This window comes from Vigna unguiculata, chromosome 1, assembly GCF_004118075.2.
Source record: "Vigna unguiculata cultivar IT97K-499-35 chromosome 1, ASM411807v1, whole genome shotgun sequence".
Lineage (NCBI taxonomy): Eukaryota > Viridiplantae > Streptophyta > Magnoliopsida > Fabales > Fabaceae > Vigna > Vigna unguiculata.
The window spans coordinates 12,754,309-12,826,397 of record NC_040279.1 but is presented as its reverse complement, the minus strand read 5'-3'; the positions used below and the strand labels follow the sequence as shown (position 1 = coordinate 12,826,397).

At 36.2% G+C, this 72,089-nt stretch overlaps 3 protein-coding genes across 3 annotated transcripts; 2 read left to right on the top strand and 1 right to left on the bottom strand.

Annotated features, from left to right (window-relative positions):
• Positions 1 to 47,354: 47,354 nt before the first annotated feature.
• LOC114162092 (renalase) lies at positions 47,355 to 52,670 on the top strand. Its single transcript, XM_028059365.1, has 9 exons — positions 47,355 to 47,585; positions 47,714 to 47,813; positions 48,263 to 48,443; positions 49,101 to 49,173; positions 49,265 to 49,444; positions 49,614 to 49,711; positions 50,083 to 50,171; positions 50,251 to 50,424; positions 52,272 to 52,670. The coding sequence occupies exons 1-9, from the start codon at positions 47,543 to 47,545 to the stop codon at positions 52,441 to 52,443; spliced, it is 1,110 nt and encodes a 369-aa protein (XP_027915166.1). The 5' UTR covers positions 47,355 to 47,542; the 3' UTR covers positions 52,444 to 52,670.
• A 1,086-nt stretch (positions 52,671 to 53,756) lies between these two features.
• LOC114163594 (photosystem II 10 kDa polypeptide, chloroplastic) lies at positions 53,757 to 55,702 on the top strand. Its single transcript, XM_028047902.1, has 5 exons — positions 53,757 to 54,063; positions 54,149 to 54,207; positions 54,988 to 55,043; positions 55,154 to 55,206; positions 55,381 to 55,702. The coding sequence occupies exons 1-5, from the start codon at positions 53,907 to 53,909 to the stop codon at positions 55,473 to 55,475; spliced, it is 420 nt and encodes a 139-aa protein (XP_027903703.1). The 5' UTR covers positions 53,757 to 53,906; the 3' UTR covers positions 55,476 to 55,702.
• Positions 55,703 to 56,247: 545 nt separating this feature from the next.
• On the bottom strand, positions 56,248 to 65,240 carry LOC114163584 (DExH-box ATP-dependent RNA helicase DExH12). Its single transcript, XM_028047893.1, has 5 exons — positions 65,091 to 65,240; positions 62,007 to 65,002; positions 60,976 to 61,365; positions 57,690 to 60,882; positions 56,248 to 56,652 (listed from the first exon to the last, which is right to left on the bottom strand). The coding sequence occupies exons 2-4, from the start codon at positions 64,980 to 64,982 to the stop codon at positions 57,694 to 57,696; spliced, it is 6,555 nt and encodes a 2,184-aa protein (XP_027903694.1). The 5' UTR covers positions 64,983 to 65,002; positions 65,091 to 65,240; the 3' UTR covers positions 56,248 to 56,652; positions 57,690 to 57,693.
• Positions 65,241 to 72,089: the final 6,849 nt, after the last annotated feature.

Here is a 72,089-nt window from a genome sequence, read left to right as displayed (position 1 = left end):
CAGGGCCTAGGCTTAGCCCAGACCCATCTAGGATCCAAACAATGGCCCAGCCCATAAGAGGGGTAAACATAATTAATGACTCTATAAATACATGTGGACCCCCAGCAATTAAGGGGTACACTTTCATTAATTTCTTAATCCAAGATTTGACTTTTTGACAACCCTTTTGCTGACTTGATCGTCGGAGTCCTCTCCGCAGGTAACTCCTTAAGGGTCCAAACTACATACACTAGCAGATGGCACTTGCAAACTAAGAAGGATCCAACTCGAGAGGTCGAGAATTGAGGTAAGGTGTTTGTATCCCTAACATCTTTTATTTGTTTTCGCAGGAACAGTTGTTAACATTGTAATTCATGCAATAGTAAGGATAAATGAAATTTTGAAGGATAATTATGGTCTATACAGAAACATTTAACATCTATTATAGAGTTAAGGTGTATTGAAAAAATATGGTATTCACGAAGAACATGACAGGGATCAAAATGTAACATTATTGTTGGACATGCAAAGGCAATTAGACAAAATGAGAAGAAAAAAGGAAGAGGAAATAAGTGCTTTAAGGGAGGAGAATAAAAGAATGCGAAGACAGCTGGAAGAAACAATCTCAAAATATCAACACATCACGTCAGCTGAGAAAGTGGAGGGAGAAGACACCATGTGGAGGGGTCACGAGTGAACACTCACTAATCAAACTTCTGCAGGGACGAGAACATTATGACGTCTTCCTTTGTTGAATGGCATTATGGAGGCAAAGCTCCCTCCAGGATGAAAGGGTCTTATGGACTATTATGAAAGCAACTCAAATCTAGATGAACATGTTGACGTATTTTTTATGAAATTCGAGTTATACACATCGGATGACGTCATTTTTTGTCGAGTTTTCACGATGTCTTTGAAGGGTCTAGCTCTAAGTTGGTTTACTCGTCTCCCCCCAATTCCATAGATTGCTTTGAGATGCTTGTCACTCGCTTTGGAATACAATTTGCAACTAGTAGACCTCAGCATCTTACCTCTTTGGCGTTGGTCAACATCAGACAAGAGAAGGGTGAATCGTTACGGGTGTTTATGGAACCTTTGATAAAGTTGCATTGAGTATACACAACCTTAACCTAAATGTGGTGCTACATCATCTCGTCACTACTTTGGGACCATGACCCTTTATAGATAGTTTGTGCGAGAAGCCTAAGACCGATATGGACAAACTCCAAACTAAGATTGCTAAATTTTTTCAGATGGAGGAAATGAGGGAATTTCCAGTGTGCTACTAGAACAAATATTGCTACAAAAAGGCCTTCAGATAGGGAAAGATCATCTCGACCACAATTTTGGTTCAAGGAGCTAAACACAATCGTGGTACAACCACTATATTCCCTTGACTTTTAACAGGGCCCAAATTCTTAAAGAGGCATTAAGTACCGACCTTATGTCGATCCTTAGAAAACAACCATCACCTCACAATGTTACGATGAAAGTAACATGAGCATAAGTTTCGGTATACTCAATACCTTTTTGTTGAGTGTAACCTTTAGCTACTAGTCTAGCCTTGTTTTGATAGAGGACTATCCCTAGATTCCATACAAAAAGAACTTGAAGATGAACCTTTACAATTCAAAGAATCTATGACAAGGGCAAGGAGCAAGAGATTGGAAAATCACATTTATTCAAGGTTCTTGATACTACAAGCAACTGCAAGTGGAAATTCAAAGGATATGAAAATCATGGCTTGGAGCACTTTTGAAGGATTGTTATTAGGAAATTAGTTTATATTTTTGAACTTTGGGTTTTCTTTTAGAAAATAGTTATGTTCTATGTTTTTGGGCTTTGGGCTTTCTTTTATAAATTATTTTATGTTTTGGCTTGGGCCTTCTTGTAGGATTCTTAGGTTTTCTTAAACTCATGTGCCTATATATAGAGGTACCAAAAACTATTGTAGACACTTTTAGTCATATATTTGAATTCGATTTCATTAAAGAGAGGATTCTCTTTGTTCTTGGCTTAGGCCTCCAGTTCTTATCAAAGATTAACATCTTTGTGGCGAATATTCACTTGACTTATCAATCTGCTAGATTGTGGCGTCCTCCATCTCTGTCTTATTTTGCGTTCTTCTCTGGTTTATTTGTGTCGTGCCTCTTGAGGATTCAAATTCAGAAACGATCATACTCTTTCCTAGATAGGATCGTATCATCTGGTATCTAGAGCAAGGTTCTGGTTTGGATTTCCTCTTCTATGTTATTTTTCTCTCATATGAGAAAAAAAAAACAAAACTACAATTTTTCAATGTTTGTTTGTCATGTGTCTTATATTTAATTTTGTTTGATTTATAAGGAGTAAAACCCCTAAGGTTGTTTCCAATTTGGTTGAATTTTTTTTATTAGGCGTATTTTTTTCCTTCTGTTCTCTGTTTAAATTGTGTATTTCTACATTTGATTTGTGGAAATTATTTGTTTTTATGTTTGGGATTTGCAGGTGCACGATTTACATGAGTATGAGGGTTTGAAGGATAAATTGTTTAGTTTGTTTTTGTGTTGAACTGCAAAATATATATATATATATATATATATATATATATATATATATATATATATATATATATATATATATATATATATATATATATACAAAAAAAATTGTGGATCAAAGTAAAAAAGAAACAAATATATATTGAAAAAAAAAGGATAAAAAAAACAAGGAGTTCAATACAACTTTTTGTTGCCATTTTATTTGTGATTTATTGATATCTACTTGCAATCATACTTTCTCTTAGAGTCTCCGTGTTGTCTCCTTTAAATCTCTTTGGTAGTCCTATTATTTTTTAATTTTAATTTTCTTGTTTTATGTTTTTAAAATTCCTTGAAGTTTTGTCCAGAGTTTTGTATTTTCCTTCACCTCTTGAGTCAAGACTTAGATCTCGCAACGCTTTTCACTTTGTTTGTTCACTCTTTGTTTAAGCTACTGGAGTTCTTTGCCAAGACCTAAAGGGAATTTGAGTGGTAAAAGGCAAGAGAGTACATTCAAGAAAAAGCCTATAAGTGTGATACACAAGTAGAAAATTGAGTGAAACACTTAGTAGAGTGGTGAGGTCCACCCTAGTCCTTATGCTTTGCAATGGTTGAGTGAGGATGGAGAATTGGTGGTAGATAAGCAGGTGAACATTGCTTTCTCTATAGGTAAATATGTTAATGAGGTAGTATGTGATGTGGTACCTATGGAGGCAAGTCACTTACTATTGGGGAGGCCTTGGCAATATGATAGAAAGGTAACCCTTGATGGTTTAGCCAATAAGTATTCTTTCTTGTTTAAGGGGCAAAAGGTTTCCCTAACACCTTTATCTCCCAAAGAGGTTTGTGAGGATCAACTTAAGATGCGAGTGAAAAGAGAGTAAGAGCGAAAAGAAGGAAGAGAGCAAATTCCAGAAAAAGACAAAAAAAAGGAAAGTAAAAAATAAAGAGTGATAAAGGTATTTTCTTGAGAGAAAAAAAAGGTCAACAGAGCGTTGATTTCAAAACAACCTTTATATTTGCTTATGCCTAACAATATTTGTTTGTCTTCTGTACAAGCTTCCTTGTCTTTAGGTATGGAGAAACTTCTCAAAGAATATGATGATGTCTTTCCTCAAGACATCCCTCATGGTTTACCTCCTCAAAGGGGTATTGAGCATAATATAGATCTCATTCTGAGTGCATCGCTTCCTAATAGGCCAGCCTATAGGAGTAATCCAGAAGAAACCAAAGAGATACAGAAACAAGTGGAGAAACTTTTGGGAAAAGGATGGATTCGGGAAAGTTTGAGTCCTTGTGCTATGCTAGTAATTCTGGTACCTAAGAAAGATGGATCGTGGAGGATGTGCAATGACTGTAGAGCCATCAACAATATCACTATAAGGTACCGCCATATTATCCCTAAACTTAATGACTTGCTTGATGAAATGCACGGTGCTTGTTATTTTTCCAAAATAGATTTAAAAAGCGGTTATCATCAAATAAGGATGAGAGCTGGAGATGAATGGAAAATTGCTTTTAAAACTAAATTTGGCTTGTATGAATGGATGGTTATGCCTTTTGGGTTAACCAATGCACCTAGCATCTTTATGAGGTTAATGAACCATGTGTTGAGGAATTTCATTGGTAAATTTGTGGTTGTATATTTTGATGATATTTTGATATATAGCAAAACACTTGATTCACACATGGGACACGTAAAGGGAGATCTAGAAGTACTGAGGTGGGAAAAACTATATGCCAATAAGGACAAATGCATTTTTTGTACACATGAAGTTGTTTTCCTGGGGTTTGTAGTTAGCTCAAAAGGGGTACAAGTTGATGAGGAAAAAGTCAAAGCCATTAGGGATTGGCCCATCCCTAAGAATGCAAGTGAGGTATGAAGTTTTCATGGCTTGGCTAATTTCTATAGGAGGTTTGTCAAGGATTTTAGCACCATAGCATCTCCACTAAATGAACTTGTTAAGAAAGATGTGGGGTTTAAGTGGGAACAGGAACAACAAGATGCTTTTGATAGTCTCAAATACAAACTCACACATGCACCTATCTTAGCTTTACCAAATTTTGACAAATCCTTTGAGATAGAGTGTGATGCTTCAAATGTGGGCATATGTGGTGTTCTCTTGTAAGAAGGGCATCCTATAGCCTACTTTAGTGAAAAGTTGAAAGAGGCGGTGGGACACAATTCCACTTATGATAAAGAGTTATATGCCCTAGTTAGAGCTTTGCATACTTGGCAACATTATTTGCTTCCTAAGGAATTTGTAATTCATAGTGATCATGAATCCCTTAAATATATTAAGAGCCAAGGTAAACTTAATAAAAAACATGCTAAATGGGTAGAATTTATTGAACAATTTCCTTATGTTGTTAAGCATAAATCAGGTAAGGCAAATGTTGTGGCTAATGCATTATCTAGGAGGATGCATTATTATCTATGGTTGAAACTAAAATACTTAGTGATGAGTGCGTATTTTTGCCCTCATTTAATGTTTAATTCTGGGTATTTAATTGAATTTGTGTGCTTAAAGAGTGATTTAATTGATAATTCTGATAATTAGGTTGTTTGAGCTTGTGTGATAAAAATGTCTTAAAAAGTGATTTTTAGCTGCATAAATTATTTTTGGATATTTTAACGTTTGTTGATGCAGCTAAAGTTAAGTTTTAAGCTCATTTAGAGGTGTGGAAATAAATTGATTAAAGCTTCATGACACCTTAAAGATAAATCAAAGAATAAGAAATTATCAAAAGCACAAAAAAATTCAGGCCAAGCATTGCATGAAGACGACAAGAAAAACTTGAAAAAGTGAAGAAGTTTGGCTAAACCAAGAAGAGAGGAACAACAAAATTGGACCTTGCGGTTTTCTTTATCTTTATGATAGAAGATAATTTGGGAAAATATATCTTTAGATATTTTATTTGATATTTTTAAATAATTATCTTATTTAATTATATCATAAAATATTAAAAGATAATAACTACCAAATCTTTTTAAATATGACAAGATCTTCTTGAATCTTTTTAGTTCCACAGCAAACAAATATATCTTGAAGATATTGGATTATTTAGAAGATAATTTAAGGAGATTGCAAAGGGTTAATTTGGAAAATTAATACAAATACTAATTGGTGATAATTTATCACATATCTTTAAGTAATTAATTAATTTAATTATATTAGATATTGATATTATCAACCAACTATATTTGTCAAATAGTATATATCTCTCTAAATATTTTTAAATATTTATATTTATCTTTATTTTAAAAGATATTTGAGAGATTTTAGCAATAGAAAAGCCCATTCCAATTCCTATATAAAGAGACCAAGGGAGAAGCAGAAACAACAAGTTCGGGATTTCAGAGTTTTGGAACCCTTAGGGGTGCCTAATTTCGTTTCCTTTCTCTCTCTTTTCTTCTCTCTATTCTTCTTTTTATTTTGTATTCCATGAATTGCTAAACTTCTTGGGTTGATTCCATTGTAATTTCATTATGGATTCTGAGGTTAGAATGAATTAATTTCTTTGTTCTTTTATTATTGTTGAGGTTTTAATTTATCTATGTCTTTTATCTTTGAATCACATAAAAAATAATGATTTTAAATCTATATGCATATTGATCATATGAGTCAAGGGTTTTTAAATTTAATTGAGACTTTACTTTGATTTTATTTAGAAACTTTCATGTGATTAAATGAGTTTTTACCAATAATTGAGACTTTACTTTGGTTAAAGGTATTTACTCTAATGAAAATTAATCGAGACTTTACTTTGATTAATTAAGCTTTTTATTTGGTGAGGAGATAAAAGAATAGACATGATTAGGCATAGTAAAATTTGATTGAGACTGTACTTTGATTGAATTTACTATGGATAATCTAAAAGTTCTCACTTTTAATTGAGACTGTACTTTGGTTAAAAGTGAGAACGCCAACAAATTAATTGAGACTTTACATTGATTAATTTGCAAATCTACAACAATAATTAATTGAGCAATAATCTTTAGATAACCGATGATGAATCTATTTTGAAAAGGCAATGGAATCAATCTATTTTCTTTTCTATTGTTTTTATTTCTTTTTATCTTTTAAATTTTATTTCTATCTTTATTTATCTAAATCCCCTATATTTTTTATTTTGTTTGACTAACCGCTTTGTATAGTTTTATAAGAACTAATTTGTTAAAAATCAATTCCGTGTTCGTTGGGAGACGACTTTGGGTTACTTTACCCTTACTATTTTGTTTACTACTTTCTTAACAATACTGAAGTTGTTATAAGATAAGTAGTATTAATTTGATCGCGTCAACTACAACGTTATCACTTAGTTTTGAACTGTTTAAGAAATTGTATGTGGATGACCATGATTTTGGTGAAATCTATAAAAGTTGTGAAAAAGGAGCTTTTAAAGATTTTTTCAAGCATGATGCATTTCTTTTCAAAGGAACTAAGTTGTGTGTGCCTAAAGGGTCAATGTCGCAACCGGAATTGTGATGGGAAGGCGAACCGAAAAAGAAAACGTGTTTTTAAAAGAGATTTGAAGTCGCCACCATAGTTATTTTTGGAAAACTATGGAAAACCATGAAAATAAGACAAGTCTGCGGAAAAATCAAATTTTTGGCTTCAAGAGTCAGTTACGCGTAGGGAAGGTATTAGCACCCTACGCGCCCGCCCGAGGGCGGTACTTTTAATTAAAAATGCAAAGTCGATGTGGTTTTCAAAATGTTAATTTTCCCAAAAAAAAATATGAGACAAAAATGCTAAAAAGAAACAAATTTTTTTTTTTTAATTTTTTGGGCCCGACAAGGATTGACCTTGGTCCTACATATTCTCATTTTAAAGTGAGAAATCAAGGTTACATAGTTCTTGAAAAGATATTTAAAAAAAGTATTTGGAAAATGATTTGATTTTTTGGGGGCGAAACTGACAAGGACTGACCTTGCTCCTACGTATCTCACACTAGAGAATCAAGGATCACGTAGTTCTTAAAAAGTTGGTTTGTTCAAAAATGTTGATGTTTTTATATTTTGAAATTTCATATTTATTTTGGTATTTTTGAATTACTTGGAAATATATGTCACACAACGCGAACGGTCAGACAAACACTAAAATGGAAAGAAAAAATATTTTAGTATTTTTTAAAATTATTTGGAAAAAAGTGTCACACGACACAAGCGGCCGGACAGACACAATGAAAGAGAACCTTTTTTAGATTTTTTTCTATATTTTAATTTTTATAATTTTCAAATATATTTGTTTTTTTAAATAATAAAAAAATTATAAACAGATGAAATTATTTAAAAAGGATAAAAATGGAAAACAAAAATATGGGGGTACATGAGTAGTTAGTGGGGGTGCACAAAATAAATACAATAACAGGCCTAAAAACAATAGACAATGATATGGGGGTGCAAAAGTATCACATGTGGGAGATGTACGAAGTAAATGAAGTGTGTATTAAAAGATGGGGTGCAGCGAGTAAAATATAAAACAAGCCCAAAATAGGAGTAAAAAGTGTGTGCAAGGGTGCGGGATTAGTAATTGTGGAGGTGCACGAGGAAGTGAATAATGCAGCAAAAGCCCAACAAACAAAAAAACAAGGCAGGGATGCAGGATTGTCATAAATGGAGGTGCACGAAGAAAAGAAATGATAAACATGGTGGTGCATGAGATAAAAAACAAGGGTGCATGCGGTAATGGAGGGTCCAAGGCCCGAAGCCCTTTTCTTTCTTTTTTTCAGAAAACCCTAATTAGAGCTTATTCCCTCCGCAACTCCTTCTCAACGCCACTATCACAACTCCAGGCCCTGGGACGCACGTCTGCTCTTCCTTCAACGCTGACAACGACACCGGCCACCGTCGCTAGCGTTGCCGGCGACGACACCGTCATTCAATTTACCTCACGTGAGGCACTCCTACACCAACGTCCACAACGTCTTCTATTCCTGCGAAATCTGGATCGAGACACGGCAGCCACATCGCCGTCGCCGCTTGCCCCCGCCGGCAACGCCTGGAGCCGACTACATTGCTCTTTTTTCTTCTTTTGCGCGAGACCCTTTCTTCTTCCTCTGTTGCGAAAAAACATTCAAACATGTGGCCAACATGTTTCTTTACTCTAGTTCCAACCCGCCTTCTGCCTTATGCTAGGTTGTTATGGGGAATTTGGGTGTTTCACCATTAGTGGCTCGAGGATGATGAATGATGGTATAGGTAGAAGGGTGGGTTTTGAGTGTTGTATTGCTTTGTTTATTGTGTATGTTGGTTCAGGTGTAGAGAAAATGAAGGTTGCTGATGTGGGGGTTGAAGCTGTGGTTGGTTTGGTTCGAGGAGGTCGTGGATCTGATGTTATGGCGGTTCTCTATTTTTAATTATTTTGTGCAGGTTGCATGAATGGGGAATAGGGAGATGGTCGAAGATGATAATTAATACTGATGGGAGGGAGGAGTACAATGATATTAGATTGAAATTATGAGTGGTTTTGCTTTTATGCAACAGATGGAAAGGAGAAGAAAACGAGTGAGGGTTGGAAGAGAGGGATAAAATTCGCGTGGAATGTGGTAGGAAAGGAGATGATGATTATGGCAATGAGAGGAAAGGGAAGAAATACACAAGTGAATGGTTTGAGAATGAGGTTGATGAGTAAATTGTTTTCCAGCACTCATTTGTGCAGCAGTAACACCCAAACAATAGCAAAAACAAGAATTGTGCTCTGTTCTTTATTATTTTTTTTCGCAAGTGTGATGGGAATAAACAAAATAAATAATAGATGTAACTATGCTCACCTCAAATCATCTCCAATTCATACATTCATGAACATCAATATCAAGTCATGGTAACAAAAGCTTCAATTCATACATTCATGAACATCAACAACAATATCAAGTCACGGTAACATAAGCTAAGAAGGAGTTAAGAACACTTATTGTGAAAATAAAACTTATTGCATTAATAACTTTGCTTCTGTTTTCAATTTTGACTCATTCTCTAACTCTCTGATTTCTAGTGCCTTCTCCCCTCTGTAGTAACAAAAAAATCCCTCCCCTTTCATGAATCTTCCTGTTTTTATTATGTAACTCTCTCCTTTGTTCTGTTCACTTTTCTCTGCACCTTCCAATCTCGAAATGTGGGATAAGGCTGAGTGCAGATGTTGCTTCCTACTCTTTCAGCCATCATGACCATGGCCAGCTAGCTATTACACGTCATTCCCAATACAAAAACCATGATAGCATAGTAGGCATGGGTATGATAATAGAGACCTTACGTTTCCTCTAGCTTTCTTTCTCTTTTTCCTTTTTTTTTCTTTTTGTTGTTTTCTTCTTTTTTTTTTACTTTTCTTTTGTTGTTTTTTTTATTTAACTAGAATGAGAGACATAAAACAAAATGGAACTATAATAACAGAAAGAAAAATAATGTAATAATAGTAATAATAAAAATAAAAAGCACCAATAAATAAATGAAACAAAAAAAAAACAAAATTAAATTAAATTAAAAATAAAATAAATAATAATAATAATAAATAAATAAAATAAACGTAGATATTTATTTTTTCTCAAACTAAAACATATTTTTTGCCCTTTTCTATTTTATTAATTATTTATTTATTCTTCTCAATTGAAGTTTAATTAAATTTATTTATTTATTATTTTTATCATTGTTATCTGGACGAAATTGGGTGTTGACAGCTGTCCCTCTTTACTTAGATTTTACTTTATAATATGAAATTTTAACTTTCGTAGGTTATCAAAGTAAAAGATGAGTAAAGATAAAAACACTAATTTCATTTGGGTTTCAAAGGAAAAGAGAAAAAAATAAATCAAGCATATACAATGACCAATTCAAAGAAGAGGGTCGTGATCTAAAGAAGAAAACAGACTCGACCATTCCGAAGGAGAGGGTCCTAGTGTAACAAAGAAATCAATGACCATTCCATTAGAGAGGGCCTTGATATGAAGAAAGAAATAAATGACCATTCCATTGGAGAGGGTCTTGCTGTAACAAAGAAATCAATGGCCATTCCATTGGAGAGGGCCTTGATGTGAAGAAAGAAATAAATGACCATTCCATTGGAAAGGGTCTTACTGTAACAAAGAAATCAATGACCACTCCATTTGAGAGGGCCTTGATGTTAAAAAAGAAATAAATGACAATTCTATTGGAGAGGGCCTTATTGTGGCAAAGAAATCAATGACCATTCCATTGGAGAGGGTCTTGATGTGAAAAAAGAAATAAATGACCATTCCATTGGAGAGGGCTTTGATGTGGCAAAGAAATCAATGACCATTCCATTGGAAAGGGTCTTGATGTAAAAAAAAGAATTAATGATCATCCCATTGGAGAGGGTCTATATATGAAAGGAGAACCCGAAGTTCGATTTTGATGTGTTAGTAAACACTGCTTGAATGCTTAGCATTGGCGAGATTCAATCTTTAGGCAAATGATGTAATGCGGTGAGGATGCATAAATGCATGAATGCATGTATAAAATTTATAGGAAGCTTTTGTTTTTTTCCTTTTTATTTATTAATTTTTTCCACGACACCCTCCAAAAATGAGTCTGCTCTTAGTGAATGTACTCGTGATGCCTCGTTGGTGTGCATATACTTTTATTCCCTTCTTTTTTGTTTATTATTCTATTTACGAACTCAGTGTGACATCCATTGCTTTAAATTTATGGAGAAAACCAAAAGGTGTTTATTGAATGAAAAACAAAGTAGAATACAACAAAATTTGGAGACAATGTCAATATCCCCTAGTAGCACCTCCTATCAAGGAAACATCATGTATAAAAAAATTTAACCGCATCAGAATTGACCGGTAACGATAAATCCTCTCCATCCATCCTTGCGAGAATTAACGCCCCATCAAAAAATACTTTCTTCACCATAAACGGGCCTTCATAATTTGGAGCCCACTTGCCCCTATGATCCTTTTGTGATGGAGGCGTGGTCCGGGATCGTCACATGGTTTTCAGAGCAGTTGATGGGATCATGCCCAAGACCTTTAAAGAGATCTCAGATTAGCTTTAGATCATAGAATAGGAACTCTTATAATTCTTGCAATGTTTTTGTTTGGGCTTTACCAGACCTTTAGTTATATTGGGCCTTTTTGGTGTTTCGGCCCATAGTATATAAGCCATTGTGAGACACATTTGTATTTAGATTTGAGTTTTATGAAACAGTGAGTTTTCTCTCAAGTCTCGAGGTTCTCCCCAGAACCACCGATCCTTATCTTTGAATCTCCGATTCAAAGTGGCGGATCTTCCTCACTTATCTTGGAATCTCCTCCAAGTGGCGTGAATTCCTCCCATTCCGAAAACCCCCAAATCGACATCCTCCATTTTCTCCATTCGTTCTAGGGTTCATACCCATTTTTTCGTATTAGACGAATTTCCACCCCCAAATCCGAGACGATCCTTCATCATCTGGTAATCAGAGCTCGGTTCGTAGTCTTTTGTGTTCTGTTTCGTATTTTCACGTTTTTCCTTCCGAAGTGGGTCGTCGTGCGTTTCTTGTTGTGTTATTTTGCATTCTGGATTCTCGTGTTTGTTCTCGGGCATTGATTCAGTGATTTCTAGAACATATCAAGTAGAAGGCAGTTGTTGTTTCTCCTTCCGCATGACCAATAATCAGTGGCCCAACTGAACTTTTGGTTGGCACACACCAGTACCGATTTGAGTGCGTTGCAACATCTTGGTTCAGTTAAGTGCAGATCTTTGGAGGAGAAATTGAGATTGCAGGTGCTAGTTGGATCTGTGGCGATTGGAGAATATTTGGATCAATTGAACTGGTGAAATTTGGTTGCAGCCCATGTGTTTGTGAAATTGATTCAGCGGAGATAAATTGTGAAATTGAAGTTACTTGTGACAAGCGCGACAAAGGTTGGCCAAGTGGAGAGAGCCATTCTGGTTTCCAAAGAAAATTTTGATGTGGTGTAGTGAATTTGGATTACCACGTTGTGTTTGGCTTCTCGGTGCAAATCTAATACTCTCTTTTTGCTTAGTAGTGCCCAAGATTAAGCGCAAGTTTGAAGTCTTCTATTTGCTGCAGAGAGAAATTAGTTCATTTGGCTAGGTGGAGTGTAGATCGTTGATGGAAATTGAAATTGGAGGTAATTGTCTTTTGGTGTGGAAGCGGCAGCGTGATATTGATATTACTAGAGCCTCATTCGGTTCAGACCTTTGCAATTACCTAAATTATATCCTTCCAAGTTGGATGCACTAATTACTTTAGCCACACGTGTAGAAACAATTTAATCATCCTTTGGTCTGCAATGCTTGACGCCAATCAATTTCCTGATGTCCATTGTGGTGAAGAGCTACACATAATCCAAGTGATGGTAGCATGGAGTTCCGATTCCTTTTGGCAGCAAAGGGTCCAATAATATCACATTGGAGAGGTGTGACACAATTGTGATTGTAGGTGGAGGACTTGTGCTTGAAGCGGTGGATTTTAGTTGGTCCAGAGACAAGTGTTGGTTTTAGTGGAGTATGTTCAAAAGCATCAACACGTTTAATTGGCTGCAGCTATATTTATGCCTCCCTCGCTTAAACCCTGCAAACAACAACATCCACTTTGAAGAGTATTTCCAGCCTTTTTCCAAAGCTGAATGGTCCACTTAATTGGTTCACTTCCAAGTTTGTTTCTACATAAATTGCATCAGTAATGCGTATTGGAATTGGGTGCAGCAACCTCACGTTACAACAACACCTCTTTTGTTTATTTGGCAGCCTTATTAGGTGAAGTATTGGCCAAATTAACCCCTTGGCCTAAGCGGTGTAACTGTAACCTTTGATTGGCATCAGTGAAATGGTGCTTGGAAGCAAAACATCTATAATTTTCTTGGTGCAGTTTTCTGAATTGATTCAGTGGCAGTCTTAAATTTTTTAAGCAGAACAACTTGATTTTTGAACACGTGTGGCAGCAGCTGGTTCTCTCTTTGTGATGTCATAATCTTCTTGGTCCATTCGGCGCAAATTACAGTAGCTAAATTTGTTTTATGTAGGGAAATTGGACAACGGTTCATTGGAGCAAACTTTTGTTTCAAGATTTGGTAGCAACTCCATTTATTTTCTCTCGGTGCAGGAGTTTAGTGCTAAGGATTACAACTTAAAATCCAGTCGGTGCCGCTAAATGGGTGTGATGTTTCACGTGGCATTCAGTGGCAGCCTTTCTAGGATTACACTTCTAGTTGTCATTCGGTGCAGCGTAGAGTTTTAGTGCAGCAGAACCTGAATTGTCTAGAATTGGTAGCAGCCTCCTTTGCCTCTTGCAATTCACAACAGCTAGTCTACTCACTTTGGTGCAGGACCTCAACCCCGTCGCTTAAGCGAAACAATTTGCAGCAACATGTTTTTTGGAAATTCTGGAAAATGACAACAACCAATTTTAGTCCAAGCGGTGCCAATACTTTCTAGATTCCTTGGTGTAATGGATAGAATTTGGTTGGAGTATTTGTTTGCGGGTTCAACATATTTCTTTAAAAGGTGGTGGGATATTTTGGTCATTGTGGTTGGCTCCTTGCTCCACTCGGTGCAATTGAATCAAAACGTGACAACCACACCCCTAGCTTCAAGTGTTGCAGTAAGTTTTTCTTGAATTGGTGCATGTGGCTTAGTTACATGTGCTTTTTGAAGCAGTGCAGAATTTGTCCTGGCTGTTTTTGGTGCTGATTTGAAGCTTGAAACAGCAGCCATTTCATGCGTGTTATTCATCTTTTACTGCTGCTTTGGCCTACCACCATGGATGCTATCCTGAGGTGATTTTTGGTGCTGTTTTGGGGTATTCTTTGGTGCAAAATTGGGGCACTTTAGTCATGTTTCTAGTTGAATTTGTGATGCACTTTTTGCATTTTGCTTTGCTTAGTTCTTATCATTTAGAGTTAGAAATTGTTCATTATTGCTTTGCTTGAGTCGCTTGTCCATCATTTCTCTGAGTTTGATTTTCCTTGGTTTCTTGTGTTGTGGGGCAATGTACCTTGAGCTAAATTGTTGGAAGTATTGCTTGTGGGAGTTTGAATTAATCATCACATTTTAGCTTGAGTATTTTGTTTCACATTTCTAGTAGTAATTCTAAATAGCTGTTTAGATTACTTTTGTCTTTAAAAGTGCTTTTCTCGTTGTCATAGTCCTAGTTTTGTCACATATTACTCCTCTTGGTTTAGCCCTTTCTTGATTTTGGTGCTTTTGTAGTTTGTCTTCAAATTTCCTTGGTTTTGTCTTAGAGTTTTCTTTCCTTGGCCTCCTGAGTTGGGCTTAGATCTGTTACATCTTTCACTTTGATGTTGAATTCTTGATGGGTTGATTGGAGGTTCTTTGAAGAATTGAACAGGAACTTGAGAGCGAGTGAATACACTTTGAGAGTGAAACACGAGTGGAATTGAGTGTAAACACGTAAGGAGTGGTGAGGCCCATTTAATAATTTTATCCCCATTACTTTTGCTAACCACTTACTGTGTTTTGTGTTAGTTCTTGTTTCCTCTCTTTCACTGCAGGAATTAGGAATTCTGAGCACTCCAGAATGTTCCATACACGTTCAACCTTGATAGAAGATATCAACTTCATTGTGTCCAGAATTATCAAGTTGAATAGCAAACTTGGGAATCTTAAAAGGGAGCACCATGAAGAAAGACGATCATTGCCAAAAGACAAAACAAGTGCTATTAGATGCACCAAGTGTGAAGGTTATGGACACGAAAATTATCAATGTCCTAATTGGAACGCAAAGTACATGAATCTTCAGGAACTCCAGGATTACATTGTATACTTGAAAGAGATAAAGAGGAGTGTTAGGCGAAAGCTCGAAGTTAGGCAAGAGCAACAAGCAAAAAGGGAGCATGAAAAGGTGGAAAGAGCATTAAAGGAAATGTGGGAAAAAGCAAGACAAAAGAGAGAGCTAAAAGAGAGAAAGGAGCAAGAGCTAAGAGAACAAAAGATGAAAGAGCTTAGAGAAAGAAAAGAAAAACTGCTAAGAGAGCGAGAAGAGAAAGAACAAAGAGAGAAACACGAGAATGAGTCTCTCCTCACACCCGTGGCATGCATGGTTGAGATGAAATCCTTAAAGGGGGATGATAATGTGTTAAATTGTTGTTCCCATTCACATCATGATTTTTCATTGGGAACACTTACTAACCCCTCTCTTTTTGTCTTAATGCCTAGGGAAGACTTATACATTAAGGAGCAATGGCATAAGCAATGGGGTGAGGAAAGGATGATAGAAAAGGCAACAACAACATGGGCAACACATGAACCTGCCTTTAATCATCTGCTTGTGTGTTTGTCCTGTCCTGAAAATCCTAAGGGATTCCAAGGACACTCTTTTTCTATTATGATTACTATGGGTTGTTTTCCTTTTTGTTTCACTGTGGATAATACAATTGTGTTTAAACTCTTTGATTTGTTCTACAGGTTTATCTTTGATCCAGGAGGACAATCTCCAAACACCTTGATAATAAGAGATTGGCCTCTTTTATGATTCCAATCTCATTTTTTTTTATATAGCCTTTCATTTCTGTCTTTAGACTATTATGGTTTTGTGTGCGTTCACACTTATGTTTGTGTGTTTGGTTGTAGGTAATAAAGCGCTAAAATTCGAGGTCGAATTTTCTCCAACCTGGAGGCAGTGATGGAGGCGTGGTCCGGGATCGTCACATGGTTTTCAGAGCAGTTGATGGGATCATGCCCAAGACCTTTAAAGAGATCTCAGATTAGCTTTAGATCATAGAATAGGAACTCTTATAATTCTTGCAATGTTTTTGTTTGGGCTTTACCAGACCTTTAATTATATTGGGCCTTTTTGGTGTTTCGGCCCATAGTATATAAGCCATTGTGAGACACATTTGTATTTAGATTTGAGTTTTATGAAACAGTGAGTTTTCTCTCAAGTCTCGAGGTTCTCCCCAGAACCACCGATCCTTATCTTTGAATCTCCGATTCAAAGTGGCGGATCTTCCTCACTTATCTTGGAATCTCCTCCAAGTGGCGTGAATTCCTCCCATTCCGAAAACCCCCAAATCGACATCCTCCATTTTCCCCATTCGTTCTAGGGTTCATACCCATTTTTTCGTATTAGACGAATTTCCACCCCCAAATCCGAGACGATCCTTCATCATTTTGTATAGGTAAGATCTTTTCCAAGACTAGTTCGCCTTCATGGAACTCTCTAGGGCGCACCCTCTTGTCGAATGCTTTTTTCATCCTTCTTTGGTATAATTGTCCATGACACATCATTGCTAGTCTTTTTTCCTCAATAAGATTCAGCTGGTCAAATCGGTCCTGAAACCATTCTGCCTCTTCCAATTGGATCTTCATTAACACTCGTAAGGATAGGATTTCTAGTTCGAAGGGTAGTACTGCCTCCACTCCGTACACTAGAGAAAAGATGTTGCCCCAGTTGATGTACGTACTGAGGTGCGATACCCATGCAAAACAAAGGGAAGCATCTTGTGTCAGTCTTTATACGACCACCATTTTCTGTACAATTTTCTTGATATTCTTATTAGCAGCCTCGACTGCCCCATTCATCTTTGGACGATATGGAGAAGAATTATGATGTTGAATTTTAAATCCTTCACACAACTCAGTCATCATTTGATTGTTTAGATTGGTGACATCATCAGTGATTATCTTACTAGGCAATTCGTACCTACAAATCAACTCTCTTTTTATGAATTTAGTCACAACTTTCCTAGTCACACTGGTGTACGAAGCAGCTTCTACCCATTTAGTGAAATAATCAATTACAACTAGTATGAAGCGATGTCCGTTTGAGGCTTTTGGCTCTATAGCTCCGATGACATCTATCACCCACATTGAAAACGACCATGGGGTAGACATTACATTTAAAGTAGTGGGCGCCATATTAATATTATTTGCATACTTCTAACATTTCTCGCACTTTCTCATGTGTGTGCAACAGTAATTCTCCATAGTTAACCAAAAGTAACCAGCTCTCAAGATCTTTCTAGCCATCGAGTGTCCATTCATGTGTGTGCCAAAAGTTCCGTCATGAACTTCCTCTAATTTTGACTCGGCCTCTTTTGCATCCATGCATCGAAGGAGAACCATATCATGATTTCTCTTGTACAACACATCCCCGCTTAGGATAAAATTTGCAGCCAACCTTCTTAGTGTCCTTTTATCATACTCAGATGTTTCTTCGGGGTATTCTCTGTTAGTTTTGAAATGGTGAGTTTAGCCAAGAAGGGGGGTTGAAGTGGCTTTATAAAACTTTTTCGAAAGCTTAAATCTTTTTTCAATTGAATCTAACGGACTGGAAAGTTTGGATGTAAATGCAGTAGACCAGTACACTTTCAGTCGATTAAAATATAAAACAACAGACTAAATTGTTCTTGATGCTTTGAAATAGTTGATTAAAAAGACAAATCAGTCGACTAAAATACTAGAGAATTATGCAAAATACAAAATTCGCGAATTCAACTCAAACAACAATCTTTTACATGCAAGACACGTTCCAATCAATATTTATAACAAGTACAAAGCTTCAGATTACACAAGAACGCATTAAATCACACCAAAGATCAAATTGCTTGGTTTTCTTGAGTTTTTAAAGAGTTTCAAAGAGAGTGAGATGAGGGAAAGAAGAATGCACAACTGTTTTTATACTGGTTCACTCAATCACAGAGCTACATCCAGTTTTCCAGGACAACCTGAACCTGATTTCCACTATATTCAAAAGTTTTACAAATCAAACACCAAGGTTACACTTTTGAACACAAAGCACACAAGATTTTTGACTCACACAAAAATCTAGAACTACAACCTACAAGAATCACACTTGCAGACCTGAAATCACATCAGGCAAACCATCCAGAGGCACAAGAACATCCAAACCTGATGGTGGTTGTCCCTAGCACACTATACATGTGTTCTTCAAGCTACTCACAAGCCAAAATGCCTCCAAGATCAACCAAGATCTTCAAACACGAGTTGCAGTTGTGTATTGCAGAGAGAGAACGCTTCCCGGAGATGAATGACACGATTTCGTTCAGAAAAACTCATATTCGCACCTCTGCTCGCGAAAACACACCTTATATAGTTTTGGTTTAAGTAAAAACAGTCGATTGAATTTTTCGTAGAGTCAGCTGATTTCACCTGACTTAAGTGAAATCAATCGATTGAAAAATAATTCAACTGACTGAATGCATTCATACCAGAAACTATATACAACAAGCCTTTTAACCTGTTAAAACCTATTTTAACAGATTAAAAGAGACACACTAAGGCACACAAGACATCTAACCTATGTCATATAGCCTATCAATAATGTATAACACTAACACATTACATTTAACATGTTATATACAGATTTAACACATCAAAAACATAATCTTCAAATGGATCTTCATCAATCTTCATCAAACACTTAAGATCTTCATGCACATGGCTTTATCAATTCTTTGCTTCAAGCTTGCTTGTGCCAACAATCTCCCCCTGAATTGATGAAGCCAACATCCTCTAGCTGAATTGATGAGCTAAGATCCATAGAGAAACCTGAAAAAGCTTTTGCATACAAGATACAAATATTCCAAATATACAACCAAGCAAAAGCACACAAGCATACATACATATCACATATGCATATGCTCCCCCTATCATTAATAATATGATTTAACTTCAGATTTTTGATTAAGTTTGCAGTATTATATGATTACAACAGATTTATTTCAGGTTTTCCAATTTTAACACAATTTTACTTAATTTTCACTCATTTTTCTCCCCCTTTGGATTCATCAAATGAAAGTAAATGCATAGATCAATTTGGAAAGATAAAAATTTTCATTAAAGCATTAACATAGGGGTGTACCAGGGCAACTGGTGCGAATACAAACACACCAAAACAGAAATAGATATTACAGAACATCATGAAGCTAAAAACTGATATAATCAGCCGACTAAAATGAGAAAATAGCCAATTAAAATACTGGAACAGATAACAAACACACAAAATGCAACATGAAAATGCAATGCATGACCTATGAGCCATCCCCTTCACTCATTCCTAGGGTTGTCTTTGTTGTAGACATTGGATAAGAGGTCATGAACATTATGGAGTTGGTCATCCAAGTCTTGAAACCTTGTTGTGCAGTACATGTGATGTGCATTTTGTACCATGTTGAGGTCTTGAAGTTGATTGAGAACCATTCTCTCAAATTGGGAGTATGTAGGTCCAGTATTCTCAAAAGGGTTGTATAGCTCAATTGCCATTGGCTGAGGTTCATCTTCCTCTTGATTTCCTCCACTAGTGTCCGCTTCATGGTCATTTGCTCCAACTTCAATGTTTGCACCTTGATATCCTTCAACTATCCAAGTGTTGGCTTCCTTGGTGAATCCCATCTTGTGTATATTCAGTGTTGAAACATGATTGAGAAGGCTAGTAGACTCCTCAAGCTCTCCTTCCACATCCACACCAAAATGCTCAATGAACTTGGAGATGAGCACCACATATGGAAGCTTGAAATCCGTGAGCCTTTTTGCCTTCATCATATGGTCACGGATTGTGTATGTCCAATCCACCATCACACCATTTTGAATGCACTACATCACCACTAGATCACCTTCATTCAAGGTAGCATGGTTGCTCCCCCTAGGCATGATGATTTTGGTCACCACCATGGCTAGCAACCTTTCCTCCACACGAAGCCTTCCCACACGGAAATTTCTAACTTGCTCACCTTGATTTCTCACACATTGGTTGAAGTAGTGCACCTTGTTGAACTCATCCACTGCACTAGTTTCACCTTTGCGGACTTGCACACCTCTTTGCCTTAGGCCAGCCACATCCTTCCATGTTTGCCTAGTGATTTCCATTTCCACACCTTTGACATTTGATTTGAGAACACCATTGCTGAACTTGAGGTTGGCATAGAACACCTTCACCAAATTCGGATACACCTTACCCGAAAGCTCAAGGAAAGTCTTCAATTTTTGAGCTTTGAGATGTTGCTCAAGGTTGCCAAAGTTTTCTACCCTTAGCCATGACATACGAATCACCTTAGGAAGGATGATTTTCTTCCTATTGATCTTAATCAAGAAGGTTTGAATTCTGTCTTCATGGCCTTCAAATCATATCTCAAGCCTTCCTTGATTCATTGCATTTGGAGAGGATGTAGTAGGTGGGGTGGAGCTTTCATCATCTGAGAGGGCAGCTCGTGATCTTCTAGGCATGGCGAAATGTAGGTTTGGCTCTTACTAGCAAATGATAATGCCAATGCATGATGCTTATGTAAGTATTTATAGAATCAGCATGTTGATTTTCAAAATCAGTCAATTGAATTGTGCAGATTTTCAGTTTTTCAATGCAGTAAAGGAAATCACAACAATTAAATGTGAGGGAATCTGAATCAGAAATGCAGTGATATGTTTCCCATGCGTTTTATGATCAATCCACTCACAAATAGTTCACATCTAATGCATGCACATTGGAAATCATGTAATTAAAGCACTTTATGGTCAATGCAATCTGAAAAGTTAATTTTAGCTGATGTAATAGCTGTTACAACTGCTCCTACAGTCCAAAAATGGTCATGTGATGCATACTTTGACTGGGTCAATCAATTAAAATCAATTCAAGCAATTCCATATCAGCATAAGTGATTTTAACACATAAAAATACAGAGTTAGTCGACTAAAAATGTACCAGTAAACTGATTTTTGGTGCAGTGGCAGTTTTAAGTGAAATCTATGTGTTAAATTTGCAGTTTTAGCTAACTAAAAATTTCAGATTTCACGAAATACACACCAGACCAATTTGAATCAAATATATGTGCTATTTTGTGAGATTTAGCAGATTGAAACAGTTCCAGAACACAAATTATGCAGATTTTGACATTTTAAATGAAATCTATGTGTTGAAATTGCAGATTTAGCTGACTGAAATTCTGGCAGTTTTCAAATTATGCAGATTTTTGTCATTTTAAATGCAGCACACACATAATCTAATAAGATTAACAATCCAAACAGATATCAACATATATTCTTCATGTCAAGAACACCTAATTCAGTTATAAGCTTATTGAATCTATCACGTGCAAGTGGTTTAGTGAATAAATTCGCCAATTGATTTTCAATTTTCATAAACATGATTTCAATATCACCTTTTTAAATATAATCTCTTATGAATTGATGCCTGATTTCAATGTGTTTAGTTTTAGAATGCTGGATTGGATTCTTAGTTAGATTGATTGCACTTGTATTATCACAATAAAGAGGTACCTTCTCTAGCTTTACACCATAATCCATAAGTTGATGCTTCAACCATATGCTTTGAGCACATGCATGTCCAGCTGCTATGTACTCAGCCTCAGCTGTAGAGAGTGCTACACAAGCTTGCTTCTTGCTATTCCATGAGATTAGGCTTGATCCAAGTAGATGGCATGTGCCACTTCTGCTTTTCCTATCCAATTTGCACCTTGCATAGTCAGAATCTGAAAAACCACTAAGAACAATGTTAGATTCATTAGGATACCATAATCCAACATTAGTTGTCCCTTTCAGATACTTGGGAATCCGTTTTACAGCTTTGAAGTGTGATTCCTTTGGATTGGATTGAAACCTAGCTCACAAGCAAACACCAAATTGTATATTCAGCCTACTAGCAGTTAGATATAGCAAGGAACCAATTAGCCCTCTATATTTGGTTGAATCAACTTGGTTTCTAGCCTCATCTGCATCCATAAGGCAGTTTGTAGCAATTGGAGTGGCAGTCTCTTTGCAATCCTCCATTTTGAACTTTTTCAGTAGATCAAAACAATATGTTGACTGGCTTAAAAATGTCCCATGCTTGAGTTGCTTCACTTGCAGCCCTAGGAAGTAGGTTAGCTCACCCATCATAGACATCTCAAATTCTCCCTGCATAGCTGCAACAAACTCTTCACACATGGAATTATTATTTGATCCAAAGATTATATCATCTACATATACTTGAACAAGTATTACATCACTTGCATGCTTTCTAATGAAAAGTGTTTTATCAACAGAACCTCTAGCATATCCTTTAGATAAAAGAAAGTTTCTTAACCTCTCATATCATTGTCATCGTGCTTGTTTCAAACCATATAAAGCCTTTTTCAATTTGAAAACATGATTAGGATAGAGGTGATCTTCAAAGCCAGGAGGTTGTGATACATACACTTCCTCATTTAAGAAACCATTCAAGAATGCACTTTTCACATCCATTTAAGAAAGTTTGAAATTACACATGCATGCATATGCTAACAATAACCTCACAGCTTCTAGCCTAGCCACAAGTGCATATGTTTCATCAAAATCAATGCCTTCCTCTTGATTATAACCTTTAGCAACTAGCCTAGCCTTATTCCTAACTATATTACCACTTTCATCCATTTTATTCTTGAACACCCATTTTGTACCAATCACATTCATTGCATCCATTTTAGGAACAAGAGACCACACATCATTCCTAGTGAATTGATTAAGTTCATCTTGCATAATAATAACCCAATTACTATTACACAATGCATCATTCACATTCTTAGGTTCAATTTGAGAAACAAATGCAACATGTTGAAAGAATGCAAGCTTGCGTCTAGTGGATACTCCTTGTTCTATGTCACTAATTATGTTGTCCTTTGATAATCCTTTGGGTTCAATCCACTCCTTGGGTAAATTGTTGTCTGCAGCTTTTTCAGTCGACTGAATTTCCTTTTCAGCTGACTGATTTCCTGCAACAGATTCCAATTCTTCAGCAGATTTCTTTTTCAGTGTTGTTTCTTCTTCATCTGCAATCTTAGGCACATGATCTTGCAATTTTGGGTTAGTTTCATCAAATACAACATGCATAGACTCTTCAACAGTCATCAATCTCTTATTATAGACTCTATATGCATGACTTTGTGTAGCATAGCCTAGAAAAACACCTTCATCCGCTTTTGCATCAAACTTGCCAAGACTTTCTTTGCCATTGTTTAAAATGAAACACTTACATCCAAATACTTTTAGGTGACTTAAAACAGGCCTCCTCCCTTTGAAAAGTTCATAGGGTGTTTTCTTCAAAATTGGCCTAATCAACACTCTATTTAAAACATAGCAAGCAGTGTTGACTGCATTATCCCAAAAGTACTTAGGTAGTGAATTCTCATTTAACATAGTTCTAGCTAGTTCCTCAAGTGATCTGTTTTTCCTTTCAACAACACCATTTTGTTGTGGGGTTCTTGGTGCAGAGAAATTATGTTTAATGCCATGCTTTTCACAAAAGTGTTCAAACTTTTCATTTTGAAATTCTCCACCATGATCACTTCGAATAGACACTATCTTGGAACTCTTTTCATTTTCAAGCAACTTAGCAAGTCTTTTAAAAGCATGAAAAATGTCATTTTTGGCAGCTAAGAGCAAAGTCCATGTGTACCTAGAGAAATCATCTACTATGACTAATGCATAAAGATTGCCACCAAGGCTCATGGTTCGAGATAGACCAAATAGATCCATGTGAACCATCTCTAAAAGTCTTTTAGTTGAAACAACATTTTTGGGTTTGAAAGAGACCTTAGTCTGTTTTCCTTTTTGACAAGCTTCACATAATCTATCCTTCTCAAATTTGAGTTTTGGTAGACCTTCAACCAGCTATTTTTTGTTTAGCCGATTAAAATGCTGTATATGTATGTGACAAAGTCTCCTACGCCATAACCAAGTGTCATCCTCTTTTGTAAGCAAACAGTGGATGCTAAATGATGCATGATGCAGATCAAGTAGATATATATTGTTGACTCTCTTTCCTATCAAAACAATACTACCATGTGCATCATATATCAAGCAATTATTTGGTTCAAACATCACTTTAAAGCCTTTGTCACATAATTGACTTATACTTATCAAATTATGTTAGAGCCCTTCTACCAGCAGCACATTCTTGATGTTGAAGGAGGATCCATTGCCTATGACTCCATTTCCAAGGATTCTTCCTTTGTTGTTGTCTCCATAGGTTACAAATCCTTCTTCTTTCAATTCTAACTTTGCAAATTTGGTCTTATCTCCTGTCATATGCCTTGAGCAGCCACTATCTAGGTACCATAGATCTTTCTTTTCTTGTTTTATGACCTGCAAAACAACATAGTATTACATGGTACCCTTTGATAGTTTGGGTCCAACATGGTTATGCCTTTCTAGACCCTTTTGGGATCCATTTCATAAATCCTTTAGGTACATCATACTTTCTAACATGACAATTCTTAAGAATATGACCTTTCTTCATACAGTAGTTGCAAGAAATGAAGGGCATAGCATTTGGCTCACTCTTGGAAAAGAAACTAGAGAACTTCTTGGCTTTCTTTTCATGGATAGGTGTATAACCAAGTCCACCCTTTCCAAAAACACAATTTTGAGAGCCAAGAACAGCTTCGAAGTTTGCTTTTCCTCTTGTGAACTTTGCACATGTTTTCAAAAGATATTTCACTTGATTTTTCAAAGTAGTGCAGTTTTCACAAGGTTTTATAGCCAGCTATTTTTCAGAGCAATCGACTGAATTACTGTAAATCATTTCCAAATGTTCGAAATCAGTTTTTAAGTCAATTGTTTCTGATTCTAGTTGGCTAACTCTGTTTTTTAGCCAGATATTTAATCCTTTTAGCCGATTGTTCATGACAACAATTTTGTTTGCCTCACTATTCAACTCTTCAAAGTCATGCAACAATTGGTAATAGTCATTCTTATCTTTGGATGACAAGGAACTTACTTGGCTTGATGAGGATGATTCATATCCGGCCATGAGGCATAGATTTGCTTCCTCACTTTCTTCTTGAGATGAAGTACTTGTTGAATCATCATTGTCCTCCCAAGCTATGTAAGCACGTCTTTCCTTGCCCTTTTTCTCCTTTTTCCTATCATCAACCTTCTCCTTCTCTTTATTAACATTAGGACATTCAATCTTGATATGTCCTTGTTTTCCACAATTATAACATGAGAATTTAGAAGAATTACTTTAATCATTTTGTTTAGAATTGTACCTCCTTTGATTACCTTTGTTGCCTTTCCTCTTGAGATACTTTCCAAACTTCTTTACTAGTAGATTTAAGTTCTCATTGTCACTAGATTCAGCAACCTCTTCCTCGGTTTCATCACTCTTCTTAGAACTAGCCTTCGAGGCTATGAGTTTTACCTTTTTCTCACTTGTTTCAAGCTCACTTAGCCTTTGCATTTCAATCGCATGCTCTCTAAGCTTACCAAACAGTGCAGCTGTTGTGATGATAGATAAATCCTTAGATTCAGATATGGCAGTCACTCTTGGTTGCTAATTTCTATCAAGACACTTAAGCACTTTGATGTTTAGCTCCTCTTTGTCAAATTCTTTGCCTAGAACCATGACATGGTTGACTATGTGAGTGAACCTCTTTTGCACTTCATCTATGGACTCTCCATTTTGCATCTTGAAAAGCTCATACTCTTGAATCAAGGCATGCTTCCTTGTTCTCTCCACTTCACTTGTTCCTTCATGTGTAACCTCTAGGACATCCCACATTTCCTTTGCATTCTTACATTGGGATACCCTAAAAAACTCATCCATGCTCAAAGATGAAGTGATGATATTTTTGGCATTGCAATCATATTGAGCTCTCCTCATTTCTTCATCAGTCCATTCACTCCAAGGCTTGTCCACCTGCTTATTTTCAAAAACACATTTAGGAGTATATGGTCCATTAACTATTGCATCCCAAATTCCTTTGTCTATAGATTCAATGAAAATTTGCATCGTTATTTTCCAAAACTGATAGTTTAGGCCATAAAACATAGGTGGTCTATGAATAGAGGCACCTTCAGCAAAAGGGAGTTTACTTTCAGCCATTTCAAAAGATTTTTTATCAAACTTCAATACCTTTCAAGAACCTTGCTCTGATACCAATTGTTAGTTTTGAAATGGTGAGTTTAGCCAAGAAGAGGGGTTGAATTGGCTTTATAAAACTTTTCTGAAAGCTTAAATCTCTTTTCAATTGAATCTAACGGACTGGAAAGTTTAGATGTAAATGCAGCAGACCAATACACTTTCAATCGATTAAAATATAAAACAGCAGACTAAATTGTTCTTGATGCTATGAAACAGTCGATTAAAAAGACAAATCAGTCGACTAAAATACTAGAGAATTATGCAAAATACAGAATTCGTGAATTCAACTCAAACAACAATCTTTTACAGGCAAGACACGTTCAAATCAATATTTATAACAAGTACAAAGCTTCAGATTACATAAGAACGCATTAAATCACACCAAAGATCAAATTGCTTGGTTTTCTTGAGTTTTTAAAGAGTTTCAAAGAGAGTGAGATGAGGGAAAGAAGAATGCACAACTGTTTTTATACTGGTTCACTCAATCACAGCGCTACATCCAGTTTTCCAAGACAAACTGAGCCTGGTTTCCACTATATTCAAAAGTTTTACAAATCAAACACCAAGGTTATAGTTTTGAACACAAAGCACACAATATTTTTGACTCACACAAAAATCTAGAACTACAACCTACAAGAATCACACTTGCAGACCTGAAATCACATCAGGCAAACCATCCAGAGGCACAAGAACATCCAAACCTGATGGTGGTTGTCCCTAGCACACCATACATGTGTTCTTCAAGCTACTCACAAGTCAAAATGCCTCCAAGATCAACCAAGATCTTCAAACACGGGTTGCAGTTGTGTATTGCAGAGAGAACGCTTCCCAGAGATGAATGACACGATGTCGTTCTGAAAAACTCAGATTCGCACCTATGCTTGCGAAAACACAGCTTATATAGTTTTGGTTTAAGTGAAAACAGTCGATTGAATTTTCCGTACAATCAGCTGATTTCACCTGACTTAAGTGAAATTAGTCGATTGAAAAATAATTCAACTAACTGAATGCATTCACACCAAAAACTATATACAGCAAGCCTTTTAACCTATTAAAACCTATTTTAACATATTAAAAGAGACACACTAAGGCACACAAGACATCTAACCTATGTCATATAGCCTATCAACAATGTATAACACTAACACATTACATTTAACACATTATATACAGATTTAACACACTAAAAACATAATCTTCAAATGGATCTTCATCAATCTTCATCAAACACTTAAGATCTTCATGCACATGGCTTTATTAATTCTTTGCTTCAAGCTTGCTTGTGCTCACATTCTTTGGTTTTTTGATAGTGTTTAATATCAAAATACCACGACTTACCATCTAACTCTTCTTCGATGAAATGGCAATATGTTGGTTCTTCATGGCTCTTCATTTGGATCATCAGCATTACCTCATCCTGATTAATCTCGAGCATCGATGATAAGGTAGCTAAGGCATCTGCCAATTGGTTATCCTCTCGCAAAATGTGGTGGAATTCGATGAAATCAAAATACTCCACCAGTTCCATGATATAAGCTCTATAGGGAATCAACTTATGATCCCTAGTCTCCCATTCTCCCCTTATTTGATGGATAACCAACGTTAAATCTCCATACACATTCAAACATTTTGCCTTTGATTCAATTACGGCTTTGATGCCTATAGCGCATGCTTCATATTCAGCGATATTGTTTGTGCAATTAAAACACAACCTTGTCGTCATCGGAATGTATTGATTTTTCGGAGATATTAGTATTGCCCCTATATCATGTCCGATGACGTTAGAAGCTCTATCAAATAATAATGTCCATGTCTTTATGTTCTGATCTTCTTGATCATCTTCAAACAAGCCCATGACGTCCTCATCGAGAAATTTGGGTTGCATCAACTGGTAATCGTTAACGGATTGTTGGGCCAAATATTCAGCCAAAGCACTACCCTTGATGGACTTCTAAGTGACATACACAATGTCGTATTCTGACAATAACATTTGCCACCGGGCTATCCTTCCAGTGAGAGCGAGTTTTTCAAAAATATACTTGATAGGGTGAGTCTTGGATATCAACCAGGTAGAATGACTCAACATGTATTGTCTTAGACGATGGGCAGCCCATGCCAATGCGCAACAAGTTCGCTCTAAAAATGAATATCGTTGCTCACATTTTGTGAACTTCTTGCTTAGGTAGTATATGGCATGCTCTCTTTTTCCAGTTTCGTCATGTTGACCCAACACACAACCCATTGACTCATCGAGTACAGTCAAATACATAATGAGTGGCTTCCCCGGTTCAGGTGGGCGTAACACAAGAGGATCTTGTAGATATTGTTTAATTTTGTCAAAAGCAACCTAACAGTCTATATTCCACTCAACAACCTAATTTTTACGCAATAGCTTGAATATTGGTTCACAAGTGGTGGTTAACTGGGAGATGAACCTAGCAATGTAGTTCAGTCTGCCCAAGAAACCTCGCACCTCCTTTTCCGTACTAGGAGCAAGCATTTCGATTATCGCACGCATCTTGTCGAGATCGACTTCTATCCCCTTTTGACTGACAACAAAACCCAACAACTTTCCATATTTCACACTGAATGTGCATTTAGCTGGGTTTAGTTTAAGTTTAAACTTCCTCAATCTCTCAAACAATTTCCTTAGGTTGATGATGTGTTCTTCTTCTGACTCAGACTTGGCGATCATGTCATCTACATAAACCTCGATTTCTTTATGCATCATATCATGAAAAAGTGCCACCATGGCCCTTTGATAGGTTGCCACAACATTCTTAAGCCCGAAAGACATCACCTTATAGCAAAATGTTCCCCACAATGTGATAAACGTGGTCTTTTCCATATCTTCAGGTGCCATCTTAATCTGATTATATCCCGAGAAGCCATCCATAAACGAAAATAGTGAGAACTTGGTTGTATTATCCACTAATGTATCGATGTGCGGTAATGGGAAGTTGTCTTTTGGACTCGCACGGTTCAAATCTCGATAGTCAACGCACATCCGAACCTTCCCATCCTTCTTGAGCACTGGTGCAATATTTGCCACCCATTGAGGGTATTTTGCCACAGCTAAAAATCCAGCGTCGAATTGCTTTTGCACTTCTTCTTTAATCTTTAATGACATTTCTAGTTTCATCCTTCTTAGCTTTTGTCTGACTAAAGGACATTCCGGCTTGAGTGGAAGCTTATGTTGTACTATATCAGTATCTAAACCAGGCATATCATTATACGACCAAGCGAACACATCCCTAAATTCCTTTAGCAACATACACAATTCTTCTTTCACTTCTTTCTTCATACTAGTGCCAATTTTCACTTCTTTCTTCTCATCCCCCTCACTCACATTGAGAACTTCAACATCTTCTTGGTCAGGTTTTATTTCCCTAGATTCTTGCTCCACTAATCTCATTAGTTCGGGGGAGGGTTTCGAATCACCTTCATAATCATCTTCCATATTATCGACAAGGTGCTCAAAATTAGGGATATCGACATTGTTATTTTCAAAACATTCATTATCATATATGCATTATTTGAGTTTATAAAAAAATGATAAATAAACAAACAAAAGTGAAAAGTACAAACAAAGATAATGAAGGTAGCAAACACAAACGGATTATCACGCTGAGCATAAAGGAAAAGGTGTTAGCCCGTTAAGTCATGAATCCTAAAGTTCCGGGTAAAGCAGTAGGATAAATTAAAAATATTACATTTTAACCAAATTAAACATCACGGGTAGATCTAAAGTCTCCCAATTATTGAGTAGTGCATTTGGAGCACAAGGCTGCACAAAAATCGAGCTTTCAGGTTCATCTTCATCTTTGACAGCTGCTATCTGACTAGTGTTAATCCATCCCGCGCTATGGAAGCTATCTTTGATGTCGCAGATGTGAATCTTTCCTGACCCCAATTCTTTTCCTTGGATTTGAGTCATACTGCGCTCTCTCCTTTCTTCCGTCAGCCTCCTCTTATCCTCTCTAGTAGGCTTGTATCCACTCACCAAAATATCTTCCTCCCTTGAAACAATCACTAATTTATCACCCATGACATATTTTAACTTTCGGTGCAAGGTTGAAGGTACCACGCCCGTTGAGTGAATCCAAGGACGACCCAACAAGCAGCTATATGCTAGGAGGATGTCCATCACTTGGAAAGTTATTTGAAAGACACATGGCCCTATTTGGATTCGCAATTCTACCTCTTCCATTACTTCTCTTTTACTCCCATCAAAAGCTCTCACTATCATTGTGCTTGGTTTCATGTGAATACCTTCACACGGTAGCTTTCCCAATGTTGCTTTCGGCATTACATTCAAGGAAGATCCATTGTCAATTAATACATGTGCTATGACATGATCCAAGCATTTTATAGAGACATGGAGGGCCTTGTTGTGTCCCCTCCTTTTAGTAAGTATCTCCTCATCAGTAAAAGTGAGGTAATTGTTAGTAGTGATATTGCTAACAATTCCCTCAAAACTGTCCAGAGAAATATTTTGCTCCACATGCGCTCCACTAAGTATCTTCATTAACAACTTTCTATGGGAGGTTGAAAGCATGAGTAGTCCTAAAAGTGAGATTCGAGCAGGCATGCGGTTCAACTGTTCGACCACTTTATACTCGCTTTGTTGTATGAACTTCAAGAACTCGCAAGCCTCCTCATCAGATACTTCTTTCCCACTGTCTTTTCTTAGACCTTCGTCGGTTTGGATGGTCTTCCCTTTCAAAAGTTCCTTAGCCTTTTTGTTATTCACTGATTCATTATTACCAACTCCATCTTTCACCAAGTTTGGAGGCGTAAAGATTCGACTACTCCTCGTCATTTCACCGATGCCTGATATATTTTTCACCACTAGCTCACCATTGATAGGTTGGCCACCTACCTGTTCTTCCTCACCCAACACGCATGCACCATATTTCCATGGGATAACTTTCTCACTTTTGTAGGGAAAAGGGGATGGTGCTTGGATAATAATAGATTGTCTTTCTTGAATTGTCGGGGTAGAGGTGGATCTAGTGAAATGAATCACCAATGGCTCTGGCAAAGTCACACCGGGTTTCAAACCATCTTATGCAAATACTTCTTCCTCCATATCCCCGTGACATACTTGCACAAAGTTTTTGTCTATAAGATTTTGTAGAACATCCTCGAACCCGGTGCATTCATCGATAGAATGTTTAGCACTCGGATGGAATCCACACTTTTCACTCAGGTTATATTCCCCTTTTAACAAACCAAATTTCAATAGTGTCTCAAAAACAAACCGCTTGGAGCTCCGAATTTCACTCACATCCCTCACCAGTCAGTGTTTTCTAACCTCAATGGCATTTGTCGAAGGGTTCCCAAGTCCAAAAAAGGGATTAGCCTCAATACTGGGTTTGTCTTCGTTGAACTTTATCCATTCTGAGTTGATTAAAGCATCCACCTTGTGTTTAAGGGACACATAATTCTCAGTAGAGTGACCAACTCCCCCTCCGTGATAATCACATTTGACATTTGGATCATAATTCTTGGGGAACAGAGGTTGCACAGGCTTCATCAGACAAATGGCCACCAAACGCTTTTGGAGGAGATAAGGTAACAATTTCGTATATGACATAGGAATAGGAGTGAAATGAACGAAGTTCCTTTCTTGATTCCTCCTTAGATTAGAGTTTTGGCCCGCGTTTCTGTTGAAATTCGAGTTAGGTTCGATTTTCCAAACATTATTTGGAGCATGTTGTGGTTGATAAAGATTTGACAGTTGATAAAACCCTTGTTGTTGAGGTCGTGTTTGATGAACAAACACTGCATTAGCCACATAAGGAGGTTGGTTCAAGTGTGGTCGATAATTATTAGGAGCACGACTTTCCCACACAAGCATCACTGAGGCCACCTGTACTTCCGCTTTTTTCTTCTTTCCTGGAATAAAATTGGGTTTCTTAGGAGTTGCAGCCGCGAATGGGCCGTATGCAATCTTTCCACTTTTTAACTCAATTTCTATTATTTCCCCTATGATAATGATATCAGCAAAATTGGAAGACATGTTCCCCAACACATGCTCATAAAATGGTGAATGCAGTGTGTTTACAAATGTCGCCACCATCTCCTTATCAAGTAGAGGTGGCTCAACTTGAGCAGCCAACTCTCTCCCTTGGCGGATTGAACATCGGTAGTGCAGTCTCTGCTTCAACTAATAATAGTGGGATGTCTTCAATTGCTCCATTTACCAAGGCAGCCAGCTGTGAGAAACATCTATTCCAATGTTCTATAGTCATTTTCTGCTCCACTGCGTACTCATTCATCCGACTGATCACCTCTTGATGTTCCTTTTCCAATTCAGCTCTATGCCAACGTTCTTCGTCCATCTTCACCTCATAGGTCGACACCACTTCCCTCATTTGTCGTTCAACCTCACTGATTCTCATTTGGGCATTGTGCAACCGTCTCAGTGCTTCGGTTTTCTCTCTCTTAAATTCTTCACACAATTGATCCCTTTGGCATTTATATGTTGTTGTTGCATCTCTCTCTCGGTCCCTTGATTTTAATGTGTTGCTTGTTGTGGCCAAATCCTGTTTCACTCTGAAAGCATGATCTCGTTCTTCTCTTTGTTGCCTAAGAATCCCTTCATACGCCTTTTTCATTTCCTCATTATCACGCCTCAGATCCACATACTCGTGTCAAAGACTTTGAAGCTCGTTAATTAATTTGGCATTTTTTAGTTTCATCTTCTCCATCTCTTCATTTAGCCCTTTCACCTCCTCAGACTCAGTAGGTTTCAATCACTCTGGAGCAGGAGAGTCCGATTTGAAGGGTAACTTGATCACATTAACCCTTTCTAGAATCCATCGTCGGTAAGATATCTTCCCATCTATTAACCATGGCCTTGGGTCTTTTTATGCTCGCAGAACCTCACCCAAGCACTCCAAACTCGTCGAATTAGATCTTGGGAAATTCCTTCTTCATAATAAGTCCATATGGAAACCAGAGATTCTGGACTTGGAGAGCTCTTAATTGGACACCCAGACTGTCGTTGAGCCAGAATAGGATTATAATTCACACAACTTCTGGTGCCTATCAGAAGGGCGTTAGGGAAATTCCCATAAGAAATGACATGCGACTTGGGCAGCCCAGGTACACACCATCTAATCTTTCCCCCATTTAAACTTGCACAAAATTGGGCCCATTCTTTTCCCCCTCGAATTTCAACACCGCCATGTGGCAATTCCCCAATCTGACATTCAGCATTTACTGTACCCAAGCGGACTCGGGATATAAACCATACGTACAATATAGGTACATAACATAAAATCTTATTCCTCTTGAGTGCATATCACAAATTCAAACTCTCGTACACATCAGCTAGAACCGCAGTGACTGGGCTTTTTGAATGAATCTTATAAGCAACAAACACATCGATGGCCGCTTGATCAACAAAATTCTCCATGTTAGGGAAGAGCATGACTCCATATAGTGTGAGAGCCAACACATCCATGAAGGTTTTCCCTATTTCTTTCTCAGCCAAACGACACAAGTGCCCTTCTAAATACCCTTGGGGAATCCCCTTCGAGTTGCCCTTGGAGGCCATTTCACTCTCCAGCTCAGCAGGGTGTACCTTCAAGATTCCTGCGAACGTAGAGATAGATGCATGTTGCTCGGAATATTTGTAAGGGACTTTATCTTCCACTGACAAACCCAAAATATGCTCGAACTCTTCTACTATTGGTGCCAACTAAAAATCCTGGAAGGTGAAACATCTTAGCAGCGGATCATAATATTGGGCCAAAGCGGTGACTATTGATGCTTAGACTTCCACATTCAACAACCTCAATAAGTTCCCATACCGCTTCTTGAAAGCATTCTTCTGTATAGTCTTTATTTGTTGCATTATTTCCCTTAGACCATTCAGATTGCTATCTACAACCCTGATAGGTAACTTCTTCTTCAAGGCATCCGACCCTAAATTCCCTCCGACTTGAAATCCCAATGTAATTTCTTTTGTTTTTTTTTCAAACTCAATCACAGCCTTAAAATTTCTGACCTAGAATCACAAAAAATGTTATGGCATGTCATGACAAAATACATGTTATGTATGAACAAATAATCAAAATGCACGTGCAATGATGCCATGCAAGAATGTATAGATGCATGACTTCATTGCTAGTTCAAATAAAGCAAGAAAAACAAGATGAGAATTAAGGTAATGCACATGTCTCCCCTTGTGCCTTATCAAAGGTTCGGCAGCTAATGGTCTTAAGCTAAAATACATGTGCTCGCTAGGATGGTTTCCTAATACCTAAGGATCAAGGTCACTATAGCTATGGCCCACTTCTAGGCATTTCCCACAATAGTTGGTACACAAAAGGATGCGTGAGTACCAAAGAAGTAAACAAACTCTAGCTGGGGTTCTTACAATGACCACTTGGAAAGTTCATCCATTGTGGCACTGCTACACAATCTCCTCTAACTCTAAGTTACACAGACCCGGGTATAGGGCCCCACTCATGATATGTACAATGTGTGTATGGAGGGAGAATGATGCATACCCAAAACCCCCACCTGCAAAACAACTAGAAAATTTCCCAAACAAATATATAACAAAATATGCAAAACAATTTACACACAATCAGTCCAAGAGACAAATATATACAAATTAAAATAGAGACAAGAATATCCAAATAAAAACATAGACAAAAATATACAAATAAAAGAAAGGGGAAAGAGAGAAGAAAAAGGGAAAAACCACATTCAGTTCACATATCTAATTAAATGGTTTGACTCTCGGATGTCCTCAGTGGAGTCGCCAGCTGTCGCAACCAGAACCGCGACGGGAAGGTGAACTGAAAAAGAAAACGTGTTTTTAAAAGAGATTTGGAGTCGCCACCATAGTTATTTTTGAAAAACTATGGAAAACCATGAAAATAAGACAAGTCTGCGGAAAAACCAAATTTTTGGGTTCGGGAGTCGGTTACGCATAGGGAAGGTGTTAGCACCCTACGCACCTGCCCGAGGGCGGTACCTTTAATTAAAAATGCAAAGTCGATGTGGTTTTCAAAATGTTAATTTTCCCAAAAAAAAAATAAGACAAAAATGCTAAAAAGAAACAATTTTTTTTTTTGGGCCCGACAAGGATTGACCTTGGTCCTACGTATTCTCATTTTAAAGTGAGAAATCAAGGTTATGTAGTTCTTGAAAAGATATTTAAAAACAGTATTTGGAAAATGATTTGATTTTTTGGAGGTGAACCTGACAAGGAGTAACCTTACTCCTACGTATCTCACAATAGAGAATTAAGGATCACATAGTTCTTAAAAAGTTAGTTTGTTCGAAAATGTTGATGTTTTTATATTTTGAAATTTCATATTTATTTTGGTATTTTTGAATTACTTGGAAATATGTGTCACACGACGCGAGCGGTCGGACAGACACTAAAAGGGAAAGAAAAAATATTTTAGTATTTTTTAAAATTATTTGGAAGAAAGTGTCACAAGACGTGAGCGACCGAACAAACACAATGAAAGAGAACCTTTTTTGATTTTTTGTCTATATTTTAATTTTTATAATTTTCAAATATAGTTGTTTTTTTTTAAATAATAAAAAAAATTATAAAAGGATGAAATTATTTAAGAAGGATAAAAGTGGAAAACAAAAATATGGGGGTACATGAGTAGTTAATGGGGGTGCACAAAATAAATACAATAACAGACCCAAAAACAATAGACAAAGATATGGCGGTGCAGGAGTATCACATGTGGGATGTGTAAGAAGTAAATGAAGTGTGTGTATTAAAAGATGGGGTGCAGCGAGTAAAATATAAATCAAGCCCAAGATAGGAGTAAAAAGTGTGTGCAGGGGTGCGGGATTAGTAATTTTGGAGGTGCGCGAGGAAGTGAATAATGCAACAAAAGCCCAACAAACAAAAAAACAAGGCGGGGGTGCAAGATTGTCATAAATGGAGGTGCACGAAGAAAAGAAATGATAAACATGAAGGTGTATGAGATAAAAAACAGGGGTGCATGCGGTAATGCAGGGTCCAAGGCCCAAAGCCCTATTCTTTCTTTTTTTCAGAAAACCCTAATTAGAGCTTATTCCCTCCGCAGCTCCTTCTTCTCGACGCCACCATCACAACTCCAGGCCTTGGGACGCACGTCTGCTCCTCCTTCAACACCGACGACGACGTAGGCCACCGTCGCGAGTGTTGCCGGCAACGACACCGTCGTTCGATTCACCTCATGTGAGGCACTCCTACAGCAATGTCCACAACGTCTTCTCTTCCTGCAAAATCTGGATCGAGACACGGTAACCACATCGCCATCACCGCTTGCCCTCGTTGGCGACACCTAGAGCCGACTACATTGCTCTTTTTTCTTCTTTTGCGTGAGACCTTTTCTTCTTCCTCTGTTGCGAAAAAACATTGGAACCTGTGGCCAAGATGTTTCTCTGCTCCAGCTCTGACCCGCCTTCTGCCTTATGCTGGGTTGTTGTGGGGAATTTGGGTGTTTCGCCATCAGTGGCTTGAGGGTGATGAATGATGGTATAGGTAGAAGGGTGGGTTTGGAGTGTTGTATTGCTTTGTTTATTGTGTATGCTGGTTCAGGTGAAGAGAAAATGAAGGTTGTTGATGTGGGGGTTGAAGTTGTGGTTGGTTTGGTTCAGGGAGTGGATCTGATGTTATGGCGGTTCTCTATTTTTAATTATTTTGTGCAGGTTGGATGAATGGAGGGAATAGGGAGATGGTCGAAGCTGATAATGAAGACTGGTGGGTGGAAAGAGTACAGTGATATTGGATTGAAATTATGAGTGGTTCTGCTTTTATGCAACAGATGGAAAGGAGAAGAAAATGAGTGAGGGCTGGAAGAGGGGGATAAAATTCGTGTTGAATGTGGCTGGAAGAGGGGGATAAAATTCGTGTTGAATGTGGCAGGAAAGGAGATGATGATTATGGAGAGGAAAGGGAAGAAATACACAGGTGAATGGTTTGAGAATGAGGTAGCAGTAACACCCAAACAATAGCAAATATGGAATAAGAACATGTCTTAACAATGGCAGATAAAAAAAAAAGAATCGTGTTTTGTTCTTTTTTTTTCGCAGGTGCGATGGGAATAAACAAAATAAATAACAAATGTAACTATGCACACCTCAAATCATCTCCAATTCATACATTCATGAACATCAATATCAAGTCATGAACATCAATATCAAGTCATGGTAACAGAAGTTTCAATTCATACATTCATGAACATCAACAGCAATATCAAGTCACGGTAACATAAGATAAGAAGGAGTTAAGAACACTTACCGTGAAAATAAAACTTAATGCATTAACAGCTTTGCTTCTGTTTTCAATTTTGACTCATTCTCTCCCTCTTTGATTTGTAGTGCCTTCTCCCCTCTGTAGTAAAAAAAATCCCTCCCCCTTTCATGAATCTTCCTGTTTTTATTATGTAACTCTCTCATTTGTTCTATTCACTTTTCTCTGCACCTTCCAATCTCGAAATGTGGGATAAGACTGAGAGCAAATGTTGCTTCCTGCTCTTTCATCCATCATGACCATGGCCAGCTAGCTATTACAGGTCATTCCTAATACAAAAACCATGATAGCATAGCAGGCATGGGTCTGATAACATAGACCTTACGTTTCCTCTAGCTTTCTTTCTCTTTTTTCTTTTTTTTTCTTTTTGTTGTTTTTTTTTTTACTTTTCTTTTGTTGTTTTTTTTTATTAAACTAGAATGAGAGGCGTAAAACAAAATGGAATTATAATAACAGAAAGAAAAGTAATGTAATAATAGTAATAATAAAAATAAAAAGCACCAATAAATAAATAAAACAAAACAAAATTAAATTAAATTAAAAATAAAATAAATAATAAATAATAATAATAATAATAAATAAAATAAACATAGATATTTATTTTTTCTCAAACTAAAACATATTTTTTACCCTTTTTTATTTTATTAATTATTTATTTATTCTTCTTAATTGAACTTTAATTAAATTTTTTTATTTATTATTTTTATCATTGTTATCCGGACGAAATTGGGTATTGACACTTTTCAAAGGAACTAAGTTGTGTGTGCCTAAAGGGTCAATGAGGAAATTATTTGTAAAAGAAGCTCATGGAGGAGGCTTAATGGGACATTTTGGGGTTCTAAAGACCTTAGACATATTGTATGATCATTTCTTTTGGCCTCACATGAAACATGATGTGCATTCTTTTTGTAGTAAATGTATCACTTGTAAGCGTGCTAAATCTAAGTCTATGCATCATGGGATGTTTATGCCCTTACCTGTTCCTAACTCTCCTTGGACCAATATTTCTATGAATTTTGTTTTGGGTCTCCCAAGGTCCAAAAGGGGAAAAGATTATGTTTTTGTTGTGCTTGATAGGTTCTCAAAGATTCCTTGTCACAAGAGCGATGATGCCAATCATGTGGCCAATTTATTTTTCAAAGAAGGTGTAAGATTACATGTGATGAGTTCAAATTTTTGCCCTCATTTAATATTTAAATTTGGGGATTTAATTGAATTTTCTGTGCTTAAAGATTGATTTAATTAGGATTTGTGATTATTGGATTTATTGAGTAAGTTTGGTAAAAGTGGCGTAAAAATTGATTTTAGTTTCATAAAATATTATTGGATATTCTAACGTTTGTTAATGCAGCTAGAATTTATTTTTAGTCAATTAATAATGTGATTTTGAAATATTCAAAGTTACAAAATAAGTCCAAAATCAAGAAATTCTGAAAAAGAATAAATCAGGAGCTAAATGCACCCTCAGATTTTATTTGTACACTCCTCCCTCAAGTGGACCACAAAAACCTGTTCTGCACCCCCAGTTTTCACTAAGTTGCACCCCTCCTACCACTTAAACTCCACTCAACCAGATCATGCCATGTGGCAATCCTCACCTTTTAAAATTAGCCAACCATAAGCCGCCACGTGTCATAATCCTCCACTCACCCAATTGACCACTCAGATCTTGCCACGTCATCACCTTCATCTCCCAAAACCCTAACCCTAATTTTCTCCTCTCCTTCCACCCTCACACGGCAGCCGCCGCCGCCAACCCGGACCACCATTCGCGCCGCCGTTCTCGTCGCCCACCTGCATTTGCGCGAGCCAGCCACCGCGCCGCCACAATCTACTGCAGAACCACCGCGACGCAGCACCTCCATACAGAACTGCAGCAGTTCCGGCCACCACGGACAGCGCCACCTTCTTCCTCCATCGCGCCGCAACCCATCCCGCAGCCAGCCACCGCGCCGTCACGCCACCACCATCGCCATCTCCACCGCGCCTACACCTGCATCTCTGCGAGCACACAGCCTTCGCGCCGTCATCTCCGCAGCAGCGCCACCATCATCGCGACGCCACCGCGACTGCAGCAGTGCCGCCACCACGAACCTTGCTCCGCCATCTTCTTCCTCGCGCCACCACAGATCGCGAAAGCTCCGCCGCACCACGCACCACCATCTGCGCGAACCATCCTCTCCATTCTCGCAACCTTCTGCAACACCTCCACACAGCCGCCGTCGCAGCAGCACCCACCGTGACCAGCAGCCGCCGTCAGCCGCGCAGCCAAGGAAGAGTGTGAGAGAGAAACCCTAGTTCTGGAGAGAGACGCGCCACGTGTCAGACTGCTATTGGACAGTCAAACTGGTCAACTGGTCAACTCTGGTCAACTGGTCAAAGTCAGCAGTCAAATTCTGGTCAATTTTGTAAAAATGCTTAAATAAGAGGGGCAGAATTGGAAATTGGACAGAAATTAAGTTGCTAATTAATTAAATAAAAATAAATGATTTTAGCAACTGACAGATAAAGCCCAAAGTCCAGTGGAAGCCTATGTAAATAGACTTAAGGGAGCAGAAACGGGGGAACTGACATTTTTTACAGCTTACAGCTTAGACACTTAGAACTCTCTGGTTTTGGCAGATACCATCTCCACCACATCTCTCATTCTTTCTTTTATTTTCTCTTCATCATATTATCATGTATTCCATCAAAGCCATGGAGGGCTAAGCTTTAAGGGTTGATTCCACTGTAATTTCTTAAATGGATTCTGAGGTTAGATGAATTTATATGTTTTGTTATTTTGATTATTGTTGTGGTTTTTGTTTATCTATGTCCTTTGGTTCTTAATCGAATAGAAAATAATGATTTAAAATCTACATGCATGCTAATCATATGAGTTAAAAGGTTTTTAAATTAAATTGAGACTTTACTTTGATTTTGTTTAGAAACTTTCATTTGATTAAATAAGTTTTTGCCAATAATTGAGACTTTAATTTGATTAGAGGTAATTACTTTAACTAAAATTAGTCAAGACTTTACTTTGATTAATTAAGTTTTCTATTTGGTAAAGAAACAAAGGAATAGACATGATTAGGCATAGTAAAATTAATTGAGACTGTACTTTGATTGAATTTACTATGGACAATCTAATAATTCTCACTTTTAATTGAGACTGTACTTTGATTAAAAGTGAGGATGCCAACAAATGAATTGAGTCTTTACATTGATTTATTTGTAAATCAACAACAATAATTAATTTAACAATAATCTCTAGATAACCAATGAAGAATCTTATTTAGAAAAAGCAGTGGAATTGACCTATTTACTATTACTGTGTTTACAATCTTCCGTGTCATTTTCTTTGCATATCAAAACCCCCCTATTTTTATAGTTGCTAGTTTTAAATTGCATTTTTGAGAATCAAATATTTGAGATCAATTCCGTATTCGTTGTGAGACGACTCAGGGTTATCTTAACCCTAACTATTTTCTTCACTACAAACTGGCAATACTGAAGTTGCTAAAGTAGTGGTAATTTGATCGCCTAACGACAGCGATATCAACATGGCCTTCCACGGAGCATTGTCTCAGATAGGGATGTCAAATTTGTTAGCTATTTTTGGAAGGTCTTATGGGGGAAGTTAGGTACAAAGCTTCTCTTCTCTACAACTTGTTATCCTCAAACAGATGGACAGACAGAAGTGGGAAATAGAACTCTTTCGCAACTCCTTAGATGTTTTGTAAACAAAAATTTGAAAACTTGGGAGGAGTGGTTACCTCATGTGGAGTTTGCTTATAATAGGGTAGTTCATTCTACTACTCAGATGTCTCCTTTTAAGGTAGTATATGGTTTTAATCCTTTAACTCCATTAGATTTGTTACCTTAACCTGATATTGATTCTATGACTAACAAAGATGGACTTGCCAAAGCAACTTTTGTCAAGAACTTGCACAAAGAGGTAAAGGCCCAAATCGAAAAGAAGATGGAAAAGTTAGCCTCTAAGGCTTACCAAGGGAGGCAGCAGATCAATTTTGAACCTAGCGATTGGGTGTGGGTTCACTTTAGGAAGATGAACCATTTCAAGTTCTTAAAAGAATCAATGACAATGCCTATGTTGTTGATCTACCTGAAGATTATGGGGTAAGCTCTAGTTTCAATATTAATGACTTGTCTCCATTTGATGTAGGTTCGAAATTGAGGACAACTTCGATTCAAGAAGGAGGGAATGATAGAGGACTATCCCTAGATTCCATACAAGAAGAACTTGAAGAGGAACCTTTACAATTCAAAGGACCTATGACAAGGGCAAGGAGCAAGAGATTGGAAAATCACATCTATTCAAGGCTCTTGATACTACAAGCAACTACAAGTGGAAATTCAAAGGATATGAAGATCATGGCTTGGAGCACTTTTGAAGGATAGTTATTAGGAAATTAGTTTATATTTTTTAACTTTGGGTTTTCTTTTAGAAAATAGTTATGTTCTATGTTTTTGGGCTTTAGACTTTCTTTTATAAATTAGTTTATGTTTTGGCTTGGGCCTTCTTGTAGGATTTTCAGGTTTTCTTAAACTCATGTGCCTATATATAGAGGTACCAAAAACTATTGTAGACACTTTTAGTCATATATTTGAATTTGATTTCATTAAAGAGAGGATTCTCTTTGTTCTTGGCTTAGGCCTCCGATTCTTATCAAAGATTAACATCTTTGTGGCGAATCTTCACTTGACTTATCAATCTGCTAGATTGTGGTGTCCTCCATCTCTGTCTTATTCTGTGTTCTTCTCTTATTTATTCGTGTCATGCCTCTTGAGGATTCAAATTCAGAAACGATCATACTCTTTCCTGGATAGGATCGTATCATGTTTCTTATGACTTTACCTTGCTCATAAAGCTTGTTTTTGTATACCCATTTTGTTCCAACGGTGCTTTTATTTTTGGGAGGACTCACCAATGTCCAACTTTCATCATCTAAAGCTCTATCCACATTTATAGGCTCAATTTAAGATATCATTTTCAATGTTACTAACTAATCCAATGATTCTCAATAAATTGATTGGTGTCAAAAGCTAAAAACTAAATATAACGTCTTACTTGAAAATTAATTAATAAAATAGACAATTGTAAATAAACTCAAATCGTTATAAAATAATATTCCCAAAATGAGGGAAAATTTAAAAACTTGTTCATCGGGCTTAAATTCAAATCCATAAATCCATAGTAATTATTAATACAAGTTCTAAATCAATTGAAAATTAAATAAATCAATCATAAATGGTTCATAAAATAAACTCCCATGATAGCCCTCTTTCGTCTCTATGCGTCTCTAGCATCACCTGAAATATCATCTACTCATGTGTTACATGTAACACGATCATCGTGAAACACAAACAGAAAGGGTGAACTCAAATCAACATGAACACACAATTTAATAATATGAATACCCACCCAAAATACTCTAACTCCACTTAATGCTTATTCTTGAAACCTTGCTGCCCCAAGGTATTCTGAAACATACCAAACAATTACTTGCCTATGGACCTAGGATATATCATGCTTCCACAAACCTCCCCGCTTGTAGTTCAACTCTCGTCCCTTAGTCCAACACGTGTGATCCATCCAGCTACGAACATCCTCGCTCGTAGCAACTCTCAAGTGTGAGCACGGAACATACGAACCTCCCCGCTCGTAATCTCACACAAGAGTATCACTAATATGAACCTCCCAACTCATATTAATCACGCATTCCAACACAAGTCACAAACCTACCCACTCGTGAAAAAAAATCAAGCATCTCATGGTCTAGATCCGACATCTCAAAACAGATAAACACAACCAAACCAACACATTGTACCATGCGCTATCGCCTGGCATTGCCTAAGCGCCGCTAGGCGAAGTTCCAACGTAGACCGCCTAGTGGAAACCTCTTGCCGCCAAGCACCAAACACTTCCAGACCCACTGGTTTGTGACTATCGCTTGCATCTTATTTTAATTTAAAATATATTCAATTATCCAATTACGTGAATCCCACTTCATATCAAAAGGTAATACTCCTGGTTACCAATTATATTATTCTACTTTTCTTATGTATACATATATTAAATAAATTAATTGTTCCACTGTCAAAATATCACAAGAAAAATAACAACCTAAATACCCAACTACCCATGTGACCAATACTTAAAACATGTCGTTGTAACTTTTCTTCTACCAACACATAATAAATTGACTAAAACACTAATCCTAAATATCAAAACCATTTTATATATATAAAAGATTATATTTTTGTCTGATAAATATACAATTTAGGTGACTAATATGAAAATATTTATCAGACAAAAATATAATCTTTTATATATATAAAGTGGTTTTGATATTTAGGATTAGTGTTTTAGTCAATTTATTATATATATATATATATATATATATATATATATATAATAAAGATAAGTTTAACTAATAAATACAGAAATTATTAAAAATCAAATAATATTATTTAATATTATAATATACCATTATAATATTACCCAACAGTATTTACAACATAAATACAATTCATCATAACACTTAAACACTAAAGTTGCAACAACGTGAAAGATGGAAAAGTTTCCTCCCTCGATGCCACCATAGAAAATGTCATTGATTTAATAATTGAAATAGAATAAAATAAAAAGGTCCACCACAATGAAACATCCTATCAATGTTTTAGGTACTTTAATGTTAAAAGGAAAGGCTATTGCCTCAAGGATGTCTTTGCACTGCAATGTAAAATAGGAGCAGAAAGAGAAACCAAAACAAAACACTTCTCCTCGACTCAACTCTTGATACCTCCTTTACGTGAACCATAAAGCGTCCCACGAGAAAAATCTTACATGAGTTTTTCATGTGAAAACCAACTTGATGCAATGGTAGAAACCACATGAAGTCTTACACCCCAAAATGCCATAAAACATGACAGCTCCATCCAAAAGGTACAAGACTAAATTAAAATAAGGTGAAATGCTACAGCAACACAAGCATGGTTGCATCGTAACAGTAGCAACCCCCTAATGCATGCCATGGATTTTCACAAGGGAATTCAAAAATGAGAGATATGTTATCCCATTGAAACCCAACGATGCCCACTTACGTGAATAAAAACCCAAGTTACAACATCTACCATGTTGCAAAACGAACATCACAGAAAACATATTCAACACACTAAGAAGATTCTACCATACATAAACCACTCTTTCATGCATACTTGCAAAACAATTAATTAATTAAATTCTCATACTAATGGCATACATTGGACTCGATCCCAAATCATCTTAGATAACCAAGTACTTCCAACCACTTGAACTAATACTATTCATTATTATAATTGACCCAATTAATTTTATTAAATGTGTCTCCATTCCCCATTTACTGTTAAATTAAACATTTATTTATATTTAATTTTCTTGGGTCTTACACTATTGATCAAGAATCAAGTTCTTGATTTTCCCGACAAAACTCAATTTTCTATGGTGTAACGCACATTATAATTTTGATTTTTAATCTTTGTTTTCAATATTTCTTACTGTTTCTAATAAGTTTTTTTTATCTATAACATGTTTTAATCATTAGTTTTAGGTTTAGAAATCAAAATCCTTTATTTTCTTGATAGTTAGGTATCATAGTTGATTTTCCCGTTACTGTTCATCCTTTGATTTTCAATGTGATTTCGTTTTTCTGCCATTCCTTTCATGTTCCAAACATACATACATGTTTGTTTCGATATTTGAATCATATATGCACTTTTAATTCCAACATTGTACATTCAATTTCCGGATTTCAACCCATTCATAGACATTAGGTTTTCAATTCTAGATTGAATTAGGGATTTTATTTGCATTGTTTCTTTTTATATAGTTTTCGATTTAGAAGTTCATTAGCATTATATGAAGCATTTAGACGTTAGAATCATACATTTATGCATACCATCTCATATTGACTGAAAATCTGCATAATTAATTTTATTTTCAAAAACCATTCTTAGCGTTTTTATTGTCAGATTTGGTTTAACAAATGATTTTGAGGAATTGGAGTAATTAGCTTGAGTTGATCATTCATTTTACATCTTTATTATTCACATGCATTTCATCAAACATATGGTAGAAGTTAGGTTTTCATTAAGGAATTTTATCAAACATGTTTAGATTTTGCATTTAGGCGCCGTTTTAGAGAAAGTTAGAACACATTCTATTCTATTTATGGTTCCTTAGTGTTTTACATATTCATTCATCACATTACATCATTTACGTAGTGATTTGAAGTATTTCCTTATTTCATACATTGCATTATTATAGATTTTAGGCATTTGTTCATTATGCATATTTAGGATTTTGCATTAGTTCCATTTGACATTTTAGGTTAGTTAATCATGTTCTAATCCTTCCTCGATAGTTTTGTTATAGTTTTCATTGATAATGAGACAAATTAGCTACCAAGTTAGACAGTTCTTTGAATCCACACTCGTGTTATGTCCTATACTTCATTAGGAGAAATTTGAGATTTTGTTTGAACTTTTTTTATTGTTATTACAAGTAACTTTTGTCTAAATGATAGCTTCAAGTTACTTCATATCTATTTTTATTTTGTTCTTTTAGTATATGCTTTATTTTTATTTTTTTCTCTTTTATAATTTAATTCTTTTTCATAGAGATTTTTTTTTCTTACAAAAGATAAATATCATTATTTTTAATCTTTTAACAAATACAATATGGACAATAATAAAAATTTATTATTGTTATTCAAATACTTTTATATTATATCTTATGTTCATTCAAAAATACGTTCTTTTTATTTTATTCTAAATTTCTATAGAAATATTGTGAACATTGTATGTAATTGATAAAAACAACCTAAATATGAATAACTAAGGATGTCAACGAGGCAGATATAATATGGTACGGGTAATAGTTCCTTATACCTTATCCGTTGGATAAATATATATCTGGTATCCATATCCGTCAGGTATCCGTTATGCGGGTATCCGCATAATTTTTTAATATCCACAGGTACATACAGGTATTTAAAAAAAATAAAAATAAATAATTAACAACATATTTTAATCGTAAATTCAAATAAAATACAATACATAATATTCAAAAATTTTAAACAAAGTCTAAATAACTCATTTAAATAGTGTTGAATAACAGTTTACCAAAAATTGACATTTTTCTAAAAACTAATTGATAAAAGAAAATAACTCATTCAAAATCAATATGTTAATATTTTAATTATGTTTTTTAAATTGTTTTAATTTAAATTAGAGTATAGCGGGTATGGTATCCACGGGTACAGATACTATGATACCCGTACCCGTACCCGCCCCGTTAATATGCGGGTATTAAAAATACTCGTCCCCGTTAGCCACGATATCCATTTACAATATCAATTTCCTACCTGTTGCGGATTTTATCCACGAATATTCGCGATTACAGATTTTTTTAACATCCCTACGAAGAAGTATATAAAAATTTTAAGCAAAATAATTAAAATAATTTAATGTATAAATAGAATAATATACAAATTTAAAACTATTAAGAATTAGAAACATCCTTACAAAATATTCCTTTAGAAAATATCGTTTAAACATCTGTTATATATATGTATGTATAAGTAAGTGTTACTCTTGTCAATTCAGCTATAATTGCATGGAATAACCATTTTCAGCATTTTCTGTGTCATTTTTTTTTTAAACAGAAGAGATGTTATAAACTTTGTGAAATTTTTTCAAAAAAAAAGAAAAAAAAAAACTAGGATTTTCTTTGCCAAAGATCCATATGCATTTACTGGTCCAACCACCACGACCATTGGCAAATGTTTCAATTATTTCCTAAACCTTTCCTTTTCTCTTTACCATGTTTCATATTCAGAATCTGTTAGCAGCAAAGAAACGAAACGATGAGTAGCACATCCTTTAAGGTTGCCGTGTTGGGAAGTGGAAGTAAGCACTGCACCCACTTCACCTGAAATCAACTCGTATTTATTTGTTTATTTACATTCATTATTTTGGTTTTTAGTGAACTAATTTTGAATAATAAAATAGTGATAATAAAAATGGAATATTGACAGTTTCAGGAGCCGTGTGTGCTTCAACTCTTGCCAGAAATGGGGTTTCTGTTACTCTCTTTGAGTCAGCTAGAGGCCCTGGTGGACGCATGTCCCAAAGAAGGTATTTTTATTTCATCTCCTTGAAAAAAGTATTTATTTTTTAAGGGACAAAAAAGAAACAGATTTGAAGTTTCTGATTGGTACATGTATTTCTTTGCTCTGAATATGTGGAATTAGGAAGGTTTGTCACGGCTTATGTTTTTCACATCTTCAGATTGGTAGCATGTAGCTTGATCTCTCTCTGGGAAATCTTTATCTCAATTTTCAGTGTTTTAGGTTGTTTTGTTTTAAGCATCTAATATGTTTTATGGAGGTTTTTTATTTTATTTTCTGAGATAATTTGCTGACTGTCAAAGAAGTGACACTGATATTTAGTGATAATTAGTTTACTTTTAAGTTGTAGCACAGTTAATATTGTTTTTTTCTCACTAATTATACTGGATTTTCCTTCATTAGTTTGCTGATAATTTGAAAGAGGGTCCTAAATTTTGTCAATTTCATGCAATCCAGGGAGAAAACTGAAGATGGGAAGGAGCTGCATTTTGACCATGGTGCTCCATTTTTCTCGGTTGGCAACTCTGAAGTGTTACGCCTGGTTGAAGAGTGGGAATCAAGGGGTCTTGTAGCTGAATGGAAAGAAAAATTTGGCTTCTTTGATTTTCACACCCATAAATTTAACAACATAGAACAGGTTCACAAGTATTATTCATATGCTCAAATTGTTTTATGCAGTATAAGTTGTGTATTGGTCATTGGTGTCAAGTTAAGTTCATAAAATCTTACTATCTAAGACTTCTGAAAAAATTATTTTGAGCTCTGTTAAGTTAATAGGTGAACATTGAAAAGTTACACTACAAAGCTTGTAACAAAGTTGAGGTGTATAGGTTGATTTTAACCTTCTTAAGGACTTTATTTCATGTTACATCTTTGATTTCATTCTATTTTGTTTTTTTACAAGTGTTTGTTGAGAAGTTTATCCAAATTGGATCTACCATTTCTATTGAAAAAGAATTATGTTTGGTATGCAAATGCAAAAGTTGTGTTTCATGTTCTCATGGCAAATGTAGACTTTTGACATAGGTTTGGTGTTGATTATGAAAATGTATATCTTAGCAGCGCCTTATAAATGTTAATACTACTATATGGTGAAAATATGAAGGTATATATCATAGTAGCACATGAGAATTTAGATGTTAGAAAACTTATTTTCTGGAAAATTCCTCACATTTTACTTCCATTCAAAATGTTATGTACTAATCCAAATTATGTAGACCACTTGGACAAAACCTTGTGTATCTGAGATAACTTTTTCTTGAATAGTGGTTTCTGTGACTGGAATATTTATTAGGAAGGATTAAGCAAGAGATATGTAGGTGTTCCAGGCATGAATGCTATCTGCAAATCATTGGGAAGTGAGAATGGTATCAAATTTCTCTTCATTATTTAGTATTATTGTTCAGAGTTGACCATGAAGATAGTAGAAAGTTTATTCATTAGTTTTGTCATGGTTAGGTGTGGAAAGCAAGTTTGGTGTGGGTATTGGAAGAATTGAATGGTTGCATGATGAGAAAGAGTGGTCACTGACAGGAGTGGATGGGCAAAATCTTGGTCAGTTTAAGGGGCTTGTTGCATCAGACAAGAACATAGTTTCTCCCAGGATTACACAAGTAACAGGACGGTTGCCACTACTTGGTATGTGTATGATGGTTTTCTTTTCCTGTTTCTCTTTATTTTTCCAATGTTATTTCACATCTATTTTATCTTTTTGTGGAGACAATGTTGGACTCTGCAATATGTCTTTATTTTAGAAAGTATGGATTATGTATTATTGACTATGTCTACACTCATGTGAGCGATGCAGATACAAATTTAGTGCCAGAGTTGTCAGAAAAGCTGCTCAACCTTCCTGTTAAGCCATGTTTCATTGTTATGCTGGCATTTGCAGAGCCTCTATCTACAGTATGATATAGCCAAACAAATCCCAAGCTCTTATTGAATTCAATAACCTTACAAATATATGAATTGCATATGGCTCATTTTGTTTTGGCATGATGGTTCTTGATTTCCTTTTCAGTTTTTAGTGACTTGATGTCTTCTTCTTGTGAAAAAGTTATGTAGTTTGATATCTACAATATAAAACAACTGAAAAATGACTTAAGCAAGTTAATTTTTTATGACCAAAAGATTCAAAAGCATAAAACAGACTAGCTATCATGAAAAACAACCTAGTTGGATTAAGGTTTTAATGAGTATTCTAATCTTATGTTCAGTACCATTTTTCTGACATATAATTGAGGATCTTAGTCCACAAAATTCATCTTATGATTCAGATTCCAGTCAAAGCCTTTTCTTTTGAAAATTCTAAAGTTTTAAGTCGGGCTTATTGCGATAGCAGCAAGCCTGGTCGTTCTACTGCAAGGTATGTTGCATTTGTGTTATAAATATACTTTATATCTAAGTTTCAATTGTTAATAAGGTGGTAACTGATATCTCTACAGTGAAAGATGGGTTCTTCATTCTACACCAGAATACGCTGAGGATATAATTGCTCAAACTGGACTTAAGAAGCCCTCAGACATTACACTCAACAAAGTGGCTGAACAGCTTTTGCAAGAATTTCAAAGCACAGGGCTTGTCATATCTCAACCATTTTTCAAGAAAGCTCATAGATGGTAAGTAACTAAGAATTAATGTGTATAGAAGCTCACTGCTATTTATCATGCCATGGAGTTAGTGCCTTGAATGATAGAGATATGGTTAATATCTTCTAAGATTTGGTTAATATCTTCTGTCGCTTATTACCTTTATGATTTTATATTTTTATGTTGCTTTTGTTTTCTATTTTACTATGAGTTGAATATTTCTATATATTCGATACCTCTCTTTTTCTAAAGATGAAAATTCTCATTCTCATACTTTCAATAAAGTATTTCTTTTCTAACTTTCTCTCACTTGTGTTTTATCAAACACTAATATGATATCAGATGAAAAACACCTTCTGCCATTATCTTCTCTTTGCCATTTCACTCATGGCGAGCTTTGCTTCTTTTCACCCTTTATTTCTTCATCTTGGAGAGAATAATGCACTTGTTCTTGTATATCTTTATTGTTGATAACAATTATCAGCAATGACAAAAAAAATTATTGTTGATAACATTTATCAGCTATGAAAAACAAATTATTGTTGATAACAGTTATCAGCAATGAAAAAGAGAAAAATTCTCAAGGTGCCAACTTTCTCACCTGCCGACTTTGTCAAGGTTATGGGTCTTCTCAAGTTCTCGGCCTTCACCTTTCCAAGTTGCTATTTCTAAGCTTGGTCTTTTCCATCCATACGTCTAGCTTGAGGGGATGATAAAGATATGGTTAATATCTTTTGAGATATGGTTAATATCTTTTGTTGCTTATTACGTTTATGATTTTATATTTTTAAGTTTTTATGTTGATTATGTTTCTTGTTTTTGTATGAGTTTAATATTTCTATATATTCGATGTCTCTTTTGTAAAGATGAAAATTCTCGATCTCATACTTTCAATAAAGTATTCTCTTCTAACTTTTTCTCACTTGTGTTTTATCAAACACTAAGATTGAAAGAACTATCTTGAGTTATAGAGCTTTACTATACGTTGTCATTAGATGGTTATTCAGCTCCATTTGCACTTCTTATTCATTAATCTTTTTCACATTTCAGAAACTCGGTTGCTTTTACCTATGGTTCATAATTTATGAATTTTGTCTTGGAAAACCTTTTTCTTCTTAACAAAGTTTTAACCTATCAAATATCCTTGCATTTATTTTAGGTCCAAATAAGCTCATGCAATACATCACTACCTTAAGATAAAATTACATCACACACATATGCAAAATTGCATCACCTTATACTTTGAACTTCATATACATTCCAAAAAGGCCTTTAAAACTCATTAGTGCTTTTTAGAAATCCTTACTTTGAAGGATTTAATATTAACTTTTTTTTTTTCATATTCCTGTCGGGTTTCCTTGTAAGTTGAACTCGTTCATTATTCTCTTCGGTAATAGATCTCTCTACCCATACCCATCAAGCATATTAGTCCATTTAAAAGCTAATTTCAATTTTTCTGCAAAATGAACTTTTTTAGTCGTCAAAGAATTAGGAATTTCCTCATAACTACTAAGGTGAATCTAGGTTTTGTGAAAACCTGCAAACTATTTTAGATCACGGCTTTACATGATGACAAGTATATAATAACTAGTGTCGATTAATAGAAGAATGCTAGCTTGTCAAAGACCACTGTACTGATTTAGTTTGTATTTATATGATTTGAACACAAAGGTATCAAAAGAGTTTACAACAACTCACATGCACTTCAATGATGTTTAAAACAACGTCATTATATTTTAGTTTCCTATTTATCTGCTTTATCATTAGAAACTGCATAGAATTTCAATCATAAAAATAATGCTGTATGCAACTATTTCCATTCTGATTATGATGAGAAAGGTTTTGTTTTTATGTTGCAAAGTTGATTGGTTTTACAGGGGGAGTGCATTTCCAGCTGCTAGTATTGCCCCAGAGGAAAAATGTCTTTGGGATAGAAACAAGAAACTAGCCATCTGTGGAGACTTCTGTGTCAGTCCTAATGTTGAAGGTGCCATAGATAGTGGTTTGGCAGCTGCATTAAAGCTTAGAGATAGTGTCAGCTCTTTATAGTTGGAGCCTTTGTTATCATCGAGTCCAGATTCTCTTCTGAATTTTTTTGTATTATTTTCTACAAAAATACCCTGATGATAATACGAAAAATTCCATTAGAAAATCCAAATTTGCTATCTTAAGTCCTTTGGGATTGGCTTTTTCTGGGAAATTCATGTTAAAAAATTGTTTTAAGACATCATTGTATTGTAAGCATAATAAGGTAAAGCATCTGTCATGTGCACTAACTAGATGATGGCAAGATCAACTATATTTGTGAGTACGTTACATCTTTTTAGTTAAATAAAACACATTTAAGACAGCACTATGACAAGGCAAGAAATCAAGGTAATGATTGTATATTGAATGAATCAACTTACTAAGTAAATTTGGATACTAAGAAGTAATAATACATTTTTTGAAGACACAGATGGGGATTTAGAGAAAAACTACTCTTCAAATTAATAGTGATTTGTTTGTTGGTTATAATCACGATTGTCATGGTAGATTGGAATAAGGAGGACATGTTTCCTCCAACAAATTTTTCATAAAATGAAATAAGAAAAGAAATAAAATAAATTCTTGTAAGTTAAACTTAATTTATATATAAATTACAAAATAAGAATTAATGTGTAATAACTCTAATTTAATTAGAAGTTTTTTCATTTGTTTTTTATTTTTTCTTTTTCTTTCATTGATAATTATTAACGAAGGAACTAATTCGAAATAAGTATTTATAAACTTATAATACTGAATTAATTATTAGGTCACGTAGAAGAGTCCCGGTTGAGAAAAAAATTTTAATTACACTTTATCGGCTAAAAATAGTTCATCCAGTAATAATGACTTAAAAAAATTAATTCATTATTCAGCATATTAATTATTTATTTGCTTTTCTTTATCTAGTTGTCCAACATGTATTTTATTTTTATGAGTTATATCAATATAAAACAATAAACGAAGATGAAAAGTAATTTTCGAAAATTTGTTTCACAAATAAATTTACAAATCCTCAATAATTTAACTTATACTGAATAAATCTTGTGTCAACGGAAGCTAAGGCAAAACGAAACCATAATAACTTTTTCGTCGTTGTTGAGTGAATATTTGTTAAGTGCAATTCTGCAGTAATTTTGACCTTAAAAAACACACACAAACACATGTTGCAAAATCTCTGTTTTTTTTCCACCAGAAAAAAAGAAATGATTTTTTTCCTCTGGGAATATCCACTTTTCTTTCATGAAGATTTTTGTTTGCATATTTATGTTGATGAACAACAGGTGAAAAATTAATGTTATTCAGATAATGTTTACATTATCATATCCCTGAGTGTACCACAAATGCAATGCCACGTGTGAGAAAAGCAATCTCAAATCCTTGGCCACACTATTGTTGTTATTACTATGAGTGGCACTTGTTTTGTTTCCCATAGCAAAGAAGAAGCATCATTTGCAGAAGCAGCAACACTTAGTCTGAGCTGAAAAATGGCCTCTTCAGTGATGGCATCTGTGGCCCTTAAACCTGCCCCTTTCATTGTTGAGAAGTCTTCTGTCAGAGGACTTCCCTCCCTTTCAAGGAACTCCTCTTCCTTCAGAGTTGTGGCCAGTGGTGGCAAGAAGATCAAGACTGACAAGCCCTATGGTTTGATTTCACACATGCCCTTTTCAAAACATTGAAATACTCATTCAAAACATTGATAATGATTTTTCTGTGAATGTTTTTTCAGGAATTAATGGTGGCATGGACTTGAGGGATGGACTTGATGCATCTGGCAGGAAAGGAAAGGTTTGTGCCCTTGTGCTTCTCTTTTAATTTCCCATCTTGGATTGGATCTTAGAGCATAATTAACTCATCAGTAATCTCACTTGTTTTCAAAACAAAATTAACTCAAACTCAAGTTTCTGCATGATTTGCTTTGTGTATGACTATTTCTGGACCCTGGTTAAAGTTTATTTAACCTTAGTTAGTCTTTCTGGTTTGTTCTATTACCTTCTGTTTGTTCTGTTTGTAATCCTCTGCCTTGGCTTCTCTCTGTAACAGACCTTTTTCATCAATATCAGTTTTTTTGCTTTGTTTGCTGCGTGTTTGTTCTTTGTTATGTGATATGATATGGTATCACAGCGACTTAGACTTTATCTTTAACGAAATTTGTTAATTTTTGAATTTATTGTTTCATCTGCGATCAACCTTATAAACTGGTTTTTTTGGAATTAAGTCAGACTTAAAATCCATTTCTTAAATTCTTAACATGCATGTATGTGATAATGACTGATAAGAAATTAATTGATAAGTGTATCATGATTTGTTGTGTATGTTATCTGCTTGATAAGAAAAAAAACTGACACTTCAATACTTTCATGTATGTGTGTATGACATTGGTTATTGATTTTCTTAATCAATGACTGAAATTGTTTACCTCTTGTTTAAGATTTTGAAATTGTTAATTTATTAAATAACTCTAGAGTTTGGGTGTCTCTGATAAAGGAATCTAAAGTTGATTCATTGTTTTGAGATTGTTGGTAGTGTTTAGTGGATTATTCATCTGACTGTCAAACATGAATTCAGGGAAAGGGTGTGTACCAATTTGTTGACAAATACGGTGCTAATGTTGATGGATACAGGTAAATAAGAAGATCTATATTATTTAAAGTTTAGATATTGAAAATACAAATAATTTGTGCATTTAAATTTCTTATTCAAATTGCATTTGCCTGATTTATTTATTATGCAGTCCTATCTATGACACCAAGGACTGGTCTCCAACCGGTGATGTCTACACTGGAGGTAAGAACCCTTAATTTCATCCAAGAAAAATCAGCATGAAATATATATTATAATCTACATATCAAATTATTTTAACTCATTGTCCATTGGAATATATTCCTCTAAAGCAATATATATATTATAAATTTAGAGAATCCTTGTGGTTTCTTATTCATCTGTGTTTCCACATGGCAGGTACGACTGGTTTGGCTATCTGGGCTGTAACCCTACTTGGTCTGCTAGCTGGTGGTGTACTTCTTGTCTACAACACAAGTGCTTTGGCACAATAGACTTTGCAGATCCATGTTTATGTTACAACTTAGTTCATGTAACTATTTAAAATTCTAGAATTCTTCATCAACTACTTTGTGGATATCTGCTGTTGCTTCTGTTCTATAAATGCCTGGATGTCAAAAATATTTTCCTTACTATAATCATGCATGCATCTTCGTTCCATGTAATTCCATTTGTCATACCACTTTCTTTACAAAGGAAACCAGTAAATGTTTTTTTAACATTTATCTTACTGTTATGCTTCTTTTTTTCATTACAAAACAACTTAAACGATTGCTTAACTATGATCATATGACCTGTTTTTTAAAGTTTATGTTTGGGGAAATCACGTTCACTTGGTTTTGTTTTTCACGATGAAAATGAAAGGATCGTTCAATGGCTAATATTGTACTTCATTTGTAATCCAACACTGATGTTAATGCCTTATGCAATCTCAACCTTCGCTTGAAATCGAGTGAAATGAAATTAAAAGAAAAAGCCTGCGTTTGAATTTAAAATCAATTCAGAGAAATAGAAATAAAAAAAAAAAACTTCTGACAAGTTAAATTACTCTAATAAAATGATTGTTGTTACTATTTATTACAATGCAATGCCTTCAAAAAATTGATTTATGGTTAATTTGAAGTAATGACTCACTCCAACAAGGAACCGAGAAAGATCTCAAAGAAATTCCCTCAACAAGAGATAGGTAGAACAAGTTTCGATGTGTTAATACAGATTATTGAAAACAAAAATCAAATGGTTGAGAAGAGTGAGTAGCAACTAAAGTGAACCCAAGAGTTCAAAATGAAATTTATGTGATGGGAATAATGAACTCGGAAAACAGCCCAACAAAAACATCTATACAAGGTGCTGCAAAACATGCATCAAGACATAATTAGTTCTCCAATATCTCTGCTGTTTCTTCTTTCTGTGACATAATTAGTGCAAAATCTTACAAGAGTGTTTCAATGATGCTGCAACTATGGAGCCACCAAACTACGGTGTTTCAATAAGCAAGCTACAGTGTACTTCCTAATGTTACTTCACTTCCTACTACTGCAAATATCTCCTTTGCCTGCTACGATGCACAATTGTAAGCATGCAATTACAACTAATCAACAAGAAATCGTACATACAATACAAGGCACGATCTTCAGCAATGATTGTCCCTCCATTTGTCGCCTCACGAAACTGTAAAAGACACCAAATAAAAAGAATTCAAACAGAGACACATCAAAAACACAAACTGGCAGGCAGGGAAATGTAACTTTTTTTGTATAAATGCAGAGTGATCCAATCCCAAAAAATAGTTCAAGAAAAACAGTTGATCCCTTTCAACGACTAGGATTGACATATTTATATATTTATATTATAATCTTTCTGGACGCAAATACAAGAAAAAAAAATCATCTTTAGCTTTAATTTCGTAATTTAAAATGACTTTATCTTTGTTCCTGAACATCATACTAATAAATATAATTTTGAAGGTAATTTAGAAAAAAAAAATCTTTATTGTAAGAAAACAAGAGCATTAAATAAACTTAATTGCACGTAAAAGTCGATTATGCTTTATAAATTGAGTAGTGTTAGTACTCTTTAGTACATGTACATTTACCAAATATACTTTAAAAACTAATAACTAACAAATAATTTTTAGGATTCAACTTCATCTTCCCATCACCGACAAACAATCCACTTTGAAAAGATATATCAATGAAACTTTCTACTCCCACAATTTCAATATATAATCGATATTTCGTTATTAATTCTATATAATAATGTCTGTAATTTTAACGTTTACAAAACTCTGACGATCTGTAATACTATTTCATTTGGTTCATTGCTATAATCAACTATAACAGAGTGAAAGATTAGCTTGCCTTGCATTTTATTATTGTCTCAAATAATTAAAAATTATAAGAACCAAAACGCACAAGGTCTAATTCCGAGTCATTAAAGAGAAGAACATCAAGGGAGCTCTAGAGTATCATTGCCACCGAGTACGAGATAATGTTCTGTCAATAATGTAGGCTAACTACGAATGAAAATGTCTCAAATTTACTGACAGGGGATTCTATCGTAATCAAACAATCATTCAAGCATTATGTATATAAGAGGTAATGTAGGCTAACTCTTGACATCTTATTAGATCTTTTTGACATGCATATTAAATAAAACAAGCTAATTAATGTCCATAGTAATCATGTTTGAGGGGTCCAGAAAGCTACCTTTTCATTCTCTGCCGCTATCTTCATCATCACCATCAGCTTCCTTAACATCAACAGTGAAACCATACTCCTGATCACAACCAAGGTATGAATCACACATGAAATATAGCGCATAGGATTTCCTTCCAGTATCAGCAGGAGCTGCAAACTCCAGTTTGGCTTTTAACTTCCTCTGCAGGGAAACCCGTTTAATGGCAAGCAACAGATTGGTTTTGGTATCACCAACAACAAGCCACCATCCTTCCTCCTTGGCTTTTGGATACCTGGGAGCATCAACGGGTCCTATTTCTGTCTTTCCCTCAAGATCCCGCTCAAGAGTGACCAGTAAAGTGACATCCTCCCCAGCTCGAACATTGTCACTGTCCAGCACCTCATATGACAAATCAATATTAGGGAACCGGTTGCAAAATCGGGCAATATCCAACAACTGTGAATCTGACATGCCCAATAATTCACGCCTCTCATCATCCTCCATCTCTAATAAATCAAACACAGTTTCGATACTCTTCCCTGGGTTCTCCTGGCATTTTTTAGCCAGATCCTTTGTGAAATGAGGAAGCTGTAGTAGCATGGAATCACGTTCCCACATTCCCTGTGTCACCATTTGACTGACCTCCATCGTAAGAAGAGCCAGACTCAGCCAACCATTGCTTGATATCACGTCTACCATTGCCTGAAGCAGTCTATTTGCAGAAAGAAGCACCTCCTTCTGGTCCAATGCAAGGTTCCCACCAACAAATTGCCTAGAGAAATGGGCCTGTAGCAAGGCATTAGCTTTTACATGCGGATCTGTAACCTTAGGGTTTTCAAAGGAAAACCTCTGGTGATTAATCAACTTGCGAACAACCTCTTCCTCTCCAGGTCGTATTGGAAGCTGAGCATACTCTGAAGCTGAAGACAAAATCTCCAACAGACCCTTCATTTTTGTTTTTGAAGTCACAGATGATGAAAACCTTTCAATTGTTGTGTAACTGATGTAATAATAAGATGCTATCATTCCAAGATTGAGAGGAGAAAGGTCCATATCCTCCTCAATAGTAATGCACTTGCTCGCTTCTAAATCACTCAATGTATTTTCCACCATCTCTGAGAGGTGATCAGAAAGATGTCTGTGACTAACTCCTTGTAAATTGTAATAGTTGGGATTCTGTGTGAGCCGCCTGTACATGAATGTCCATGTAAGGTAATCTACAGCATCTTGCTTGTTCTCAATAATTCCAGCAACAATTTCAGCATTCAAGTTATCATGCAAGAAGTGATGAAGATGGCTTTCCACAGGGAATGCTTCATATAAAAACTTCTTGTAGTACTCCTTACGAGGAGCATGGCACAAGATGACACATTTTCCAGAATTGTCTACCAGAGGACGGCTGGCATGACCCATCATCTGCAGGAGATCAGTAACAGGGTAATCTGTCTGTGCATTCTCCCGCCCATCATAGTACTGTGTGCCCATCACAACAACCAAATGAGCTGACAATGTCACCCCCCAACACATGGAACTATTTAAAACACAAACTTGAATCCAGCCTGCATCAAATAGCTGTGTCACAATGTCATGATCAAGACTGTTCAAGCCCTCATGCAGGTATCCTACTCCTTCACGCAAAGTAACTTTCAACATTTCATCACTAATCTTGTCAAGGAAAGGTTCGAGCTCTTCTGGGGACCGCAACAAAAATGGCTTCTCTCCACTGTCTGCACCTGAGTATGTAATCAGATCCACAGCAGTCAACCGAACATGCTTCCTAGTAGGTACAAATACGAGTGCAGGTTTCCTATTCTTTGCATGTTGAACAATAGCAGTGTAAGTTGGCTTGGTCATTGCCTGCATCCTTGCCTCAAAATTAGCAATATCTACACCTTGAATGTGAATTTCCAAAGGCACTGGACGAACACCCGGGGGAAAATTGAAAAGACCATGGGAGGTAGCTCCAATCCATTCTCCAAGATCTTTGGCATTTGCAAGTGAGGTGGACAAAGCCACAATGCGAATCTTGTTTTCTACCTGACTAGCAATATATCGCATCCTGGAAACAACAACCTCTAATATGGGACCTCCTTGACCTCCAATCAAGTGGAGCTCATCAATGATGAAAAGACTAACTTGTTGAACATGTTTCCTCTGTTTCCAGCGGCGGGACAATGCATCCCATTTCTCAGGAGTACTAATAATAATCTGACCTTTCTCAAGCAGTTTCAAGTCAGTTGCAGTTTCTCCAGTCAACTCAACCACCCTTAGTTTTAGACCTCCCCCAAATTTCCTCTCCCAATCACGGTACCTCTCCTTGGCAAGAGCTTCAATGGGTGCAACATAAACAACACGCATGACACTATCAGGACCTTTCTGATGATTCCTCAAAATAGCAAATTCTGCACATATAGTCTTACCACTCCCAGTTGGAGCAGCAACTAGGACATTGTCATCAGAATTGTATAGAACTGTGAAAACTTGTGTCTGAACAGGATTAAAATGCTTAAAATCCTGATATAAAGCTTCATATGATGGATTTCGCAGTGCAGTCACAGGAAGTGGTTGCAGATCCAATAGCTCAGTTGGTGGAGGATACTTTTCAGGCAAGATCAGGTGTCTGAAAGAAACAGGTAAAACAGTTTGGGACCCAAGCCATTTATCTGAAACCACATGGATGAAGTATTGAGGGGGAAGAGGCTCATAAATTGGCACTGTGAAATTCAGTGTGTGGTCCTCATCAATATACTGCTTTTTCAGCATAAAATATTCATGGTGAAGAATGTATTCTCCATCGTTATCCTCCACAATCACCCAGAATGGTTCAACATATCCATGAATTCTGTCATCCCATGCAAAATCCGGAGTTATCGTCAGCTCAACTCTCAAAACTGTCCTAGTAATTGGCTGCACATGTGCTGCAAGGTTCAGTTTAGGAAACTGATGGATAAATTTATGAAGTGTCCTTCCCATCTTCGGTGCTCGAATGAGTTCACCTATCTCTTGTGATGATAAATCGTAATACCTTTCCCAAGCCAGATCTTTCTTCTCCAATTTCGTTAGTAAATCACTTGGAATTCCATTGAATTGACGAAGAGGAGTTTGGACACTCCACATCCTCTTGGTCACCATTTTGCACAAGTTCAAAGCCTTCTCAGCCAATTGTGCCCAGCCACGCTTCAAAACAATCTCAAAGAGTGCCCGTAAAAGGCGTCCAGCACTCTGAAAAGAAAAGGTGGGGGTAAACAAGAATCAGCAAGTCAAAAAACAGACATTTCCAAAATTAATCAATCAAGGGAATGAACGAGGTCTAACCTGAGTTATAAAGACCATATCAGATGTCAGTGAGAGTCCTTCAAGCTTTAATTGTGAAATGTATGCTTGCAGTAAAACATTGATCTTAGCACTTGGCTCTTCCAGACTTTCCTTGATGGGAATGGGTACACGGTCCAAAAGTTTTGCTAGCTCCATCTTCTCATCCTGCCTTACTGTTACATACTTAAATTCTTCGCTTAATGAGAACAATCGGCAAAGCTCTATGTCCCCCATTGTAGGCTTCAAATGCTCGTTATATGTCGATATGGTTCCATGTGTTATGTAGTAGTAGCTAGCAATACGGCCTAGATCAGTGACCTGAAAATATCCACTCTTCCTATCATACTTCACCAAATTATTTCTATCCAAGATGGTTGCAGCAGTATGGATCTGCAAGATTTCAACAAAAATAGATTAATCAATATCCACCAAAAAAATACAACATTATGAACAGGCAATATACAACATAAAACTTCAACAATGAATATCTGTTAGGGTATAAAGAGAAGGACTTAGTTAAGATAGCTAGATAATGAGTTAGTTCGTTGGCAAGAGGTAGAAGAATAGGACAGACTAATATTTGTTGTCGTTGTAAATTGAGCAATGGCTCTTTATGAAGGGAAAACTCGGCTAGAGTTTAATCTCATATTCATTGTTCTTTTCATCCTATTCAATAAAAACCATTTTCTTCTTTCTTATTTAAATTCTTTGTTCCTAACAATATCATATTTTCATTCAGAAAAAGATTTGAAGTAAGAAATGCAAAACTATTTATGAGGCCAAGAACCTATTGCTAACTAGAATGAATATTTTTCACAACCAATGTCGATTTGGTTCCCTTGTCATGCTAATCTACAGTAATATTGACAATGATAAGCACAAACATAACTGAAGCACAACAGATAAAGATCGCTAAAAAGCAGGAAAGAAATACACCTAATAATAAAGCAAATAACTACAATCACATCAACCTAAGCTCAGATAATTGTATTCTATAGTAAGATGAGATATTAGAGTGTTGAGTTGCGTACCAAATCAGCCCTTCTCTCTTCCAATGTTATATCCCTTGTTAGGACGTCGGGTGCTATACCATACAATGAAGGATTCCTCAGCATGCGTACATACAAGTAAGTATATCCAATCCAATTACAAGCTTCCCTAGCATTTTGTACAGTACCAAGAACAATCTCTGCATTCAGCTGATCAGCCAGCTTGGACACAAACTGACTTTCAATAGGAAGTTGTTGGTTCATAAGAGAGAGGTAATACTGCAACTCACTATGACCAGTAACAATTATTCCCTCACCGTATGAATCATACTGCGGCCTTCCAGCACGACCCAGCATCTGCATCACATCAAGAGGACTTAATTCAGTCCAGGCCCCCTTTTCGGGATTATAAATCTGTGTTCCTTTAATAATCACTGTATGGGCCGGTAGATTAACACCCCACGCAAGGGTCGCAGTTGATACCAACACTTGAACATGTCCATCGGCAAAAAGATCTTCAACAAGCTGGCGATCTGTCCTGGTCATACCAGCATGATGAATAGCAAAACCATATGGCAGAAGATCTTTAAGATCATTGCTCTTCACAAGATCAGTATGAGTTTGAAGAATCTCACGGCTTGCACTATCTTCTTTAAGGAACCTACCAAGAGTGTCCTTTGCCAGCGCAGCATCTCTGATGGCTCTAGCAGTTTTGGCAGTTTCTTTCCTAGAGTGTACAAATATAAGCACCTGATGTTTCCCAGCCACAGCCATAACTTTCTCATAACAGATATCATTCATCAACTGGAACCTCTGAAGTGGCTTTTTCACTGTGATTCCAACATACTGTTGCGAAAGTGGAACAGGTCTGTAACTATTATCAAAATAAAACAAACCCTTCTTCAGATCAACACGCAAGAACAGTGCAACATCTTCATAATTAGGGAGCGTAGCAGACAGTCCCACCAAACGAATATAGTCCTTTGTGGTTTCAATTTGCCTTACTGTTCTAGCAACGATACTTTCAAGAACAGGTCCTCTGTTGTCATGAAGTAGATGAATCTCATCAATAATCAGAAGTTTTACAAGCTGTGTATAAGTTCGGTCTCCCGACTTTCGGGTGATAATATCCCACTTTTCAGGGGTTGTCACTATAATCTGAGTCTCTTCTATCTGTTGCCGGGTTAGTGACTGGTCTCCACTGAGCTCCCTGACTTTAACATCATATTCCTGCAATCTATTGGACAAATTCCCAACTACCTCAGCCACAAGAGCTTTCATAGGTGCAACATAAACAATTTTATAGGCACTATGATCAATAGAGCCATCCTCAGGATTCCTATGCCGTGCAATTTGTTGAAGTATAGTGAGAACTGCAACATTAGTTTTTCCAGCTCCAGTTGGGGCACAGAGCAGAAGATTATCGGGCTTAAAAAGCGCAGTCTCATATACTTTGCTCTGCACTCTATTCAACTGTGTCATCCCTTTAAAAGCCGGTTGTGCCCAATCAGGCATAGATGATATTTTCACAAGCTTCTCATTTGGATCAAGCGCTTTAGCTTTCAAGGCAGGCACGTGTATCTCTTCATATCCCTTACTGAGATGCCTGTAAGACCCATCAGGCAGGTCACACTTCTTCTTAGCCATGAAAAAACCACCTTGAGCAAAAGCAATGTTATCAAGATCAAGCATCTGCCGCTGTCCCTTCAACCATCCACTCTCTCCATCTCTATCAGCAAGCCCTCTCCTGCCCCTGTCCCTCTCTTTATCCCCATCTCCACCAGTGTCATCCTTCAACCTCCTAGCCTCCTCCCTTATACTCTTCTCCAAGTTCTTCTGCCTCTCCTTTGCGGATGCCCTTGTAGCGTGCAACTGCTCCAAAATGGGCTGCAACTCAGTTCCCTTCATCTCCTCCTCAATCCTCTCCCTCTCCTCCTGGTCCTGTGCCCTTGCCAACCGTGTACACCACACAATCTTCAACCTATTCCTAAGCAAAAACTTAATGAGGCTGAACTTATCAAACTCGAGGTGAAACAAAAGTTTGCTCTCCACCTCCCTGTCATCCCCCTCAGCCAGAATCTTGAGCACCTCCTCCGCGAGCTTCTGGCACTGCTGCGGATCAATCTGCTGCTCAAAAGCCAGAGAGATTTTCCTCTGAAGCCAATACGCATCAATATCCTGCACATTCAAACTCATCCCTTCATTGCCATCTTCCATATCCTCGTCATCAATCCCACCCCCCATTTGCATAGCGCCAGAACCATTCTGCTCCACCCCATCCTCCTCCTCTTCCTCATCATCCTGCACAATATCCAAATCACTCTCCTCGTCATCATCCTCATTCTCCTCAAACTCAACAGCAACACCAACATCATCATCGAGCCCCTCCTCACCATCCATAGCCGAATTCCCATTCGGAACATCAGCAGCCTCTTGAAAGTCAGTAATCAACTTCCCAATCGAAACTAGCTGGTCAAAAACATGGTTAGGTATGGGATTCAAAAGCTTCTCTATATCTTTCTTCTTGTCAGTGTTCTTAAGAGTATCGTTTTTAAGCACAGCAAGTATCTCATCTGCAGCAGCACTGACAATGCTGAGGGGCTGACCGCCGAGCTGGTGCTGGATGACACTTAGCATGGCCTCATAGGCTGCGCGCGTCTCCTTCGTCTTCGGCTGGTACACGCCGTCGTCGGAGGCGGAGAGAACACTGTCATGCTGAACACGGCGCCGCTTTGAGGGGACGGAGACGGCGGCATCGGCGGCGGCATCACGGTCCTTCTTCTTCTTCTTGTTCTTCGCCTTTTCAAGCTTCTCGTCGAGCTCCGCCGGTCGGCCCCGGTAGGCGCGGTCGCCGAAGCTCTTGGGATCAATCTTCCCCCAGAGAGACTCGGGCTCACCGGTGGGCTCATGCGTGTCGCGCGGCCTAGAGTCGGTGGTGAGAACCAGGCTGGAGTTGGCACGGTACTCGTACTGCTTGAACCGCGCGTGCGCTTCCGCACCTCCACCTAGGTGCGCCATTTTCGAAACCCTAGAAAAACCTGCGGGAGCAAATGCGAAAGCGTGAAACCCTAAGAAGCAATTGAAGAAGAAAAGAGATTTGAAAATCTTTCAAGAGTGAAAGGGTACACTAATTTGAAGCTGCGAGAGAACGCCGTTGCCACTGGTAATGGTGGTAGTGTTGTGAACGGTGAAACGTGGTTTTCAGAACGTCATTCTGATAAATGAGAAGCCGTTAACGTGTATCTACTAAGAAGAGAGGGAGAAAAATAGATCAAGGGTTTTTGTGGGAAACACGGACAATGTTCTATGAAAAATTAAGGCGGTGGTGTTAATGGGTCTGGCCCATCCGTTTGGACAGGCTTGATTCGGCCTCTCAGCCCACTATCATGAATATGTTTAGGCTAAAGCTTCCTGCACCCCGACAGAATTCACCTTCCATCTAGGAATGTTGAAGTGGGTCAGCATGGTTCATATAAGTTGGCTCACTTAAAAATAATATTTTGTTTTATAAGTGAATTAACTCAATTTATTTTTTATAATATTAAAATTAAAATATTCATTTAATGTTCTCAAATTATTATTATAAAAATAGTAGTTAAAGATTAAAGTATTAACATTGTTGACAAAAAAAAAAGATTGATTAAAAAAATTTTAATGATGATAAAGATTGAAGAAAATACTTGAAGATATTGAAGACAATACATTGTATATTTAAAATTCTTATTGTAATAGGCTTATTTGGACGTAAGGTCTTTTGATTTGAACCAGTATAAATATCAGTGTTTATCTTCTTCCCTAAACTCTTTATTTATCTGCATTTGCATTTAAAGTAACTGTGACTTTAAGTTAATCATTAAAATTTTGAGAAAATTTTTAAATCTGTTAAGTTTTATAAAAATCCAATTCACCCTCCTCTTGGCTTTTGACCACTATCTAGTCATTTCGTTGCGTGATACCAACAATTGGTACCAGAGTTTGCTTTGATAGTTATTCAAATTTTTTGAAAATGGTAGGGTTAAACCAAACTTTTGCTAAAGGTGCAAGTGTGTCTATCAATAGACCTCCACTTTTTACTGGTGAAAATTACCCATTTTAGAAAGTTAGAATGCAAATATTTTTGGAATCAATTGATAGGAGTATTTGGAATACTATTTTGAATGGACCATTTGTTCCTGTTAACATTATTAATGAAGTGCAGGAACCAAAGTCTTTTGCACAATGGACTGTTGATGAAAATAGGCGAGCTCAATATGATGTTAAAGCCAGAAACATCATATTATCTGCTCTAACTCTTGATGAGTTCTACAGAATATTTGTTTGCACCAGTGCATGCGAGATGTGGAAATCCTTCGAGTGACTCACGAAGGAACTGATGATGTCAAACAGGCTAGAAAGAACTCTTTGATTCAAGAATATCAAATGTTTCGCATGCAGCAAGGAGAAACCATCTACGATGTGCAGAAGCGGTTCACACACATCGTCAACCATCTGAGTGGGCTAGGTAAAACCTTTGATACTGATGAACTTAACATAAAAATTATTAAATCTTTGAATAGGACTTGGTAGCCAAAGGTAACGACCATCACAGAGTCACAAAATCTTTCAACAATGACCATGGCGGCTCTCTTTGGAAAATTGAGGGAGCACAAGCATGAACTAGGTAGATTGAATGATGAAGAAGATCAAGGAAGGAAGAAGAATATTGCATTCAAAATTGAAGTTGTCAAAGGCAATAAGCAAAAAGAATAAGAAGATTCTGATGATGATGAGAACCTTAGTCTCATGATAAAGAAGTTCACAAAGTTCATGAAGGTCAAAGGCAGAAATCAATTCAAGAGCAATAAGAAGGAGAGTTAAGGGTTCTCCTCAAACTTTAAATGCTATGGATGTGAAGAAACTGGTCATGTAAAAGCAAACTGCCCAAATTCAAAAAGGAGTGATGAAAAAAAGGGCAAAAAATATTTTAAGAAAAAGACATACATAACATGGGAAGATAATGCCTCAAGTTCATCTAGGTCCAGTGAATATGATGAGGAAGAAGCAGAGTTTTGCTTAATGGCCAATAATGATCTCTCTAACAGTGAGGTAAGCTCCTTTGATAATGAAAATGATTATAATTCTCTCTATGATGCCTCTCAAGAATTGCTTGCTAAATCTAGTAAACTAGATATTTCTCACAAAAAATTAAAAGGTGATTTTAAAGAATTACAGAGAAATCTTGAAAAATCTCATAAAGAAGAAAAGGTCTTGAAAGATAAAATTTTAATTTTGGAAAATAGAGAAATTAAGACAATTGAATGTGCATCTTGCAAAAGCTATATGCTTGATTTAATGATTTTAGAAAAACAACTTGAAGATGCTTTAGAAAATAAATCTTTTGAAAAACAAATTTTTAAGAAAAAGAATCTAAGTAGAAACAAGTATGTTCCTAAAAATAAAATTAAAAGAACTCGTAGAGTGTGGGTAGGAAAAGGAACTGCTTACTCTATAAATACTTGTATAGCTACTTGTTTTTATTGCATGAAAAAGAGGCATACATCAAATAAATGCAATGTTAAACATTATGATGTTCCAAATGGGAAGTATACTTAGATGCCTATTGTTTAGATAGTTAGTATGTCTCTCTAACCCCATGGACCCAATAAAGTTAATGAGGACTTAAAGAAATTATTTTACTTATTTTGTAGTTAACTTCCAAATCCAAAAAATCAATGTGGTATCTTGACAATGGATGTTCAAGACACATGACTAGTGATAAGAGGAAGATCAAGAATCTCAAAAGATCAATGATTTGTTACATATGGAGATAACAACAAAGGGAAAATGCTTGGAACTAGAGAAGTTGGTGGAGGGGATACCTTGGAGATCAAGGATATGCTACTTGTAGAATGACTGAAGCACAATCTCCTTAGTATTAGTCAACTATGTGATAAAGGTCTCAAAGTCATCTTTGAAAGTGATTATTGCACTAACCACCAAAAGAATTCTAAGGAAATTGCTCTAAAAGGTATGGGACATAACAATATCTATTTAATTGATCTTGATAATGCATCATCTAGTAATATAACATATCTAGTTGCTAAAGAAGAAAATCCTTGGTTATGGCATAAATGAGTTGTTCATATTCACATGGAACACTTGAATAAATTGATTTCTAAGGATTTAGTAATTGGTTTACCAAAAATAAAGTTTGAAAAAGATGAATTATGTGCTACCTGTCAAAAAGGAAAACAAGTAAAATAATCTTTTCATTCAAAAAATATTATATCTATTTCAAAGACATAAGAACTTTTGCATACAGATTTATTTTGTTTTTCTAGGATTAAAAGTTATGGAGGAAATTATTATGCTCTTGTTACTGTTGATGATTACTTTAGGTTTACTTGGACATTCTTTCTTACTTTAAAAAGTGAAGCCTTTAAAGCATTTAAAAAATTTGCAAAATTGGTTCAAAATGAAAAAGATTTGAAAAACAAGATTTTAAGAAGTGATCATGGTGAGGAATTTCAAAATGAGTCATTTGAAAATTTTTGTGATGAAAATGGAATTTTGCATAATTTCTCTGCACCTAGGATGTAACACCCAAATTTTGGGATGTCACGAAAAGTTAGAAAATTTTCGCGTTTAGCGGAAAAAGAATTATCATTGAAAATGTACTAATAAAAAATCTTTTAATTTGATTTAAATTACATAATTCAAAAGATCAAGTTGTCAAAAAAATTCAAATAACAATTACGAACAAAATAAAATTACATAATTTTTAGTATCTGATTTAAAACAACTAAATAAATTATAAAAAACTCCCAAGTCCACCCCAGCCTCTCGTCAATCTACTCCATGCCAAGATTATCTGCAATATCATCTACTCCCGTATAACGATCATCGCACATACAACAAACACGCAAACAAACAAATAGGGGTAAGCTAACCATAAACAATGATATATAAAAGAAATTGGTAAATAAAACATGGCAATTAATACTCAACATCTCATTCAAGTAACCCTTTAGCATTATGATCACAATCAATCCTTGGTTTGAACACACAAACCCCAAAATCCAAACAATCATACCAAACCAAACATAGTATCACAATGATATAAAATCTTTTAAACATAGTGATCATAATCAAGCTTTGGTTTTTCGCGGCCTCTTACCCCACAACAACATCTAGTTTCCTAGAAACAGATGGTTCAATGTGTCCCACTATCGCAGCCAGACTGTCTCCCTTATTCCTCAAGGAATTATGAGTAAAAACGTTGATGCATCACACACCAGGCAATATACTCGCAACGAGCCAAAATAAGGTGAAAACATCTTCCCCCTCCCCACTACTTCACATAGGCGAGAGAGTACAACACTCGAACCAATCCTCTACCATTGCTTCACACAGGCGAAGAGGACCCATTTCCACTGCTTCACATAGGCGAAAGAGTCACCACTAGGTTCCTAGGTACGGAAAACCTCACACAACACTTAATTTCACCAAGAGTCTTCAAACAAGGCAAAATACTCCCCACATGCATCACATGAAGAATACATATTGCCAACAAAATACACGCCACCACATCATGCATGGAAAATAAAGTTCCATCAAAGCCCATCAACTTACCAAACAATATATTTAAGCATCAAACTCAACGAATGACATTCATTCAAACACAGCCATAACATCACATACAAATAATTATCCTCAAACTACCACTTAAACTCCATAACCATGCAACCCATGAAAGCTTATATCATTCCAATCAAGAACACCAACAACCCCACATATATGGCAACTAGATGAAAGAGAAAATAACATGAATGCACCATGGCTGCATGCTATGTATTTTTCCATGTAATAAAAGACAAAATGATAAAGTGACCTACACTACCCTTTTTCAGTCTCTGCACTAAAGCCACCTAAAGAAAAAAAATTGCATGAGGACCCATCCAACTTACAATCATACATGATAATTGAGAGAGATAGAGAGAAAAAACAAAACTAATGCAAGCAAGACCCAAACCACTAAAGATACATGGTTGCACAAAGCCACGACGCAAGCAAAGTGAAAAGAAGAGAAAGTGAATGTAATTTATATGTGATCATGCATACGTGAAAGAGAATAGAAAAAGGAAGAAAGAGAAAAGCAATCCCATGACAATTCAATGCAACCAACAACTTAAAAGAGAGCAAAACTTTGCACGTGGACCCCATCCATGCACCAACCAACGAATTTGGATTTTCTGCTGGATTTTTTTGTATTGTTCCTCTACTGTGCTTTCATAATACACTAATTACCATTAATTTTGACGTTTTAAAATATATTAAAAACATATTTAAAATACCAACACAATGTATTTTTAATGCTCAACAGAGGACAACGCCAAAAAAAGCAGTAGAGAATTTGGACTCCCAACCAACATGCTAAATTTTGATAGCACTAGAAGCCACCCACATTTACGTGCAAGAGACAAGAAAAGGAGGAAAGAGAATAACCCCTTAATCCCACATTTACGTGTGGTGGTCTGCACCCACATTTACTTGAAAGAGAAAAGCTAAGGAAGAAAGAGAAAAGCAATGTGGTGTGCAAATGAAGAAAGGGTCTGCACCATAAAATAGGAAACAAAATCCTATGGATTCCATGGAAGACTATGGTTCACCCTTTTTTTTATTATCATGCAATACTCTATTTTAAATAAAAACTTTTAGAAGTAAATGGAATGAATGCAGAGGTTACGTAACCCTTTCTATTGCCCATCAAAACCTTAATTGTCTTAACACACATCTATTTACGGCAAACTAACCCATGCAAGGAGTGGTTCAATAATAGCGACAATGTTGCGATCAAGCAATTAAATAAATCTATCTTACACGCTCTATGGCAATTCAAGGAAGAATTATGATAGACCACTGTCCACGTCTAAAAAAGGTGAAGACCAACCAAGTCATAGAAATCCAACCACAAAACACATCCCTGCACTAGCTATGCAAAGCCTAGAGAAAGAGCAAAAAGAGAGCAACCCTCATACATCAAACGAACCCCCTCAGAAACAACATCAACATGTTATTCATGCACCCACGAATATATCATCCACTTCTCTCAAAGTTTCACGTCAAAACAACACCCAACAACACCATTAGAAACCATCATCGCTGCACCACATTCGAAACACAAAAACTATGGAAACCATGGACTTTTACAACACCCACACTCATAGCAAACAAGTATCATTGGTGAGAACATGATTCAACAACAAACGACACAACCACACTCATCACATGCAAGCATCATTCATCAAATCAACCAAACAATAAAGAAAAGGAGATCAAGGTCTAAATAAAGACACAAAAGGTTGGCTTTCCCTACACATGTATGCTTTTCCAACTTCATCCATCAAACAAACTACAGGAAAAAAAAGAGAAGAAAACAAGGTTGGCTTCCCCTACTTGGTTAATTCTTCTAATATCGTTGCACCAACGACTCTTTCACGTCTCTTTGTATGCTTCACGTTTCTCTATCGTTCACTCCCCTTTCTCTCTACCTCCTAAAACTTATAACCTAGAGTGGTTTTTTTATCAAAAACCCTAGCCTTCACTTAATACTAATACCTTCCCGTTTTGGGTTTTTAATATTTGGTTAAGATTCTATAAATTAAAAATCTCCCCCTTTTTATTATTTTCTCATAGCATCAAAAATTTGAAAATAAAAACAGAATGTAAATGCTGCAACGATTTTTTTTAGGAGAAATAAAAGAATCAGATTTTTGTGCATGAATGGCAATAAGGATATGTAAAGACCCACAAAATAAAAACTGTAGCATGCACCCTTTAGAGAAAAAATACTACACGTGAATGAGGTGAGATAAAACTAAACAAATTTCTCGTGGGCCCCACCAAAAGAGAAGAGAGAAAATAAAATAATTATTGCACGGTACAATAGGCTACAGAGGGTTCAAACTCAAGCACCTTCACACTACTACCACACAGACAAACCATTACGCTATGTGCATCTCAATGATAACTTGCGCACTACAACTTTATAAACACATATTCGCAACATTATGTATATGATATTAAAATTTATTATAAATCACTCAAATATTAATTATTTCATATTTCACAATCTAATAACCTAAT

Excerpts from the sequence above, each read along its gene's own strand:
- LOC114162092 (XM_028059365.1), top strand. The coding sequence starts at position 47,543 with ATGAGTAGCACATCCTTTAAGGTTGCCGTGTTGGGAAGTGGAA. Across the intron at positions 47,586-47,713 it reads TGCCGTGTTGGGAAGTGGAA|TTTCAGGAGCCGTGTGTGCT; the intron begins GTAAGCACTGCA and ends GAATATTGACAG. Across the intron at positions 49,174-49,264 it reads ATCATTGGGAAGTGAGAATG|GTGTGGAAAGCAAGTTTGGT; the intron begins GTATCAAATTTC and ends TGTCATGGTTAG.
- LOC114163594 (XM_028047902.1), top strand. The coding sequence starts at position 53,907 with ATGGCCTCTTCAGTGATGGCATCTGTGGCCCTTAAACCTGCCCCTTTC. Across the intron at positions 54,064-54,148 it reads CAAGACTGACAAGCCCTATG|GAATTAATGGTGGCATGGAC; the intron begins GTTTGATTTCAC and ends ATGTTTTTTCAG. Across the intron at positions 55,044-55,153 it reads GCTAATGTTGATGGATACAG|TCCTATCTATGACACCAAGG; the intron begins GTAAATAAGAAG and ends TTTATTATGCAG.
- LOC114163584 (XM_028047893.1), bottom strand. The coding sequence starts at position 64,982 with ATGGCGCACCTAGGTGGAGGTGCGGAAGCGCACGCGCGGTTCAAGCAG. Across the intron at positions 61,366-62,006 it reads AAGAGAGAAGGGCTGATTTG|ATCCATACTGCTGCAACCAT; the intron begins GTACGCAACTCA and ends GAAATCTTGCAG. Across the intron at positions 60,883-60,975 it reads ATATGGTCTTTATAACTCAG|AGTGCTGGACGCCTTTTACG; the intron begins GTTAGACCTCGT and ends TTTTCTTTTCAG.